We start from the raw sequence: 59,992 nt of genomic DNA, 5'->3' as shown, positions 1-59,992 counted from the left end.
GACCTTCATTATTTTCTCCAGGAGTGAGGTGGAAAAACCCTAGATCACCTTCTTGGATTCTTATTAACCAAGTTACCAAGAACACTGCAAGTGGTGGTATATAGGGGAGCTTAGCCAATGAGCAGTCAGAAAAGTTGTTTACACTCAAACTGGTTTGGCTCAGTGGATAGAGCATCAGCCTGCAGACTGAAGGGTCCCAGGTTTGATTCATGTTAAGGGTATGTACCTTGGTTAGGGGCACATCCCCAGTGGGGAATGTGTAGGAGGAAGCTGATCGATGATTCTCATCAATGTTTCTGACAGTATCACTTTCCCTTCTCTGTAAAAAATCAATAAAATATTTTTTTTAAAAAAGAAAAGGTGTTTCCTCTGCATCCCATGCACAGAGGATTCCATGTGTTGTGTCCACTGGGCTAGCAGCATGTCTCCAGCCACTGGGGGCACGCCAAGCCCGCCAGCCATATGTTCGCTGTTTCCGCCAGGCTTGGGGGCGTGGACCCAGGCTACTTGACACAGGTGCACGTGCAAGTGGCCATGGGGCAGAAGTTCTCACCCCACCCTGCAGTCGCTTGTGCTTAGTGTGCCGGTTGCTTGTACTGGGACCCTAGCTGCTTGGTGCTAGCGACTGTAGGCCATTCTTGGCCAGGGCATTCTGGGACCCCAGCCACTCAGGGCCTACATGCTGGCTTACAGGCTCGGAGAGGCTTGAATCCCAGGATGTTCCCCAGACCCAGACCACTAGGTGCCCATGTATGTGAATTAACCCACTATCTTTGTTGGGTTAATTTGCATACTGACTCTTGATTGGCTGGTGGGCATCACAGAGGTACAGTCAATTTTCATCTTTTTCTTTTATTAGTGTAGATATCCTCATGGACAGGGCTCTCCTTGGCAATTTGGTTTGTCAGAGCAAAAGAATACATGGGCAATTTGTTGTGTATGCATGTCCTATTCCTTAGGCTAAACAGTACCCCCCAACATGGTCATTTCTGGGCTCACTATGGTCCTGAAGAGCAGTGGGTTTAGCTGTGTGAATCCCTGTGACCTCATCAAAGTAGTACCTGCCATCAAGGCTCTGAGGACACTGAAAGCTTTCCTGGTCTCTGTGAAACTTTTGAAAGGGCAACAATGCCTGTTATTTAAGTGTCTTAACAGACAATTTTACTCCTTAATGCCTTTTTAGGGTGAGTCTGACGGTAATTAAGATGGTGCTAGACACTGTCAAGTACCTCTTTGTAGCAGTGTGGGTTGCAAGTTCAGCCAGACCCCATTTGCATCTTTAATCCTACATCCCTACTAACTGGGTGGCTCAGGGCACATTCTACAAGTTTTTCTGTGCCTTGGAATTCTATCTTGTATTTAAATGTTTATTGGGAACCTCCTCAGGGTTGGTTGACTCTTCCTGAAGGATAGGCAGGGGAGGTGGACCAAAAACTCTGGTGCTTCAGCAGCTGACAAACTTGATTCAGATTACTCATCCTTAAAACAAGCTCATATAATAACACCTATTTCCCAGTGGGTTTGGGAAGCCAAATTACTACTTGTGAAATGTTTTCAAGTTCTCAGAAGAAAGGTTATACATCACACCAGAGTATGACTATCATCATTGTGATCTTCTGAAGCTGCCTCAGGGCTAACCTGTATAAAATTACCATTCATGGAACTATGGTATTGTAACAACGGCTATTATCCATAATACCAGAGTAATGTCTAAAGTATTGCTATGCTTATGGAAAACTCTTAAATCACCCGGAAGGAAATGAAGAAGGTAGGCTAAGTGACCTGCTGTGAGTTTGTCCTGATCTCCAATTCCAAAAGTAAATAGACTCCTTGAGGAGGTAGACAACTGTAAGAGCACCAGACAACAATAGCATTCTTAGTGCACCTAGTGTATATCACACAGTGAGTGTGTCCTGCAAGTTGTTGTGGAATGTTCCAACAAGTTTAGAAAGTAGATTTTATTATCTCTGCAGAGGAGAAAAATTGAGGCTCAAAGATGTTGACTGGTCCAATGAAGATGAACCTAGGAGTTTAAATAGATGGTCTGCAGTGGTGAAAGAGACCAGACGTAAGGTGACCAAAAAGTCTAGGCAGGAGCCAAGGAGCCTCTGAATTAGGTTAGCAAAGCAAGGATGATTCCCAGATTTCCAATTCGGGCACCCCCCACCCCCACCGTGAATATCTGCGTCTAAAGGAGAGGCAGCCCAGTAGGGGAAGGCCTTAGAGAGGGAAGGTAACTTTGGTGCAAGGTAACCTGAGTTTGGGTAGGCCAGCATATCCCTTTGAGCTGGTCTGCGCCTTAGGAGGGAAGTTGAGAAGCAGACTTTGGAGTTACTGACACATCTGAGCAGTGCAGCCTGGGATAAGATTGCCAACATGCATCTTTCACCTTTGGCCACTTCTTCCCTTCTCCCAGGAGCCTGAGTACTCACTAGAGGAAATGTTCAGAAGGCAGCATGGGTCAAGGCAGGTGTCCTGGAAGACCTCACTGTAGGCCTCCTAAGCTGCCGCTCCTTCCCCGCAAGTCTGCGTCCTCCTTGGGCTCTCCACCCCTCCCTAGGACCCCAGTCTCAACCAGCCTCTAGACCCCACAGTCTCCTCAGCCCGCCAGGAAGAGAAAGGGTCAGGGACAGGCATAGCTCAAGACACAGGCTCTTCGGGCGGGGCCTAGAGCGCATGCGCGCATGCTGTACGGCAGCCTGGAAGGAGGGGCAGGAGGCGGTGGCTCTGGTTTCTCAGGGTGGCAGGCGGCAGCAGCGGGGACGCGGCTGGCGCGGGCACCATGAACCCGTTGTAAAGCGCAGGCTGCGAGGGAGGGAGGGCGGGGGGAGGAGGAGGCCTCGCGGTGAAGTTCTCCGCCATGAACCTGAGGGGCCTCTTCCAGGACTTCAACCCGAGGTGAGGCGCTGCGGGCTCGGCTCTAGGGAGGTGCAGCGGCGCTCAGCTGCAGCTAGAGGCAGGGCACCTGCAGCCCCGGGCGCCTGCCTGAGCTTCCCTGCGGGTGCCAGAGACTCTCTGGGAAAACAGTTTGTCTGGGCTCTGGTCCGATTCCTCCTCCCGAGCCCTGTACTTTCAATCCTCTGGCCTGCGGCACAGTTTAGACTCTCCAGGCTAGGTCCCCCGCCTGGCCCCGAGGGATCCCCGCTCTTCTTAGTATGCCCTCTCTTATTGCTGTCCCAACTTCCCCCTCTCAGTTCCAGCTTTTCGCACCGCTCTGCCTCCCCCCTATTCTCACAAGGGCCATTTCACTTGCCCGCACACCCCTCAGCCTTTGAGGTTTCCTTGGAGGTAAGCCCATTTCTCCCTTGTTTGCTTCTTTGTGGGGCCGATATCTGATATCTGAAACGGTGAATCCTTGGAGTCTGTGCCAGGGTATGGCAATACCTTACATAATGCCTTTGGGGGTGAACCTAACAGTTTTCCATGCGGGTTTGCTCATATGTTCACTATAAGTTTATTTGCAGGAAGTAGATATTGCTGTTCTATTTCCCTGCAATATTCCCCCAGATAGTGGGGGAATAACAGTGGACAATATGGAGAGAACACTGGCTAAAGAATCAAGCATCTGTCCCTCCACTTGCCCAAATGTTCTGTAACTGTTCCCTCCCTCAGGCTATGAGCCCCCGAAAGCAGAAAGCAGCGACCATCTCCTGATCCTCTCACTATCCCAGCACCTCCCATCATGTCTGACAAATAGTACCCACTTAAGAAATATTAGGGAACTAAATCAGACCGGGATTGGAGACAAGGCCATATGTAACTAGGTGATTCTCTGCTCATCTGAAAAATAAGGGGTTGGCCTAATTGATCTCTAAAGCCCCCTACTCTATGAAGGGTGTACTTATTTCTCTTATTTGTTGGTGGGAAGCCATGCACTCAATAAACCTTTTGTATGCTCGGTTTTATGCCAGGTGCTTCAGATGCTGGGAGGTTCCAGCTTGGGGGTGGAGAAAGGCATGTAAATACTAGTAGACAGTTTACAGCACTGTTCAATATTATACTGTGGGAGCTCACTATCTGGGCCCCTTGTGAGGGATGAAAGAAAGTCTGAGGTGGGAGGGAGAAAGACATAGAGTGTGTTGGGAATGGGAATGCTGTCTTCTTAGGGACGGAAACATTTTAAGCTGCAAGCTATTGTGACTTCCTAGGTGCTATTGTTCCTCTTTGAGCACTGCTGAGTTCATATTTGGGTCTGTAGTGACAAAGTCCCAGTCACTGTAGTCATGATTTTTTTGGCTTGAAGGCACTCTACATAGAGGGTCTTGTTGAGAGCAGGTTACTGAAAACAAACTGTAGTGTCTTCCTCTGCTGCTTATAGGAGCTAGGGCTGGGTTTCAGGATTGGTGCTGGAGTTGGACAGGCCTTGTGTGTTTGCATTGTTTGGTGAGGGTGATAAAATATGTCAAACCTGAATTGTTTTGCATCCTTGGACCACTCGTTTATCTGTCCATTTTATCTGTATAATGAGTGTAATCTCTTAGCAGGATAGAGAGGCCAAATTAATGATTGAGTACAAAGTGCTGTACAAATAGAAAGATTCAGGACTATTTTATAAGCTAATAGATAATTCAAAAGCCACAAAGAACTTTGAGGAGTAATCTAACTGGCTTTCAGAGTTGCCAAAGCAAAATAGTGCTGCACAGATACTATCTTGAACTATTTTTCCCTCTAGCATCTTCCCCCCTCAAAAAAATTGGTATATGAAAATTACAATGAAAGATTAGGTTTCTAAACAGCTTTGTAGTAATCATCAGCATATTTGTCAACACTTTAAATCTACTTGAAAAGTTTTAAAATCTTTTATAGGGTGCCATTTTCCTGAATCAGTGGGACTGAATGGTGTTACCCTACAGTGGTGACTGCTAAGACAGTGGCCAGGGAATATCAGCAAGTCTGATATATATTATTTTGGCTGGTGGTGTGTCATGTCTTGTGGGCACATCTAGTTTTTGACATTGTTCTTTAGTCTTGATCCCCGAGGAAGAGGGCCCTCCAGATAGCTAGAAAGCAAACTGAGGTGTTTAGACAAGAGATATCTTGTGCTAGGACCCCAACCTTATCATTGCTGCCTTGCTTTCTGCCTCTAATTCAGAACCAGTTATACATCTTCTTACCCCAGGATTTTGGCACATACTGTACTCTTTGCTGGGGATGTTTTCTTCTCCTCTCTTCTCCTATCCTCTTGACCTAGTTAACTCCTATTTATCCTTGAGATATCAGCTCAAACCTTATCATTGCTGCCTTTGATTCCTCTTGGTACTACTTGTGTAGCATGCTGTATTCTTCCATCATAGTACTTATTTGTACCCTTATATTTGTGTGTTTATTTGAGCAATGCCTGTCTCCCTTATTAAATTATCCCCTACTGTAGTCCTCTCATATAAGCTCCATGGGGCCAGGCCAGAACTTCATTCATTATGGTACTATGCATACCTGGAATAGTACTAGTATCTGGCTCAATAAATATTTGTGGAATGAATGAATGAATTACTCTCCAGAGCCTGTGAGAGAAGTCTAGAACTGCTTCTTTCAGTCACTGCTTTCCTGATCATGTATGGCCTGGTTCTCTTTCCTCTCATTCTCTTCCCTCCTTTAAAAAGCAGCCATTCCACTGCAGAGATAGGAAAGGTGACACTAAGGAAGGACGTGACTGCCTTTGCTTCTTGGATTATGTGTGTCACAGAAATAGTTCAAGGTGACCAGATGTCCTGCTTTTGGCGGGACAGTCCCGATTTTTGGACTTTTTTTTAAAATGCAGAGGGACACGGGACAAATTGTTAAAATCGGGACCTCTGGTCACCTTAAAATAGTTACTATCATGGTTTGGTGGTCCCAATTCATGAGATATGGCTTCAGATCTCCTTTCTTACCTTTTGATCTTGGTCAGTCTGAACTCACTGTTGTATTGCCAACACTCTGAAAAACTACATTGATAGAGAATGATTCACAAGTGTCAACACTCAATTGCATAAGACTGATGACCCTCTGCCTGTTTCCATCTGGCATAGAACTGGTTGGTCATGAACTACTTCTTAAGTACACAGGTTAGGACTTGCTGAAACAGATTCACTGGACTCACCAAGTCCTTCCTTGCATGCCTGAGGCTTCCTAATGGCTAGGGAGCCTATTCATTGAATTAGCAAACTGTTAGAAGTATAGGCAAACTGACTCCAAGGTGTTCCTGAGAGATAGAGATCTCGAAGTAGGTGACATTAAGTTGGCACACTGCCCTCCCCATGAAGCACTGGGATTTTCTTCTGTCTTGGTGGAATTGCTGGCTCAAAGAAGGACCTTCAACCCTGGTAGCCAGGCAGTGCTTGAAAGCTGTGAGGACTTGGCTAGGCATTTTGTCATCTGCAGTGAGCTCCTGACAAAGAGTGGTGTATCCTACAGGTGTGCTGGATTGAGAAAAAAGCAGAGGAACCTTGCTCTAGGACAGTGGTCGGCAAACTCATTAGTCAACAGAGCTAAATATCAACAGTACAACAATTGAAATTTCTTTTTAGAGCCAAATTTTTTAAACTTAAACTCCTTCTAACGCCACTTCTTTAAAAGAGACTCGCCCAGGCCGTGGTATTTTGTGGAAGAGCCACACTCAAGGGCCCAAAGAGCCGCATGTGGCTTGGGAGCTGCAGTTTGCCAACCACGGCTCTAGGGATTTCTTCCAGTGGGTGTGAGGTCAGTAGTGTTTAAAAACTTCCATGTGCTTCAACTTATAAAGTTATTCTGTAGTTTAAGTTATCTTGTCTCATATTTGAAGTCAGGAAAAAATGAAATGTGATTGCTGGTAATTGTTAACAAAAGGCAGCTACCTGGCTTTTAACAGTCTGTTTATAAAGGATTCATATTTAAAGCATTCATTACTCAAATATCTCCTGAGTTCCTGCTGTGTACCAAGACATGTGCTATGTGCTCTGAGTTCAAAAAGAAATGGGACATAGTCCCTTCCCATGCTCAAGCCCAGAAGAAGCAGAAATGGAGAGAGAAATTAAAGTTCAACACAGGATGAGACATTCCAGAGACAGGAACAAAATGCTGTGGAAGCACAAGAGGCAGAGCCACTAATTTTGTCTACAGCATGCTGGGAAGGTTCCACAGCTTGATCTTGAAGGATATAATTATAGGGTTTTGTCAGCCCAGAGGGCAGGAAAGGTGCAAAGTATGCAAAGGCATGAGTTCATGGGAGGGCATGGTATGTTCAGAGAGTGGTGAAAGGTCAGTGTACTGTACTGAGAACACTGCTAGTTACACGTGTCATGTAATTTAAAAATATTGTACACAGTGTTAACAATTACTTAAAATATTATTACATATTATTTTTTAAAAACACAGCACTGAGTGTATGTCAGTACTGTGAATGAACTACTCACCACCCAAATGTCTGTTTACCTGTCATTCTGTCATCTCAAAGCACCTGTAGTAAAAAAAAAAAAAAAAAAAAAAAAAAAAGTATTTTGATTATACTGAGGTTATTATTAGTAACTTGAGGTCCAGTGCACGAATTCATGCATGGTGGGGGGTCCAGCTGGTTCTAACCCTGATCAGGGTGGTGGTGGGAAACTGATCTGGGCTGGGGCCAGCCAGGGAGAGAGGCTACAGGAGGTTGGCCAACTGGCCCCGCCCCCCACAGTGTGCATCATAGCAACCTGTCATTCCAGTCACTTAGGATTTATATATATAGATAGTTGTGACTTATGGGCACCTACCATATGCCAGGCACAGTGTCAGTATTTTGTATCTATTATCTTGAATCTTTACAACAACCTTACTAGTTAGATATCAGCCTTATTTTACAGTCTTAGATAGCTTGTGACTTCCCTAAAGTCACACAGGCAATAAGGGGCCAAGTCAGGATTCTATCGATAACACAAATAGATCTCCTTCTGAAGCCTGTGTTCATTCCTGTATGCCATACTAGCCTCTAACTTAGTGACAGTCTCCCCACCCCATGACATAGTATGTTCAATATACTAAGGAGCCTTCTGTTTTGAGTTGCAACTGATTAAAGGGAACCTTATTCAGAGTTTACACATCCAAATGTGTATCATCCTTCAAAGAAGCTACTTAGGGAAAAGAGAAATATATACAGAATGGGGCAAAAGTAAGTTTACAGATCATATCGGAAATAATACAATAATCCAGGCTGCCAAAAGAAGGAGTTCATTGGGTCGTACTAGATCCCACTTCCTGTGGTGTAACACCCAGTGCTATTCCAGCCACCTACAACAGAGAAATGGGGACAAGATTCTTCTGTTCTTGTTTTACTAGCCTGGGAACTTAAAACTTACGACTTTTACAGTCCTGTTTCGATGCCTGCATATACATCAAACCTCAGATAAACCTCTGATTACCCCCTGGAGGACTAAGGAAAGAGTAGTCAAGTATCCGTACCACCTGACATCTATTATCCATACTGCCTGACCTCCATTGTCCAAACCACCTGAGCATTACAATCTTGGACCAGTCCAGAGGCTAAGAATGCAGGACTGATTCTTCTCCAGAATGCACCTTTAACTATAAGAAGCTTTTCTTCCTTCTTCAGAACATCCTGGATATTACCTCATTGTGTGTCTACTTTGCAAACCCTAAGACCCTTGAATAAATAGTTATTTAAAAAATAATAATAATAATCCTGTATAATAAAAGGCTAATAAGCAAATTGACCAAATGGTGGAACAACCAGTCGCTATGATGCACACTGACAACCAGGGGGCAGATACTTAATGCAGGAGCTGCCCCCTGGTGGTCAGTGTGCTCCCACAGGGGGAGCGCTGCTCTAGTGAGTGCAACACCCATGGTGGGAGCCTCTCCAGCCTGGGCTATAAGGAGCGAGGGGTCCCAGACTGCGAGAGCCCAGGACTGCAAGAGGGATGCCTGACTGCCAGGAGCAGGCCTAAGCCATCTGTCGGACATCTCCTGAATCTCCTGAGGGCTCCCAGACTGCAAGAGGGCACAGGCTGGGCTGAGGAACACCCCCCCCCCCCCACTAAACCCCCCAGTACACAAATTTCATGCACCAGGTCTCTAGTTAGTAAAGAATAAACTTTTTAGTATACTCACAACTGTAAACATACTTTTGCCCCATCCTGTCCATATATCTATTCCATTCCTTATATCCTTGTTACATATCTGAAATTTCCTTTTGAGTCAGATTACAAATCATATAAGGAAATGGTTTATTGTTCTGTAATCATATATAATTTTGAACTCAAATAATGCCACCTAGTTTGATCATGCATCTTATTCATTAAACTTGACTCTGACTTTTGGTTGTTTCCAAAAATTGAATATCCTCTTGGTCAAGTTCTGACAGCAATGAAGTTATTCAGAAGGACAGACTGCATTCTCTCAAGTGATTCCAGGAGGCATACTCTAAAGATGGTTTGAGCCCTAGCTGGCTTGGCTCGGTGGGTAGAGCATCAGCCTGTGGACTGAAGGGTCCCAGGTTCAGTTCCAGCCAAGGGCACAGCCTAAGTTGCAGGCTCGATCCCCAGTAGGGGGAGTTTGGGAGACAGCCAATCAATGATTCTCTTTCATCATTGATGTTTCTCTCTCTCCTTCTCCCTTCCTCTCTGAAATCAATAAAGAAACATAAAAAAAAATTTTTTTAAAAGATGGTTTGAGCCAAGAAGTGGAATAGTGCATTGCATCCCAGGGGAATTGTTTAAAGGAGACAAGTCTAATTTGAATGCATAATTTCTGGTTTCAAAAATATTTTTCTTATACTTGGCAATTACACACATATTTTTCTTGGCTGTGAGTTCTTTGAAGGTCGGATGTTGAGGCATTCAACAAATGTACTAATGAGTGATGTTAAGTATAAATAGACATGCACCACTGGACACTTTTTTGTAGGGGAGAAAGAGTGGGTTGGAGGAGTTTTAGATGGTTTCCTTGGACTCCAAGGTTAAGCTTGCCAATATTGAGCTTTGGGTTTCTAATTGCCTTTCCTGATTATAGTTCATGTCCATACAAGGTGACTAGAATTTAACATGAAAGCCTTGACTTAAGCTCTGGAAATGGGGTCTTTATAACTGATTATTTGTACTGTGTGCTAATAGGGAGAAAGGTCTCTTGGTTATACTAAGACCTGACAGTGAGAAAAATGATTGTTACAACTGTTCTGTTTTATAAAAATCTAGGGTCCCAGTGCATGAAATTCCTGCTCTGGAGGGGGATCCCTCAGTCCAGCCTGCTTCCCTCTCACAGTCCAGAAGCCCTCAGGGGATGTCCTAAACCAAAGTCTGGCCTCCCTTTGCCTTTGCCAGAGGCGACCGGGCTGATCAGGGGAAGGCACCACCCCCATCACCCCACTGCTGTGGCCACTGCCAGCCGCTGCAGCCACCAAGATGTTTTCATCAACACAGACTCCAGTCCCTTTACCATAAAAAAATGCCTGTGTCCGCTCTGGGCCTGCTCAAGCTGTGTTGCAGCAGCTCGGGCATGCCCCCTGTCTATGTCACCACCCACCAGCTCCTGCCTCCTCCGTTGGAAATGCCTCCACCTGAGGCAGTGTGACATTAGCACTGGGCAGGCCTGCGCACACCTCTGCTAGGGGCGGAAGTCCCTGCCCCCATCCCCACCCACCAGCTCCTGTGGCTCCTGTGCATACACAGTCTGTTGACCAGTCATGACTGGGACACCTTAGGACCAATTAGCATATTATCTCTTTAGATAGATAGATAGATAGATAGATAGATAGATAGTAATAGAAACTAAACTAAGTAAGATTGATTATAAGCTCAGGGCTTTCACTTTCCTTATATTAACACATTGATTGATATATGAGCAGCCTGATGAGGAGACAGGGTTAGGCCCAGGTTGTTTCACCTATGACTACACAGTTTTGTGCAGTCCTTGGCTCCTTATACTTCTCTTTAAAAGTGATTTGTTTTTATTTGGCTTTTTTGCTTCCTTATATCTATTGGTTAGATGTTCTTAAATATTTTTATCTTTAAAAAAGTTTAAATTGCCACTAAAAGACATTAAATTTGGTTAGTAAGATTATGATCAGTGTGAGAGGTATAGTCCCTTTAACAGTTTGGGACAGTGTCAGCAGATTGTCAGTTGGGGTCATTGTCTGAAGTGTTAGACATAGAAGTACTCACAGGGATGTGTCACCCAGAGCATTCATGTGTGTGCATGTGTGTCTGCTCTAATTAAGCCAGCAGCTTTCACTGAAGAAACCTGAAGGGTCTAAAAAGAGTTCGGTTGATTCTTTGGATTTGCAGAAAAAAGATACTAGAACACTTATACTCATAGAGTCATCTTTTTACTAAGTATATTCCCTTCCTTCTTCTCTCCCTCTCTCAATTCCTTTCCCCTCCCCACAAAGTGGAGAGGGAACTTGAGCCTCAAGCCAAAGCTCCATATAGATTTTAGAGAGGATAATAACTTTATAGTTTGATCCATGTGAGGCGACTAATGATCACATGCTATCATTACTGATTCAGATGAAGAGTGGAATAAATCTATTTTAAAGGTGTACTTAAAAAAGTGAAATTTAGGAAATAGTGGTTAATGCCAGAATACTCATTAGAACCTCCATTTGCTGGTTTGTGGAGAACCAAGCAAAGTTTATTTTATACTTGTTCTCTGGTCTGAATGTTTCCTGCAAAGTAACACAGAGTAGTATTGGATTTGACCATAATTTTTTTCTTAAAAAAAATAATTTTCTTATTACTGTGTTATTGCTGTATTGTATTCTCTTCTTGCCTGTCAGGTTTATAATTTTCTATTTAGTATGCTGTGTTTTGTTGTTGTTGTTTGTTTGTTTGTTTGTTTGTTTTAACTTGGTTCTGGCCAGGTAGCTTAGTTGATTAGAGAGTTGTTTCCATATGCCAGCGTTGCAGTTTTAATCCCTGGTCAGGGCACATACAGGAATCAAGCACTGAATGCATGCATGAGTAGAAAAACATATCAATGTTTATCTCTCTCTCTTTCTCTAAAGTCAATGAATAAAGATTTTTTTAAAGGTGATTGTATTGTTTTTTTAATCAAATGTGTAGTTTATTCTTTTTTTTTTTCTTTCAAAGAACCAGTTATTGGAGTAACTTAATTCCGATTTTGTATCTATCAATATCTTTCTACTTTTAATTTTATTATTTCTTTGACTTCTCTGTGTTTCCCCCCGCCCCCCAAATTTCTTAGAAACTCAGTTCACTAGTTTTTCCTTTGCTTCATTTTTCTTTCTTTTCTTTTTTTGCTTTTATTTACACTTTCGGAGTGGGGCCATGTATTTTATTTATCATGGTAAATATAGTTACTATTGATCGGTAGTTCCCCTCTGCTCCTATTAGTCTTTGAGCATCTTCAGGGCAGAGACTGTTTTTTCATCATTTTTGTGTATCTCACATATTGCAGGCACTCCAGCAGGTTTTTAAATTTTAAATTAGATTTGTGTTTATTGTAAATCAGTACCCCATGATTCTTCTTCTTCTTTTTTTTAATGTAACAGATTTTACTACTTCTTTTTTTAAAATATATATTTCATTGATTTTTTTACAGAGAGGAAGGGAGAGAGATAGAAAGCTAGAAACGTCGATGAGAGAGAAGCATCGACCAGCTGCCTCTTGCACACCCCCACCAGGGATGTGTCTGCAACCAATGTACATGCCCTTGACCGGAATTGAACCCGGGACCTTTCAGTTCGCAGACCTACGCTCTACCGCTGAGCCAAATGGGTTTCGGCTATCCCATGATTCTTTATCCCCTTCTGGAAAAATCTGTATGCATATAAAGAAAGCATGTTTTTGTTTTTGTTTTGTTTTGTTTTTTTGTCCTGCTACTTAATTCTCTTGATAGAACCATGCTATTTTTTATCTACTTGAGTGTTCATGTCCATAGTTTCGTTAGGAACTGTGTTTACTTTATCTATTTTGATTTAACAGTAGCATGTAGAAGCCTGCAATATCTCAATATATATTCTAAAATAAAAATTGTCAGGTTATTTTCATATTCTATGGCCATGTTGTTAGTTTATTATTACTTAGATTTTCCTTATTAATATTTTTATATTTTAATTATTTTTCTTTGAAATCTGATTTATTAAATTACTGTACTAATAAACTGCTTCTCTTTCCTTACCCAGGCATGATACACCTTTGTCATCTCTTTTCTTGAGTTGGTTTGACATTTAACATTGATTGCAAGTGTGACTCAAACGCAATAGATTTAATCTAGCAAGTGACCTTCCTTATTATTGGACTGTGGTAGGCAGAGCAATGACACCCGCCCCCTAATATTCCCTCATCATAATCCTTAGAACCTGGTAGCATGTTCTGTTACCTGGCAAAGAGAAACTAAGGTAGCAGATGGAATTAAGGCTGCTAATCAGCTTACGTGAAAATAGGGAAATCATTCTGGGTCATCTGGTTGGACCCATAATCACAGGTCTTAAATGGAGAAAAGGGAGGTAGAAGAGTAAGGTCAGGGTGAGTCAGTATGAGGAGGACTGGATTCTCCACTGCTGGCTTTGAAACTGGAGCCTAGGGCCATGAGCCAAAGGGCTATGAGGCAACCTCTACAAGTTAAGACAGGGAAACCCTCTCCTAGAGTCTCCAGAAGTTCATAGCTCTAGTGACGCCTTTATGTTAGCCCAGTGAGACCCATTTCAGATTTTTAATATCCAGAACTGTAAAGTTAATAACTTTGTGCTTTTTAAGGCACTAGGTGGGTGGCAATTTTGTATGGCAGCAATAGAAAAACAATAAAAGGACATTCCACCCTATTTCTATTTTACAGCCCTAGAATTTGAATTGGGAATTATATTTTGTACTACTATTTTTATCCTCTTGTAAGTTCTTTTTGTATCATTCCTATTTTTTATTTTATTTTTATTTTATTTTTATTTTTTTTAATTTTTTTTCGTTATGCAAAATACAATTTTTTAAATAAATTTTTATTGTTCATATTATTACAAATGTTCCTTCCCCCCACCACCACCATTGCTCTCCTCCACCAGGTTCCCACCCCACCCTCTGCCCTTTCCCCACTCCTCATTGTCCTCATCCATAGGTGCACAGTTTATGTTCAGTCTCTTCCCACATCCCCCTCTCCCCTTTTCCCCAAGAATCTTCAGTTCACTCCCCTTCCATACCTCTGATTCTATTATATTCAACAGTTAATATTTGTTCATCAGATTTTTTTTTTAATTTCCTTGGTTTTTAGATTCACTTGTTGATAGTTACGTATTTGTTGTTCATAATTTTTATCTTTATTTACTTTCTCTTCTGAAAGAACCCCCTTCAGCAATTCATTTAATTCTGGTTTGGTGTTGATGAACTCCTTTAGCTTTTTTTTATTAGTGAAGCTCTTTATCTGACCTTCAATTCTGAGTGATAGCTTTTCCGGATAGATTATCTTTGGCTATAAGTTCTTACTATTCATCACCTTCAATATTTCTTGCCATTCCTGTCTGGCCTGCATGGTTTCTGTTGAGAAATCAGCTGACAATCGTATAGGTGTTCCTTTATAGGTAACTACCTTCTTTGCTCTTGCTGCTTTTAATATTCTCTCTTTGTCTTTTGCTCTTGGAATTTTAATTATGATGTGTCTTGGAGTGGTCCTCTTTGGATCCCTTTTGTTTGGAGTTCTGTGCGCTTCCTGGACTTGTAAGTCTAATTCTTTCACCAGGTGGGGGAAGTTTTCTGTCACTATTTCTTTCAGTATGTTTTCGATATCTTGCTCTCTCTCATCTTCTGGGACCCCCATAATTCTGATGTTGGTTCGCTTGAGGTTGTCCCAGAGGTTTCTTACATTATCTTCAATTTTCTGGATTCTCTTGCCTTCTAGCTTCTGTGGAGGAGTGTCTTCTGACTCTTTATGTTCCAAATCTTTGACTTGATTCTTGCGATCTTCCATTCTGTTTTTAGGACTCTGTATAATATTTTTTATTTCAGACAATGTATTCTTTATTTCTTGTTGATCCCTTATCATTTCTTGTTGATCCCTTATCATTTCTTGTTGATTCCTTATTAATTCTAGTTGATCTCTTTTCATATCCTCATAGGTCTTATCCATCTTTTCTAGGAAATTCTTGAAAAACCTTATAAGTGTAGATTTGAACTCTATATCCAGACACTTTTTGTCCTCCATTTCTTTCATTTGTGATCTATTTCGTTGTCTCATTTCGCAGCTACAGATGGGGCAGAGTATCAGGGTGGAGCCTACAGCCTTGGCTTCCGTCAGCCCCGCCCTATGCGGCTCCTGGGTCTCAGGGTCCTTCAATACTCACTGAGAATGCCTCTGAGAGAAAGGTGTCCTCGATTTTCACCGGCTACCAAACAGTCTAGGCTCTTCCCCAAAGAGCCCAGTATTGGGGTTCAGTTCAGTTGGAAGTGAAGTTGGAGGTGGCGTTCAGAGCAGTCTGGAGCCCCTATCTCCTTCCCACCAGGGCAATTCCGCGGCACAGCCAACTGTCCCTTCTCTGTGAGAAATGTGCGCGCTGCCGGGACCTCCTTTTGCCGCTCCCCCGGGGCTCCGCCTTACAGCCCACCTCCCTATGGATGAGCCTGGTTCCCAGGGGTCTGGCCTAGAACTGGGGTTCAGAGCAGTCAGAACTGTGGCCCCACACAGTCGGAGCGTTTATCTCCTTCCTGCTAGGGAACGCCAGCCAGGCACTCAGCCGCCCTCCTCTCCGGCTCAGTCCTCCGCGCGCGCCGCGTGTCTCTGTACCTTAGGCTTTTACAGCTCCTCTGCGCTTCTTTCTGGTTTTCTCCTTGCTTCTCGTTGTAGAATTTCCAGTCAGTCGACTTTCCTGTAGTTCTGGGTAATGTCCATTTTATATTTTAGTTGTATTTTATTGAAATTGTTGTGTGCAGCTGCGGCTAGGTGTTTACCTGGGCAGCCATCTTTAACTATCCCTATTTTTTATTTTCATGTAATATGCCCAGAACTCTTATTTTTTTCTTTAGACTATCTCAAAAAATAATATAGTAATCACTTTTACAACATCTTACACATTTTGGTACTTTTATTTTTATTATTTCAAGTACTCTTTTATTAAATGAGAAAACTCTCTTTTAGGGAAGATAGTGAATTTAGCTTACAGGTTTTATCTCCCCCTAACTCATCTATATTTTTTTTTAAGTCTGAAACTCCTTTAGAAAACTTTTACCTTTACATATTATCTAATTTACTTATGAATCCTATGTTTATCATTCTCCTCTCATTTAATGATATTCTAAATCATTTCTTTCTTTCTTTTTTAATTTCAGGATCCCACAGTGATTTAATCTAAAATTTGAAGGGAGAGGTTTGTTTCTATATAAAGTTAAATAGGATTGCCTGGATAGGGATTTGTGCCCAGAAAGAAAAATGGAATGGAGCCACAGGGAACAAGAAAGTTAATGACATCACCAGCCCACAACTTCTGTTCTAGTTACTGAAAAGAGGACTGGGGCTCCACTTCCAGCTCCATATTCACTTCCAGTCAAACATCGGTTCTCAGTTCTTCAATGTCTCCCATCTTGAACAATTCAGTTCTCAACCAAGTTGTTCATGGAAAAAATGTCTTCATTCTTTTGAACAAAATTTCAGTTCTGACCTGACAATCCTTTAATGTTGACATATCAGCATGAAAAAATGCATCTCTCAGGCCACTAACAAAGGAGAGAATGTGAGTCAGTTTACAATGCTGTGAATATTTGTGTGTTGTTTTCTTGTCTTTCTTTCCTTTTCTTTCTTGTTGTTGTTGTTGTTGTTCTTCTTCTTCTTCTTCTTTGCTTTTGTTGTTGGTGAAATGGACAGTTAGCACAATTACAAAACATAAAGAGGCCATTAAGAGTGCTAATGTGCTAATGGTGTGAAAGAAACAATGTTCACAGGCAAACGAAGAGGTGGAAAAACTTGTTGATTTGATAAAAGGAAAAGCAATAGGGAGGTGACAGTATATCTGGGACAATTATATGTGAAAGAGGAAGATGCTAACACCCAGTGCTGAAAGTGATTTGTTTAAGACTAGCAGGGAGTGGTTCCATAAATTTAAGAAAATAAGTGTTTGTTTATAGATTTAACAGTGCATTAGACATGTACTATATATAAGAAAGGTTAAACTAGAGAATCAGCTAGGGATCAGGAATGGATTAATTCAATTTACATTATTTCAAATGGGAAAAATGATTCCATTTTCTAACAAATAGCTTCTGGGAACAGCCTTCTGGAACAAATTATGTTTGAGGACCAAGGTTCCACTGTGTTTCTTTTAAATATTTGTTTTTAAGTTCATCATTTCTGGCAATGATATGCATTGCTGAATTTGGTTGACAAATGGGTTCTGATTTTCTAGACTTGGTAATTTCCCCCTGTACTTTCAGAGAGAAAAAGTCATCTCAACTGGCTATTTCTCTATTTGTGGTGCTCACTCCATTTTTATTAGTTGTGGATCCTCCCTTTCTTCTCCAAAGTCTAGGGTTGAAATCGTTCCGTTGGCATCTTTCAGTGGTAGCTCTCTTTTTCTTTGCAGCAGCGTGTAAAAGCCTCCCATTATCTTTGAGCATTAATAATCACAGGTAACATATATCTAGTGCAGCAGTTATCAAACTGTTTTCCACAGACACCTGGGGACCCTTGAGAATCTTTCCAGGGGTCCACATGTCGCAACTATTTGCATAATAATACTAAGACATGCTTTGCCTCCATCTCTGGGTTGACATTTACACTGATGGTACAAAAGCATTGGTGGGTAAACTGCTGGCATCTGAGCACAAATCACACTGGTGAGAAGAAACTGTACAAGTCCTCTCTGGATTATTCACCAGTGTGCTTGTAGTTAAAAAATAAATAAAAGGTAGCTTTACTTAGGAATGTTCTTGATAAAACATTAAAAAAATAATAATCTTATTCAATGTTAGCCCTTGTATATACATTGTTTTCCTATTCCATGTGACAAAATAGAAAGAATACATAAAGGCCCTCTGTTATACACTGAAATACAGTAGTTGACTCAAGGAAAAACACTTATGTACCTTAGTTGCAAGCTGCTATTTTCATGGAACATCAATCTGGGACTGTAGTTGTTTGTATTAGGGTATTTGATAGAAACTTCCTCAAAAAATGCAAATGAACCTGTCACTTCAAGGAAAACAGCTGATGGTGTTTTTGCGAATGGTAAAATTCGAGCTTTCAAGGGAAAATTAGAATTTTTGAAATGTTATATCCATCACCGTGAGCTTAAGAGTCTCCTAATACATAAAATATTTCTGATAAAGTGGGTTGTGATAATAACTGATATGATATTTTACTATTGTATGGTGAAATATGTCAACATTTGAAAGTTCTTTATTACTCAGTGAGCCAGTATTTTCTAGAAGCTCATTGATAGAGTTTAAAATTCCACACCACAGTCAACCTTCAAGAAATTATCACTGCTTCAGTTTTGGTGTCCTATCAAAGAAGAATATCTACTATTATCTGAAAGAGCTATTAAAATATTTAGTTCTTTTCTAACTACATATCTCTGTGAGGCCAGATTTTTTTCACATGCTTGAATAAAACAACATATTGCAACAGAATGAATGTAGATGTTGATATTAGAATCTAGGAGTCTGAAAAGACACTTAAAAATATTGCAAAACTATAAAAACAATTTTGGAAAGTTGTTTTAAAAATTATTTTACTTGTACTAATATATGAATTTATTATTTATTTTTAAAACATTCTTTTTATTTTTTTGTATTTTTAAATATGTTTTTATTGATTTTTAGAGAGAGAGGGGAGGGGAGAGGAAGAGAGAAAAACATTGATCTGCTGCCTCCAGCACACCCTCCACCAAGGCTCAAGCTCGCAACCCGGCATGTGCCCTGACCATGGGTCGAACTGAGGACCTCTTGGTGCATGGGACTATACTCAACCATCTGATCCAGGGCTATTATTTATTTTTAATTAATTTTTTTCAACAAAAGTTTAAAAATTTGATAGGTATGATGCATAAAAACAAAGCTGTTTTAGATCCTTATTAATTTTTAAGCCTGTAAAGGGATCCTGATATAAAATATGTTGAGAACTACTCATTTAGTGCTTTACACAACACCCTTTTCATACTCATGATATTACATTCAAAATCACCTTATGGGGTACATATTATCCAGATTTTGTAGAGCAGAACACCACAACACAGAAAGGAGATATATATATATATATATATATATATATATATATATATATATATATATATATCCGAAACTGGTTTGGTTCAGTGAATAGAGCGTCGACCTGCAGACTGAAGGATCCTGGGTTCGACTTTGGTCAAGGGCATGTACCTTGGTTGCGGGCACATCCCCAGTAGGGGGTGTGCAAGAGGCAGCTGATTGATGTTTCTCTTTTATCGATGTTTCTAACTCTGTATTCCTCTCTCTTCCTCTCTGTAAAAAATCAATAAAATATATTAAAAATAAAAAAAGAAGAGGGTTCTTTAATTTACAAGTTTTATGAAAAATTTCCATATCTATTTTATATTGATTTTTTAGTTTAATTTCATTGTGTTTAGATGTTTACTTTGTCTTACTTCAATCTTTTTAATTTTGAAGAGGCTTGTTTTATAGCCCAGAATTCAGTCTGTCTTGGTGAATGTTCTGTGTATACTTGAAAGGAATTTGTATTCTGCTGGTATTGGAAGGAATGCCTTATCAATATAAATTAGATGAGGTTGGTTGATAATGTTATTACCATCTTGTATAGCCTTAATAATTTTCTGTGTGTTTTATCAGTTATTGAGAGAGAAATATTAATTTCCAATAATAATTGTGGATTTTTCTATTCTCCTTAATATTTTACTAGTAAATATTAATATTTTCTACATGTATTTTGAAGTTTTGTTATTAGGTACATAAATATTTACAGATGTTAGCTCCTTTTTGGAAAATTTATCATTATGAACTGCCCCTGTTTGATACTATACCTTGTCTTATATTGGAGTAGGTAGAATGTCCCCCCAAGGATATCCAGGCCCTAAGCCTTGGAACCTAAGAATATGTTATGTTACATGGCAAAGGAGATTTTGCATATGTATTTAGTTTTGCAATATTAGTTTATATTGCTTCCAGAACAAATTACCACAGATTTATTATCTCAAGACTACAAAAATTACAGATATAGTGTGGCTCAGTTGGATATTCTGCTTACAGGCCTTCTGACACCTTGATTTTGACCTTGTGAGGCTTTAAGCAGAAGATCCAACTGAGCCATGCTGTATCTGTACTTCTGACTACAGAACTGATAGATAAGTTTTTGTGTGTATACATATATAACATATTAAATTAATTTTAAAAAAAACCTCATTAGCTCTTGTTTATATCAGCCTATAGTAAAATTGGTTTTGTTTATATATTTTTGCTTAAAGTTACAGAACCTATTAATATTAACTGAGGACTTACTATATTTCTTTCTGGAGTCTCTGGGGATTGATTTGTTTCCAGACTCATTCAAGTTGTTGTTAGAATTTAGTTCTTTGTGGTTATAGGGCTAAGGAACCTATTTCCTTGCTACATGTCAACCAGGATTCATTCTCAGCTTCTAGAGTCTGCCTGCATTCCTTGGCTCATGGACCTCTTCCTCTGACTTCAAAGTTGGTGAAGGCAGGTCAAGTCCTTCTCATGCTTGAAATCTTTGATTTCACTTTCTGTATCATCTCCCTGACTTATCTATATGCAGCCTTTTGCTCTTAAGTGCACATATAATTGCATTGGACCCACTTGGATAATCTAGAATAATTTCCCTATTTTATGGTGAGCTGATGACCTGATTAGTAACCATACTTCCATCTGCAAAGTTACTTCAAGGTAGTACCTAGATTTGTGTTTGATTGAATAATCAGAGAACAGGAATCTTGGGGAACATCTTTAGAATTCTCTGCCTACCACAGTTACAGACTTTACAATAGGAATAGTACCATGGATTATCCAGGTGGACCCAGTCTAGTTACATGAGCTCTTAAAAGCAAAGAACTTTCTCAAGAAGCAGGAGCAATATGGCAGAAGGAAGTGTCAGAATAATTCCAAGCATGAGAAAGATTATTTAAAAACTATTCTTATTTCAGAGAAGAAGGGATAGGGACAAAGGGATAGGAAAATCAATATAGAGAATCATTGATTGGCTGCCTCCTGCATATTCTACATTGGGGATCAAGCCAGCAACCCAGGAAAGTGCCCTGACCGGGAATTGAACTGTGACCTTCTGGTTCATAAGTTGACACTCACCCACAGAGCAATGCCAGCCTGACAAGTTTGAGAAAGATTTGATATGCTGCTGCTGGTTTTAATATTTAAAGGCATATGTGCAAGAATCAGAGGGAGAGAGAACTCTAGAATATAAGAGTGACCCCCATCTGACAACCAGCAAAGAACCTGGGGTCTCAGTACTACAACCACAAGAAACCACAATGTCAACAACCTGAATGAAGGAGATCCTTCCCAGAGTCCCATAATAAGAGCCCAGCCAACTGGCATCTTGGTTTCAGCCTTATGATACTCAGAGCAGAGAAACCAATGAAGCCTGTCTGGACTTCTGACATATACAACTGTGAGATAATAAATTTGTATTACTTTAAGCTTCTAAGTTTGTGGTAATTCGTTACAGCGTAATAGAAAACTAAAACATGTTAATGTCATTCACTCTCACTTTCTTTTGGTTAGTGTTTGCTTGGTATAACTTTTTCTGTATTTTTGTTTTTACTTTTAGTGTATATGTGACTTTATAGATAAAGTGGGTTTCTTAATGATAGCATTCAGTTGTCTTGCTTTTTAAATCCAATCTGACAGTCTTTGACTTTTAATTTGTATTTACATCATTTACATTAAATATAATTGCTCATTGGGTTGGGTTTTAATTACTACTTTCTGCTGCAGCCTGGAAACTGCCTCCAGACAGTAAGCTGGGACAATAATAGAATGTGTTTATCTTCTTTGTTTTCTTTCTTTCCTTCTGCCATCAAGGTCTTTCACTGCCTATTGTCTAGTATCTGAAAACAGTTTTTTTCTCTCTTATATTTTGCCTAGTTTCTTATATAAGGTGGGGAGGAAAACCCTATAACTCGTATTAAATGAAAAATAGAAGTCATCAACAATGTAATTGCTAATTAATATTTGAAGAATATACTCCTCAGGAAGTTCCTTTTATGTGTGTTTGGGGAGAGAGAGAGAGAGAGAGAGAGAGAGAGAGAGAGAGAGAGAGAGAGAGAGAGAGAGAGAGAGAGAGAGAGAGAGAGAGAGAGAGAGAGAGAGAGAGAGAGAGAGAGAGAAATTTACTTAGTCATTAAAAGTATAATACATGTACAAAAATGTTACTGTATATGATCATGACAGATGGCAGCCTCTTAAAATTTATTTTTAAATTAAATTAAATCTTTATTGTTGAAAGTATTACATGTCCCCTTTTTCCTTCATTGACCCTTTCTAGCCTGCCCTTGTCCCCCACCCCAGGCCTTCACCACCATATTGTCTGTGTCAATGGGTTAAATCAAATAATTGAATCAAATAATTAGCAATAGAACTTGACCATTCCTAAACATGTTATTTTTTCCCAGTCTCCAAGATTTGGTATGGCTAGTTCCTTCAGCTTAGCATGCTTCCTAATCTCACATTCTTTCCTGCCTGGCAGCTTTCCACATATCCCCAGGAACCAGTTCTTCAAGGGTCATCACCTCTGCTTCCCAGTGCCCATATTTTCTCTTATGGGCTCCCATCCACACCCTGCTCCATAGCACCATCATGGCATATTTCATGCTGTATTACAATAATATGTTTCTGTATGGACTCCTTCAACATGGGAGCCCTGGAAAGCAGAGAACTGATTTTAGTCTTCTTTATGTATTTCTTATCTCTTAACATAGTATGTCTTCTACATAGAACTTTTCAACAAATGATTGTTGAATTAGTGATTCTTTTCATGTGCTGAAAAATACTGCTGTTATTATTCCCAATTTCAGTACCACATATTTGTAAATATGAATCATCTTTAATAATTTTACTTTTCTCCTAGTAAATTCCTCATCTATGCATGTCTGCTGCTATTCTCTGTGCTATTGGCCCTTCGTCTGGATGGCATCATTCAGTGGAGTTACTGGGCTGTTTTTGCACCAATATGGCTGTGGAAGTTAATGGTCATTGTTGGAGCCTCCGTTGGAACTGGAGTCTGGGCACGAAATCCCCAGTATCGGTAATACTGCTTTATAAAAACCATCGGTCTCTATCCTGAGGGAGCAATATCTTGTTTTTCACTTTGAATAAAATAAAGACTATTTTCTTATCTACCTATCCAAGGTTTTATTAGAACTATTATACAGGCACACTAGTCTTAAGTTTTTAAAAATTAAGTATTTCTAGTCTTAAGTTTTTAAAAATTAAGTATTCAACATGCATTTTTCTTGCAAAAGCAGTGTTATTTTGGGTAGTTTATTTCCTAGCTAGCCCACAAAAGTCTATGTGATCTAAAGTTCATGCCAAATATAGAAGAACTGTTATAGCCATGCTAGACTAGGAAGTATGAAACCACCATATTTGTAGGAGCAGTTCTATAAACCAAAGTTCTAACTCTGATCATCAGGGATATATCTTTCTCCAATTCAGTCATGGACCTGGGGCTCTCCTTGTCCAATCTCTTAGTCCTGGGGTTTTAGGACTGTAATCAATGTGGAGGAGCTAGTTTGGCCAGGAAACAGTGAGTCTTGAAACAGGGAGAGATGAGGCCCAGATGTTGTGCAGGAGAGCAGAACCTTTGAGAGCTGGGCAGGTGTGTGACCTTTACCTTCAGCTCTTTTGTGCCCTTCTTCTTGGATGGCTCAGCTGATTCAAGTGCCTGGACTTGATTCACTCCAACATGTAGCCTGGAGCTGTGACGTGTTAGAGTCTCTCTTTTCTACCTTGTAGATACTGGAACTTCAGAAAGGATACAAAGAGGGAATTGAGAGGAGGGCTATTCTGAACCTTACCAGGATGGTGAGAAGTGAAGGAATGCCCTGTAAGGGAAGAACACATGTAGCTGCTCATGTGAGAAAAGTGTAGACATTGTGACATCTCAACTTGTTTAATTCTTGGTTATTGACATTAAAATAAGATTTAGATTATGTAAAACATATTGCCACATACATGTCCAAAAACTTAAACACAGCCACACAAAGAACCTTGATAGATCAGGGACATTCAAGTGTACCTGTTTTAATGTTATTGGGTGGGTTTTCCCCCCAGATTATTTGTGTGGCTGCAACTTTTTTTAATGAGATACTTTCCAATATCTACATTTACTACCCCCCCCCAAAAAAAATCACCGAACATGTTAGGTTCCACTAATTGAGATTTAGAAGCTATTTGAACTTTTCTATCTTCGTTCAATTTAATATTTTTAGAGAAAAGAAATGAATTGTTTGTGTGTATTTGAATGTACTGAGTGTACTGAGTATACAAATGTGGTTGTTCTAGTGTCAACGATAGTCAAGGAAACATTGTTGGGTTTTATAGAAATAACTTTATTTTCTCTGTGTCCTAAACTCAGTTGTATTTATCATCATCAAGACACTTCATAAATGTTCATCTATATTTTGAATGAAACATTGTAGGCCTTCCAAATGTATTATGAAGCATTTTCCTGATTAGTGGCCTTATTATTTTTCTGTTGTTCATCTGGTAAGTTCATGCATGATACTTAGACAGCTAATTAAACTGATTTTGTTTAAGAACAGTTTTAACTCTTTTGCTCTTCTCTCTTTCATCTGCAGGTGTTAATTCATCCTATTGGAATAGAAAGGAAAATAAAAAGGCATTAATACTTTTTACTTGCATTTTAAAATAGCACCTAACCATAATTAATGTATTTTCTTAAAATATAACCCACAATTGTTCATAATGCGAAGGTTGTTTTTATAGCATTGCATGAAATGTGATGTACATGGTTTTTAATTTGTTAAGAAATGAGGATCATAAAATTTAAGGAATATTTGTCAGTTTTTAGCAATAGACACAATCAGCTTCAGTAATCTTACAAGTAGTTCAAAGTTAGGAACAAAAGTGTTTTGTACCCTTTCAGGGAAATAATACCTGTGCTGTTACTTCTGATAATATCCTTATATAGTTAAAACTTTGTATGGTTTGATTGTAATGTTTATTTCTTATCATGCAGTACTATTTCTGAAAGATCGCCTATTAAATATTAAGTTTAAGTTAGCTTTCTACCTGATATTTCCTTTGCTTTTTGTCAAATTTACAAATACAACTCACATTATCAACCTAAGTTGGTATTTTCCCTGGACTGCTTGCTTATTATGGAGTCTGAACTGAGGGTGTTTTTCTTCTTCTTCTGTCCCTTTTTAGAGCAGAAGGAGAAACATGTGTGGAATTTAAAGCCATGCTAATTGCAGTGGGCATCCACTTACTCCTGTTGATGTTTGAAGTGCTGGTCTGTGATAGGATTGAGCGAGGCAGCCATTTCTGGCTTCTGGTCTTCATGCCTCTGTTCTTTGTTTCCCCGGTGTCTGTTGCAGCTTGTGTTTGGGGCTTTCGACATGACAGGTCATTGGAGGTAAGATTTCTTATATTTAAGAATGATTAATTATTATAATGTAAATTTTTACCCTTTGTTATGGAAAGATTAATCATTAACTCTAGGTCACAGTATATAAGGAGGCAAAAGACCAGGGAAATAATCACATTCTACTTTCTTGAGTTAAAACACTGATTTTCCACCCAGGTCATCAGCCTTCATCCAGCTTCACATCTTTGCCTATCTACCTGTTTCAGTCAGCTTCTTGTGAGAAACAAAACCAGCAGGATAGATGCAGATATAATTGTAGTTATAGATACAAATATAAATGTAAGATTTAGTTTAAGGGCCTGGCTCATTCAGGGAAGGATCAGGATTGCATTTCAGTTCATATTAATTGAAGTGCATAGAAGCTGTGGGTCCGAAGTCCTATACAGATTGGTTCAGGGGAAAATTGGACATTGTTTTGAGCTTCATGGGTAAAAAGTGGAAGAAGGAGATGGCCATTGGGTTGGAAGGGAGCTGGAGAGTGGCTTACTTAGGATGTGTGAACCTGGAGAACAAGGTGCCTACGGAGAGGGAGAGTGATGGAATGTGGGTCTGTGACAAAAAGAGGTAACAGGATCTTAATCACCAGGAAGAGCTTGATCTTGAACATGGAGAGTGATTCCTCTACTGCTGGCTGGACTGTGAAGGCAGAGTACCCCTGAAGGCCGATTTTTACCCTCCACTTCTTTCCCAAGATGAACCAATCCAGACACTTCTCTGCACTGCCCCTATGTGGCTGCTTGCCATCAGTATTAAAATTTCAGGAGGGAGTATGATTAAGGAAAAAAATGTCTAAAATGACTCCTGAGGAAACAGTAATTTGAGCAAGGTTGAGAAGCTGTAAGTGAAATTCTCCTTTCTCCCCTGCAACCTGTTGCCTGGTTATCTCTGTATGGCACCCCTCCTCACCCCTTGTTCCCCGGGAGTCTCATTGGAGACCTTTGTCTGTTCTCTTTCTTCCCTGCCTGTCCAGTCCATCCTCTCTCCTGGGGAAAGCCAGTCATGCTTGTGCTTCAGCACTTCTCCCCTTCTTGTTCCTCTAAGCATTCGCTCCTGAACTTATCCACAATCTCTCTGGTAACTGGTCTCTCTTATCTGAACAAGAAAACAAAATGACAGTTGCAAAACCCTCTCAGTCCTCTGGCTATTGTGCCTTTTCCTTCAATTTTCAAAAAGGCCCCCTGAAACAATTCTGTTCTAACCTTGCACTCCCTATCCAGCTCCTGCACACCCTAAAACTGGCACTAAACACCCTCTAGCCAAATCCTCACTTTATTTTTTTTCAGGCCACCATCCACTCTGCAGCTCCTGGTCCTTTGACCATTCAGCCACCTCTATATCCTGCTCCATTGCTGTTTCTTAGGGTTCTGGTCTTAGGTATTTTCTGTCCTCACTCTGTATACTTTGTCTGAATATCATGTGTACACTTCTTGTTTCCACTGCCACTTATGTGCAGTCAGATCCTAAATTTATATTTCTAAACTTAGATTTTCCCTCTAGCTCCAGACTCCATATTCAGCTTCACCCAAATATGTATTCTCTATATTGGTTAAAGGCACCATTCCTACCCAGTAATCCTACCTTTCTATGTTATGCCTCTCTTGCTTTGCACATTTTTCTATTACCAGAGAAAATGAAGTAAAACCAAGCTTTAAAAATCACTTGCAAAAGATTACATTAAATAAAATCACTGAGCTAAAATATTCCAGATATTGCCTATTTGGTTCAGTATTTCTCAGTGGCAGATGGGGTACGCAGTTGGCTTTCTGGATAGGAAATGTTTTGTTGAACAGGACTGTCCTATGCATTGCAGGACCTCTTCCCCTAGTCTTTGTGACATTCAATAGTACCCCTGCATAGGCCTTGCCCCTTCAAGGGAGTAGCTGTCGCCTAGGTTGAAAAGTACCAAGTTGGATAGAGGCTGAGAAGGAGGTTTAAGAAAACTAAAAATTTGTTACTTTGTTTCTTAAAACTAAAAGCATATATGAGGAATGCATTGAGCATGAAACAATATTTTCCTAATGCAGAGTTATAGAAAGTCAGTTGTTCATATAGTCACACTCTTGGCATTCCTGCCTATAAGAAAAAGCATGATTTGGAGAGTTGATCTCCCCATTGGTTCTTGGGTCCCAGAAGAAGGAGAGCCTACATTTGCTAAGGGTTGTTTGGGAATAGGCTCACACAGAGTTGTAAAAAAAAGAGTTAGGATTGGCCCTATGCATGTAGGGGAAGAGATGGTATTTTCCAAGCAGAGGGAATAACAAAACATATAAAGGCAGAGGCAAAAGAAAGTCTGTCATAGTGAGCGAATTATGGTAGCTCCAATATGATTGGAGCACAGTGTTGTAAGCTGCAAAGTTTTTGGAGATGAATAGTGGTAATATTTGCACAACAATATAAATGCAAAGATGGCAAGTTTTATGTTGTATGTATTTTACCACAAGAAAAAATACATGCCTGGAATATAAAGTGGAAAGGAAGACATTGTGGTAATTGGCAAAAAGGGAGGCTTCATAGAAGGATTAGGCTGAGTAGGGGCCAGATCTCCAGTCCTCAAAGCATGTGCTGAGCTACCCTAGTTCCATAGTGAACTCACAGGGTACAATGAAGTAGTGATCATTTTTTAGGGAAAACCAGTGATAGGGGACACCATAGAAGCTACTGGCTCCAAATAGTTTATGGTTTTAGTCACATGACATTCCTTTTGATAACATCACAGAAGAAGCTGGGTTGTTGGCTGTTTCTGTGATGAGAAGGTATTAGTGTGCAAAAATTGGTATGGGGAAGAGGTAACAAGGGTGGAAGTTGTTGAGAAATCATTCAGTACGCAACAGACACACCTATCCCATTAGCAATTAGTTGTGCTTATTTAAGAATGTTTTTGATTTATGTGAGTTTTTTTAAAGTGTATAGTCACCTTTATTATAATTCATAAATATATTAGAAGTGGACCTTAACAAGTGGACCTTCTCATGGGCTTCTGCTCTCTGTTCATCAAGTTATGCGATTAGAAAACCAACTTTGAGGATGAAAAAGACTAAGTACCATTTTAGTCTCAATTTTTTTGCCTTACACATTCTGAAAAGTTATCTGGTCCTTCTAGGTCCAGGGACCATACTATCTTAACATACCTGTCCATGCTCAGTGCCTTATATAATTACTTATAAATTTCAATGGGCCACCTGGCCAATGGAACATTCTATTAGTCTACCAGTTAATGTAGACCCGGGGCTATTGACTGAACATTTGCATCTCTGTCCTGTTCCATTTTTTATTCCAAAGGGCAGTTACTTATCTTCAAAAAATAGCTATCACTTTAGAGGACCCCAAAAGCATTATCAACTGCCAAAAAAGGTGAGACAGCTTCTCTTCTTTCCCCAAATCAAGTTATTTGGAATCTTGATTGAAGGCAAAACGAGATACGCAAAGCAAAGGTCTTCCCCTAAAAAGCTGTGTGAGATTTTTTAAAATGACTACTTAGTATATAGATACTAATTTTAGATCTAATTACTTAAATAAATGGAACTGTTAGGTACTTTTTTTGGTCCAGAAGCCTACAAAAGAATTTCTGAGTCACTAAATGTCATATGAACTGTGAACTTTTGAGAAGTCCTGGCCCAAATCCAATTGCCTATATGATTTTACTTTGGTAGGCACTGGTGAGTCACTGAAAAGCAGTGAGCACTACAGGCAGAAGGCAGACAATCTGGCTGGGGACCAGCGGGCCTTCAGGTCTGAAGGCTGGGCAGCTTATTGGAGGGCTGTTGGAGTACTTTGGAAGGTTAGGGATGAGGAGGGCCTAACTAGGCAATAGCAGTTGTGATGGAGAGCAGGCAGAGGATTCAAGAAAAGTCTGGATAGTAGAGAAAACAGGATGTGGTGACTGAAGAGAAGAATCTGGGAAAAGGAATATAGGGTGCTCTATAGCATCATGCTTTGGATAATTAGGCCACAGCAAGATGGGAGGCTATCAAAAGGGGTGGGGCAAGGTAAATGGGTAAAGATATGGGGAATAATGAACTCAGTTTGGGACTGGCTTCATTTGAAGTGCCTCAAGGAGAGCTGGGTCCATGCAACAGCATGAGGACTAGATTGAAAACAGATATTATAGGACCAACCAATTGTTGGTAATGCAAACCAAGGGTATGGATGACATTTCTTCTCCCCAACCACTAGGGCAGAGCAAGTGAGTGAAAACATGTGTTTGTGTCTATGTCTCTAGTGGAGAGAGAAGACCAAGTTTAAGGCTCTGGGAAGCATCACCATTTGAGGAGAGGAAAAAGGACTGAAAAGAACTGTCAGAGTAACCAAGAGGTGGGCAAGACTGTGCACTGAGACCCTAGAAGGAGGAAGGGGTAGTCAGCAATATCAGATGCTGCAGAGATGACCAATAAGATTTGAACTGAAGTGGTCTGATGCTGCAGAGGTTATTGGCCACCTTGATGAAAGCAGTTTTTGGGTGGTCGTCAGGGTGGAGGCCAGGTCACAGTGTGTAGAGCTTGGAATGGCAGGGGAGGCCATAAGGCTTAAGTATCCCTGATGTCTCATAAAATTGGATGGTCATGGAAAGAGAAAGCTAGAACTAGGAGGACATACTGGATAAAGGGGAGGGTGAGTGGTCTTTGGGTTCCTTTGGGTTCCTTTGTGTGTAATGGAAATAAGTTGAACTTGTTTCTGGGAAAGATCAGTGGAATGGGCAGAGTTAAAGATGCAGTAAAGTATTTATAATTGATGTCTTGATGTGACAGGTGCTGAAGGAGCCAGAAAGAAATGGGTGGATACAGAGATGAGTTCTGGGTACAAGAAGGAAATATAGGTGTGGTTAGGAATAGAGGTGTTTGTGGATAGGGGCAGGGAGGAAGCTTAGGGAGTCCCATAGATTGCCTCTATACTCAGCGATCCTGGAAACAAGGTTATTGCCTTGGGGGAGCATAAAAGACAGGGAGGGCACTGAGCAGAGGGGTCAAGGCAGGAAGCCAGGGGCAGGTTTCTCCTAGTCATAGCACTGCTGTGCTCTTATGTGCTAAAAACCTGGCAGTCCCAGTGCAACTTAATAATAATAAAACTTTTACTGCATTGTAATTTTCATTGCTTTTTAGTATATTAGCCAAATAATTGCAGTATTTACTTTTACTTTGTTTAACTGATCTTCTCTTGACTTTTAGTTAGAAATCCTGTGTTCTGTCAACATTCTCCAGTTTATATTCATTGCCTTAAGACTGGACAAGATCATCCACTGGCCCTGGCTTGTATGTAACATTTTAAATCTTTAAATAAACTTTTTCATTATGAAAATAATTTGTGTTCATTGTAGAAAATTTTGTCGTTTATTGTTTCATAATGATAGTTGAGAACATACCTTCTGTCATTTATTGTTTCATAATGATAGTTGAGAACATTTCCTTCAGATTTACCTAACACTTAGATTTTGGTCTTACCAAAATTTGTTTCCTCCATATCACAACAAAAAGTCTGAAACCCAATTATTGTTGTCTAGATACAGTACCCTGAATATGTAGGATGTTCTCTTGACTTTTAGTTAGAAATCCTGTGTTCTATTTTGTATAATTTTGTATCTTACTAATTTTGTTAATGTTTCATAAACATTTTCCCATATCAATAAAAGGTCTTTAAAAACATAACTGTTGTCGAAACCGGTTTGGCTTAGTGGATAGAGTGTCAGCCTATCAAGGGCATGTACCTTGGTTGCGGGCACATCCCTGGTGGGGGTTGTGCAGGAGGCAGCTGATCGATGATTCTCTCTCATCGATGTTTCTAACTCTCTATCCCTCTCTCTTCCTCTCTGTAAAAAATCAATAAAATATATATTTTAAAAAAAACCATAACTGTTAAAGTTCAACTGGTGGAAAATGTTCTTCAAATGCATTTATCAAACCATCCCCTTATTTCTGACTATTGAGGTTGTTTCCAGTGTTTCAGCATTGTAAGTCATGCTGTAGCATATATTTTTGTGCATAAAATTTCTGCCTATTTTTTTCATTGTTTTTAAAGACCTTTAGGATATATTTATATATCCATCCTACCTAATAAAGAGGGAATATGCTAATTGACCTTACTGCCCTGCCCTCAAAAATGGTGGCACCAAAGCCAATAAGGAGGAAATATGCTAATTGACTTCTCCGCCTCATCTTCCACTGCTTATTGTGCATTTTTAAAAGTTATATTTTTATTGATTTCAGAGAGGAAAGTAGAGGGAGAGAGAGGTAGAAACATCAATGATGAGAGAGAATCATTGGTTGGCTGCCTCCTGCACACCCCCTACTGGAGATCAAGCCCACAACCCAGGCATGTGCCCTTGACCAGAATCGAACTTGTGACCCTTCAGTTCACAGGCTGATGCTCTATCCACTGAGCCAAACCAGCTAGGGCTGGTTGTGTAATTTTTCACACAAGACATTTTCTTAATTCACATGGTTTACCTTTAAAAGAAAAACCAAAAGAAAAAGATAGAGAAAAAAAGAGAAACTATTTATTTGGTAACAGGAAAGAAAATAAGGGAACATATGTTATCTTCACAATGACTAAAGACAAGGCTCATCACTTCTGCCCAAAGTCTTTGATAAAATATTCAAAATAGAAAATATTGTCCAGGCACCCATCCTACATATTCAGGGTATTGTATCTAGACAACAATAATTGGGTTTCAGACTTTTTGTTGTGATATGGAGGAAACAAATTTTGGTAAGACCAAAATCTAAGTGTTATGTAAATCTGAAGGAAAAAAATAAGAATAGGAGTTGTGAATGTTTTCTGTAGATGAACAGAAGAATTTTTCTAGGCCCGATCCTGTGCAGGTCCCAGCAGATGAAGTAGTCTGCTTGCATATTTACCACAATGATCAGGGAGAAAAATTAGGCTGTTAGGACCACTAATATTTCACCCACAAGAACATGCCACTAAGTGAGAGTCTGTCACAGGGAAGAGACTGTGCATAGACTCTATAGTAAAATCTATGATCAAGAACTCCACTCAGGAGGACTAAAAAATCATACAACAACTCAAGTCATTGGTCTAAAAAAATAAAATGTAAACCCAAAGAACTGTTAGAAGAAAACATAGGAAAAAATCTTTGGGACTTGGAATTAGGTGAAGAGTTTCTGGAAATAACACCAATAACATGGCCCATTAAGAAGCTTGAAAGTGAAATGAAATTAATGAAAAAACAGGTTACAGGCTAAAATAAAATATTTGTAAAGCACAGGTCTGACCAGGAATTTGTATCCAAAACTTCTAAAGAACTCTTAAAAATAAAAATAACCAAACAACCTAATTTAAAAATTGACAAAATACTTGAACAGAACATTCACAAAAAAGATATACATATACTGAATGAGCACATGAAAAGGACACTGTTACCGATTAGGGAAAGGTAATAAAAACCAGGATAAGGTACCACAACACACACACACACACACACACACACACACACACACACACACATCAGAATGGCAAAGATAACACAGTTATCAAGTGCAAAGGAACATGGACACTCACACATTACTGGGGGAATGCCTAATTGTATACATACTTTGGAAAATGGTTTGACAGTTTCTTATAAATTTACCATGTGACTCAGCAGTACCAACCATGGATATTTCCCATAGAGAAGTGAAAATGTACAGCCACACAAAAACCCATGCAAATGAGTTTATAGCAGCTATATTTGGGATAGGCAAAAATAGGAAAATACCCAAATCTTCCATGAGTGACTAGATGAACAGACTGTGGTATATTCATCCAGTGGAACATAACTCAGCAATGAAAAGGAATGACCTGTTGATACACTCAACAACTTGGTTGAATTTCAAACACATTTCACTGATTGAAAGAAGGGAGTCTCAGAGTGTGTCATGCTATGTGCTAATCTATAGCATGTTTTTGAAAAGACAATAGTAATAGAGAACAGATCAGTGGTTGCCAGGGTTTATAGGTAGAGTGAGGAGGTGACAGTGAAGGGACAGCATGAGGGAGTTTAATGAGGTCGAGGAGCTATCCTGTATACTACATGTATATGCATGAAAAATCATAGAATGTACACGAAAGAAAACAAGTTTACTGTTTGATAACACAAGATAGAGGGCTAATGGACGTGTCCAAGGGGGCAGTACAGGCAGAGGAGAGATCATGGGGTCCCCCCAGAACTTAGCATGTGGGCTTGTATGGACATTAAACAAGGTCTTTGTGGTATGACAGCAACAGACACAGAACCCACATGAGAGAGGAGGCAGGGACCTGGTAGCAGAGTCCTCCCAGCATCAATGTGCAAGTTAGCAAAGGACCTGTGCACCCTGGGCAGCTGAAGCTTCTAGGGCACACATTCCCCAGTCTTTGGCTATAGTACCTCTGGAAGGATGGAGAAATGGCCTGTGAAGAGGGCACATTAGGGGGAGATGCAATGAGTGTGCATGAGGATGATGTTGGCAGAGCAGGTGCAGACTGAGTTAGATCATAATCAGAGGTCTTCAAACTATGGCCCGCGGGCCACATGCGGCCCGCAGAGGAGTCTGATCCGGCCCACCAGGTTTTTTGGGCAGTGAGCACAGCCGAGGTGTTACAGTAGGAATTAGTAGTTCATATAGTCCGGCCCTCCAGCTCTCTGAGGGACCGTGATCTGGCCCCCACTTTAAAAAGTTTGAGGACGCCTGCAAGCAGCTGCAAAGCTCTTCACTCCAAGAGTAACCCATGGTGGAGCACTTCAGGGCAGGTAGCAGGTCCCACATTGAGTATATTGCGTGTCCTCTCAGCATTCCAAACATGTAACGCTGTCCTTGTTCATGCTTGTACTGTCTTCACCGCAGTGATCCAGCAAGGGATGCCTTCCCTCGGATTCTAGGGCAGAAACTAGAATACTATAAAGACATTTTTTTCTCTCCTTCTCTTAGGTTGTGTGTGTCCCCCTGTGGATTCTCATGTCCTTTCTGTGCCTGGTGGTTCTCTATTATATTGTGTGGTCTGTCCTGTTCCTGCGATCCATGGATGTGATTGCAGAACAGCGCAGGACACACATAACAATGGCACTCAGTTGGATGACCATTGTTGTGCCTCTTCTTACATTTGAGGTAAGCTTTCAGCAGCAGAATTTCTGAGATCCTTAAGACCATCCTTTCCTATGACAGCATCCTGCATACCTATAAGAGCAACCCACTCTTTCTAAATATCACTATGAGCTAACTCTAGCTAACTCTTGGAGAGTATACCAAGAGAGAATGACAGTAAAATCAGAATGTAGTTTCTTTGGGAAGGGCTAGGGACTGACAGTAAGAAATGTACTTTTCTAGGTATGATGCATCTGTATGCATCAATTTGTCCACTTCTAGGAAGAAAGTTGGATGTTGTATTTCATGTATGATTCTGTAGAGAGTTATAGGATGGGCACTGTTGACTCCTCAAAACCAGCACCAGGAGGAAGCCCCCTTAACAATGCTGTTGTTGGATACTTTGCAGGTGAATGGATATTATTTTCCCCAAAGTAGAGAGCTTCTATAGTTTCCTGTGGAGATGACTTTTCCCTTATGAGACCTTGTGAGGGAGGAGCATTATGGCTTCAGACATTGTCCATTTTCAGATGCTGTGTCCAAGAAAATCAGCTCTTTCTCTTTCTTTAGATCCTGCTGGTTCACAAATTGGATGGCCACAATGCATTCTCCTGTATCCCAATATTTGTCCCCCTTTGGCTTTCCTTGATCACTCTGATGGCAACTACATTTGGACAGAAAGGAGGAAATCACTGTATGTACTCAGTATTTCAGAAATCCTTAATGTGTGTGTGTGTGTGTGTGTGTGTGTGTGTGTGTGTGTGTGTAAGCATGAGCCTGAGGGCACCAATTAAGAAGCTTGCATGGGAAAGCTAACACTGAGGAAAATCTAGAATCTTCCAATGGAAGGGCATGCTGTCAACCTTGCTTTCCTTGCCCTGTACTACAGCCTCCATAGCAGTACACTATAGATAGCAGTACACTATAGTTTTAGGTAGGGCTGACCCTGGCATGTGGCCTGTCTGATCCCATCCCATCCACTGCAACATTAGAATCAAAGTAACTCCTTTTCAGGGGACCCTAGGATTAGAGAAAAATCCACATTGCCCATTGACTCCCAGGAATGCTCCTAGGTTTGATTTCCTTCTAGCTTTCCCCAATGTAATTCCTGACATTCCTAGGTCTTGTCAATGGTGCCCTGCTAGCTCTCTTTCCTCTTCGCTATGTGCTGTGATCTATGGAAAGGGTCCCTTCCTCACTAGACTGAAAGCTCCTTTGCATGTAATCCCTGAATACGCCCTTCTGGAAGCCAATGAGGGAGAATGTTGTGCCTAGGAGAGTCGGCACTACTCTGATGGTCCTGTGGTAAATAGACAGGAAGAGTGAACCTCAGAGAAGCAGTTTTGAGGTGGCCCAGGCTGCTTCCTGGCCTGCTCTTCTCCTGGATTCCGGAGGATGACAGAAATGCTTTCCTTGGATGTCATTCTTTGTCATACATTAGTTTATCCTGGGTAGGGGAGATTAGAGGATGTCTATAGAGTCTAGACTCGACAGGTATTCGGGATTTACTAGAATAAGTACTCAGACTGGAGGACCCCTTAGAATCATTGAGAGGGCCTGTGCAGGCAGACTGTCCCAATTTATGATTCTGACTCAGTCTGGGCTGGGCCAAGATTGTATCCCTACCAAGACCCCAGGGACACTATCACAGCTAGTCTGGGAGCCCCACTCAGAAAACCATGACTTTCAGATCTGACTTCTTATCCTTAGTGGATATTTAGGCCTTGCTCAATCTTCATTTCTAAGACATCAGGACAAACTCATTCAGGATGGAAAAGTAATTTGAAATTCAGTGCATTCTAGTATTTGAAAGATTGTGTTCTTCTTTTTCAGGGTGGTTTGGTATTCGCAAGGATTTCTGTCAGTTTCTCCTTGAAATCTTCCCATTTTTGAGAGAATATGGAAACATTTCCTATGATCTTCATCATGAAGATAATGAGGAAACTGAGGAAACGCCAGTTCCTGAACCTCCTAAAATTGCTCCTCTGTTTCGAAAGAAGACCAGGGTAGTTATCACCCAAAGCCCTGGGAAATACATCCTCCCACCTCCCAAATTAAACATTGAAATGCCAGATTAGACACCACTTCCCGGGGCAGAACGCAAGTGCACTGGGACGCATGCACTCCTCTACCTTCCTCTGCCTCTTTGTTCACCCCCCAGAACTGGTACTGGAGCTGGGGCTCCAGGTACTTCCATCTCATGCCTTGTTTGCACTCAATGCCTGCCAGTGACTCATCACAATGGGTCACACAGGTGGCAGGTGACTGGAACATGTGGTGTGGTTTGGGGTGTGTCAATGGATGTGGATGCAATGGAGGGAGCATGTGAGAGAGGGAGAAATGAAACTGATTTCTGACCAGTTGGCGATGGCTGATTAGGCCAGAGAAGTAACATCTACAGAGTTGGTTTTCAAAGTGCTAAAATGCCTATCAAGAGTGTTATTTGAAAATGTATTTTTAAGCCCAGCCAGCCTCGCTGCTTAGCTCAGATTCTCCTGTTGTGGCGTATAGTCAGTAGGAACTGTAAATAATCCTCTCTGGCACCATGTGTGTATCCACACAATCATTACTGTTTGTGTTCCTGCTGTGGAAGTAGTTTCTCTTTGGGCATGCTGACAGCAATTTTTAATGGCCCTATCAGTGAGCCCTTTCTAATGGAGTGACTTTGTGCTTGTATAGTATTTATACAAATATTTTAGCATTGTAATATATCGTGTTAAATCCTAGTTCTGTACAGTATATTCTGTTAAAGTATTTTTTTACAAGCTTGTACTGGAGACATACATCTTCTGTTGCAGAAATAGAAGTCGGTGGCGCACCTGTCCCACCCACTGTGGTGCCACCCCTTAACAGGACATCACCATTTCCCCTTGAATTTCTGCACATACATAGTAGCTGCTACTGCCAGAACAGCCAAAATAAAGCAAGAAATGATCTGTGCTTTTCTAACAGTCTGGGAATATTGGCTTGCCAGAAAATTATCAAGCATGACAAAACTAGATTACTGGACGAAGTTGCTGAGACTAGGGACAACCAGTAGAATTGTGTATATGAGAAGATCTGAGGCTTTCTGTCTGCCTTCAACAAGAACGCTTTTGGCTGGGCTTGTGCTTTTAACTAGGAAAGCAGTTGCTCCAAGAGCTGATGGTAAAACCATGAGTCAAAGCAGATCCTATAGGTATCAGCCTTCTGCCTGGGAACAAGTAGGGAATTTTTTGAAAGGAGGGTAAAGCAACACTGGCATTCTCACCCAGGAAAAGTGTGGACGGTTTAAGGTGGGCATCTGCTAACTTGTCTAAACTGGGCTTTACTGATGTCTACAATATACGTGACTCTAGCTGCACCCTGGCCTCCAGCCAGGCTATTCTGTCTTGGGAGAAGGGAAACATTTGGAATCGTGTAGATTTTCCTGCTTGGTGTGTAACAAGTGTTGATCAGCCCACTATTTTTGCTCCCTTTAGCTGTTCAATAAATTGGTTCCTCATTTTCTATGCACTCTCTATGGCTCTTGCTTTAGATATGGTCCAGGACACTGAAATTTTCTGATCCAGAGGGAAGGAAACTGCTAGCTGCCACAAGTGGCTGAGAAATGTGGTGGTGGGTGAACATCCCTAATGAGTCTTCTGGCACAGTGTGAACAGAGTTCTGCAATTGTTACACTCAAGAGCCTTACAAAAGTGTTCTGTGGTTCTAAGACAATCTTAAAGCTGAAATTGGCTATTTGGTGGTCCCAAGGCAATGCCTGGTCACATCAAGTGGTTGAATATTACTTATGAAATAAAATAGTCTATGATTTCTGTCTAGCTCACTCTAGCTGCCTGTGTGGTTTAATGAGCATTTAAATTGTGTGGCTTTTCAGCCCATGCTTCACATCAACCATCAAGGAAGTCCACCATTTGCTGGTGACAGATTATTTCCTGTGGGAGCCAAAGGCCACGGATTTAGCATTTTGAAAGCTCAGTAGGTTTTAGATTAGTTGTTAGACAAAACACAGTAGCTATGATCTAAGTATCAGGTACTTTGCTACCTAACGTATATCCATTGAATCCTTGGGACCCCATGAAGCAGGTGCAACTACTATTATCCCCATGAGTAATTAGAACTTCAAAGAGGTCAAGTAACAGGCCCAGAGTCTGCAACTAGGAAATATTAAGTCCATCTGCCAGTGTTCCCCAGACAACAATAGTATCTCCATGACACCCTTCTTTCTCTCTGCATATTGCATGTTCAGACTATACCCAAAGACTCATTAGGCATGGTGACTCTCCCCTGTATGCCTTGGCCAACTAAGTCCTTAGCATAATCTGAACAGAGCTTGTTGGGGCAAGGGTGAAGTCCTCATGTTCCCCACCTGGACTCAGCAAGACCTAGGCCTGTGCCCTCTGTTATCTGACTGTGTGTGTCCTTCAGACCAAGGTTCTGACTCCCACAGATTTCCCCAGGCATGTGGAGGCAGGGGGCATTGCTCAGCCCTGGAGTCCAGCCCAGGGTCCTGTACATCTGACAGGAACACCGGGAGTTGGGTTCTATAGTACCCTCTGTTCTGAGAATAATGGACCCCAAAGTCCTCACTCAGGAGGGTCTCACAACCCTTGCAGAGATAACTGCAGTACCAGGACAGATGCTAGAGGGTGTGCTGCTGGGCCCAGTATGTGTCAGGAGCAGAGAAAGATTACTATGAGTAAGGATTATACAGTGAAAGCAGCCCTAGCTGGTTTGGCTCAGTGGGTAGAGTGTCAGCCTGCAGACTGAAGGGTCCCAGATTCAATTTTGGTCAAGGGCACATGCCTGGGTTGTGGGCTCGATCCCCAGTGGGGAAGGGAAGGGTGTGCTGGAGGCAGCCGATCAATGATTCTCTCTCATCATTGATGTTTCTATCTCTCCCCTCTCTCTTGCTCTCTCAAATAAATAAAAATATATTTAGAAAAAAAGTACATTGGACAAAGAAATGTAGACAGACAACCACAATCCCACAACACCTCCCCAAATTACTGCTCTGCTCAGCATCTTCAGTAGTAACTAACTTTTAGAACCCACAGTGGTAGCTGAGCTGATAAAGAAACCCCATGAGAAGGGGGACAATTATACAAGAATACTGATAGATTCAAGTTAATGAGTTCCCAAATAAATAGAGCAGTATACCATATACATTGAAGGAGAATAGAATATTGCAAAGATAAGCAAACATCCTTTCTTTTTTAAATGTTTTTACAGATTTATAGATCTAGTGCCTTAAGTTTAGGGCCAAAATGACTAACCATCTTGGGCTTCTGCATTCTGTTAATGAGTTCCCAAATCAACAGTGGCAAACTATAGAATGGAGAATGAAATTGTAAAATATACATATAAAAAAAAACCATGAAAAAGAACCAAAGAGACAAAAGAGAAAATGAAATATATATATATATATATATATATATATATATATATAAATGTATATATATATATATATATATATATATATATATATACATATTAATCTAAACAATAAAACAGAAGAAACTGCTGGGTAAGACTGAAGGATGTAGTGAGCTGTTACTTGTGTTTGGGGTGGAGGTAGTGGGAAGTTGGGAGGGTCCGTAGACTGGATGGGAAGTAGGAAAAGTGTAAACTTCTACCTCTACTGCATTGTGGAAATCAGAGGCAGCATAAAGGCCACAGATGCCACTAATTCTCAGGTAATACCAGCACAGTATGAGTAAAAGGCGGGAAGAAGCCAATAGGGCTCCAGAGTCTGTATTAATAACCAACTGAAATCACCTTAGTGGGTGAGGCATAACTTTTCAAACTAATGCTATATAAAAAGAGATAATATGCCAATTAGACTGAACAGCAGAACAACTAGAGTACCTTCTGGATAACGCCGGGTTGCAAGATCTGGCAGAGCTGCAAGGGGCTGTGAGGGCTGAGCTCCTTGCCCAAATTTCATGCATTGAGCCTCTAGTAAATTTTAATAAAAGATGCAGACAGGACTAGAAATAAAGTGTCAAAAATCAGAGTAAATCAGGCAGAGTAAGAGTGAGTATGAATGCAATTCTGAAACTGGGCAAGATGTAAAATTTATTTCTGACTCCGACTGAGAGTTTGAAAAAACAAAAATTAGTCATCTGGACTATAAAACATTAGATAACTTCAAAAGAGCAGAACCCCCTTTCCACCTTCATTTCTTGCTGCTCATCGTTTTCCATGTAGAAAACAATTCTTTTAGAACAAAATGTTTCAAAAGTAGGTTGCCTTGTAAAGAGACACTGAGAAAGGGAGCTTCTTCTCTGATGCCCCCCAGGGCTCTTGGCTCTGCAGCGCCCCCTGTGGGAACTGCGATGTGACCACAGTGGTCTGTCTACGCCAGGGTTGTGAGGACCCTCCCAGTGAGGACTGAGGGCTGTACCCGCCCCACAACAGAGGGCCCGCCCCTGCACCCAGCTCTGGGGCTCCCGTCAGATGGGGTGCCTCAGGCTGAGGGTCAGGCTGTGCTCTCCCGCCCCACCTCTTGGGGGCTGGGGGAGGCCCACACTTGGCCTGAGGGGCACAGACCCAGATCAGCACAGGGTGGGGTCCCAGCCGTCCAGCCCAGGTGGGGACCAGTCGGTGCCACTGGGCACCCTGGGTGCAGAGCCCCGCCCCTGTCAGCATCCTGGGCGACCCCAGCAGTGGTTTCCGGAAGTGACGTCACTGACATCCACTTGAGAATCCGGGGAGCTGAGCGCCATCTTGAGAAGCCGGCTTCGGGCCTGAGGAGGGGACAAGCTGAGGGGAGCACTCTCATGTCGGCGGGGCCCAGTCTCTGCCTGGAACCCAGGTGAGGACCCCACGAAGGGCCCTGGGGTCTAGTTCAGTCCCTGCCGGGAGCCCTGGGCAGTGAGGCCCACGGACCGCCTTTTGGGTGTCGGGGTTGAGGGCTCCGTGTGGGGTCCGCGCTCCGGTTCACAGAAGGAGGGCCAGGGCCTGTAGGCCTCACGGTGACATCCACCTGAGAATCCAGGGAGCTGAGCGCCATCTTGAGAAGCCGGCTTCGGGCCTGCGGAGGGGACAACTGAGGGGAGCGCTCTCAGGTCAGCAGGGCCCAGACTCTGCCTGGAACCCGGGTGAGGACCCCACGGAGGTCCCCGGGGTCTAGTTCAGCCCCTGCCGGGAGCCCTGGGCACTGAGGCCCACGGACCGCCCTTCGGGTGACGGGGTTGAGGCCTCCGTGTGGGGTCCGGGCTCCGGTTCACAGAGGGAGGGCCAGGGCCTGCAGGCCTCATGGTGAGGGCCGTCTGTCCCTGGGGGGAGACAAAGTGACTCCGGGCCCCAGAGCATTCAGTCCCGGGAGTCCCAAGGTGCGGGGTGACCACCAGCGGCGAGGACTGACTTCTGCCTATTCCGGGTGGAGACACGCGGGGGCTCCGTGTCATGGCCGAGTGTCAGGTCGGCAGAGGGTGTCCGGGACCTGCCCGGAGTCAGTGTGGGGACCTGGAGGGAGATTGGGGGCCCTGGACCCCAGAACAGTGTCCATGGGCAGGCCTCCCGGGTTGGGGAGGGGTGACATCACACATTGACCTTTGTGAGTTCTGCATTTAGTCTGACGTACACTTGGGTTTTGTAGAAGGAGCAGGGCTTCAGGCAGCAACCGGGGGACCCCAGGTCCTGCTGATGAAGAGTTGAAAACCCTGAAGAAGATTGGGGGACACTGGAAACCAGAATCATCAGTGCAGGAAGGACCAGTGGGATGACCTCTGCATCAGGTATGAGAGACTCTGGGGTTCGGTGAAAGGAGCAGAGCTACAGGTCTGCTGAAGGAGAACAGAGGGGAGCCTGGACTACACAATGTAGGGGACCCCATAAAAGCCCTCCCCTGCTACAAGCCATGGGAGACCCCATGTCAGATGACCCCTTCATTTGTCTTCTGACTTTGGCATGCAGGTCTGAAATACGCTGGGATTCACTGTAAGGAGCACAGGATGACTGGGGGCACCCTGGGCCCCAAAACTAGGGGACCCCATAAAGCCCTACCCTGCCATCAGCCTTGGGATTGCTCCCTGGTAAAGACAAAGTGCAGACTTTCCTGACTTCTGTATCCAGGACTGAGTGAGACTCAGGACTTGGTATAAGGTGCGGGAACTCAGGTCCATAGAGGGGAGGGCAGAGGTACTGCCCAGACTCAAGTGGCATTTGATGCCTTCAAATCAGTCTGAGGGACTGTGGGGTTTCGTATAACAAACAAGACCCAGGTCAGCAGAGGAAGGACCTAAGATCTTCCAGGGCCAATGTGAGGACCCTGTTTCAGAACTGAGGGGACCCAGACTTCCAACGTAGAGACCACACAGAACCCCACCTTGCTCCCAGCCTTGGAAGGCCCCAGGGAGGGCGACCACATGTTTTGTCTTCTGACTTCAGCATTCAGGTCTGAGTGAGAGTGGAAACCTGATAAGAAGTGTAGGGCCTTGGGTCCACAGACGGGATGCAGAGGCACTGCCCAGAGTCAAGGTGCTTTTCCTGAGTTCTGCATCCAGGTCTAACAGGCTCTGGGGCATGGTGTAAGGAGCTGAGTCTCAGGTGGGCAGAGGTAAGGGTCAAGCAGGGCCCCAAAGGAGGACTGAGGGAATCCAGCAACGCTAAGCAGAGGGCAATCCACAGAAGTCTGCCTAGCTGAAGGTCTTGGGAGGCCCTGTGGTGGGTGGCCATGCAGAGAGGAACCACAGAAGCCCAGACCTGATGTCCGCCCAGGGAATTCAGGGGGAACAACATATGCGGCAGAGGGGAGGATCGGGGTCTTGCCCAGTCAAGGTGAACATGCAAAGGGAAGACTGAGGGGCTCTGGGACCCCACAACAGAGATACCCCATGTTACACTTACTGTGAACCCTGGGAGGCCACTGGTCGATGACCACATGCTTTCTTCCTGACTTGGGCATCTCAGGTTGACAGAGAGGAGATTACAGCCCCAGCCAGGAGTCACCGTGAGGATCCTTCGAGAAGAAAAGGGGACTCCACCCCCTGAGGGCTGAGGGGTCAACTCCAGGAGGGAAAAGAAGGGCTGCAGGGCTCTCCCAGGATACCAGGTAAGGACTTGAGTTAGGGCTCACCTGGAATTATGTCTGAGGTTTGGCCAGTGTCATAAGTGTCCTCAGTGTGTCTGTTCCTGCCAGCAGCACCTGGAAGCCTCATGCTAAGCCTGTGGATTTGGGTTGCTTCCAGACTTCTGCCTGAGGAGTGACAAAGGGAGGTGAGCGCATTGTCCTGAAGGTGGTGGATTCAGGACAACAATGGGAGGTGTCCCAGGCACTGCTGGTATTCAAAGTGTGGGCCTTGAGGCAGGAGGATGGTACCTCCCACCCCAGCAAAAACAGGTACCAGCTGACATAGCTTCTGCTGGCACAACTGGGTCACTCAGGCATGATAGTCAATGTGGTATGTCCTCAAGTTCACCTTGGAGGTCTCAGAGAGATGGTGGACATGGCCTGCAGTAGTCATTCTCAGTTCAGCAGAAGGGAAAGGTCCCAGGCACTTTACGAGTGAACATGGGTAGCTAGGGCAGGAAGGAAGATGCCACACACTAGACAATGGGTGCCCTGAACCCAGTCTGTGCTGCTGTCAGCCCTGGGAAGTCCTAGCATGGGTCTGCAGAGGTGGTTCCTCCCCACATTTGTCTCAGGGCACTCAGGAAGGACAGGGCCTTGGTCAGAGGGGATGGCTTCAGTTCATGAAAAGAGGAGCTGAGGTTGTGGAAGGGTCGTAATAGTCTGAATGTTTTCTTATGGAAAACTGGCCTTCCCTGGGTATGTGGTCCAGTAACCACCTGGGTTTGAAAGTGCAGTCGGGTACTTCTGCATCAGGTTGGTCAGTACAGCCTGCTGTTCCAGGAGCCATGTTTTCTGGGCACTGCAGAGTTGCCCCAATGTCAAGCAGCCCCGTGCACCATGAGAGAAGCACTGAGATGTTTTTCTTTCCATAAACCAAAGGCTTCCTGTGAGCGAAAACAAGTTCTTCAAAGTTGTGCCCACTAGAAGGTAAGCTGATTACACAAAAGGGACACAGAGTGAGCTGGGTCCCTCTGACTGAGCACATCCAATGTGTCAAACTCTGTTCAGGGAATTCTGAGTGAGGCCAGAGGAGAGATGGAAAAGAAGAGGACAGAGCCTGGTCCACTAACGGGCAGGTCCCAGCCTTACTGCTGTGGGCAGCACATACAGGTCAGAGGAGCCCTGACTGCTGTGGGGAACCCACCGGCATTCAGCTCCCAAACCCTTCACCGGGTGAAAGGAGCTGGTGTGGGACCTCGACCACTGAGGGATGAGCTAATGATCCCAGGATGCCATGGGCAGTGGAGGTGGGGCAGCTGTGTGAGATCAGCAGACAGCCTGAGTCTGGAGGCCACCTGACATTCTCTGTGTGCTGTGTAGCCTCCCATACTCTGTCACGAATACACACGTGTACATGCATAAACACACATGTGTGCACACAGGTGACAGCACATGCAGACTTGGACCTGTCCCTGTCCCTCAGATCACCAATGGAAACTGAGACCCAGTGTGGACAGAAGGATTCACCCAGGTTATAGGAACTCAGCCCACGGAACCCCAGCCTGGGCCCCTTGCTGCCTCTTTGAAGGTGTGCTGCTTACAGAAGCCACAGCCCCACCACCACAGGTTCAAAAGAAAATAAGCCCCAAACTCCTGAGCAAGGTCCTGGGGGTACTCTTGGAGGGGTGTGAGCAGCCCTCAGGGTGTCACATCTTGCCTAGGATCACTCCTCAGCCATACTTCTCCCTTCCCAGAGCAGGGCCTGAATCTGCCTGGGGTTCCACCCCAGCCTCTCCAGCAGCAGCTCCCGCCAGAGGGGGTTTTCCCAGGCCCAGTGAGCAATGTGGGTGGCGATGGTACAGTTTGCCCACTTGACAGGTAACAAAAGGGTCTCTGTATTCATTGGGTTTGGATTATTTATGGCAGAGGCTGGATGTTCCCCAGTGGCCTGGCCATTTGTATTTATTCTACTGGGGTTTATGCCTCATTTCCTCCATGGAGTTTTGGGCCCTTTTCTCATCAAAGCCACAAAATCACAAGGAGATCTGATCTGCATGGGTGGCATCCCTAGGGAGAGCTGAGGCCCCTGTAGAGGCACGAAGGGGGCTGCCCTCCTGCCTCATGATGCAGAGTACCTGCTTTGTTGCCTGAGGAAGACACACTCTTCCACTTGCCTTTGCTGCTTCACCTGCATGAGGACAAGAGGAATAATGAGTCAAGATCATTAGGGACAAAACAGCAATGTTGGTTAACATACCAAAACAGTCTTCTACTCAGCAGGAATTGGAAACCACCAGGACCAAGGAGGTTTCAACTGGTGGGAAACAGATGTGGCACCTTACTCAGGGTTTGGTTCTGCTAATCATAGCAGTGGCTCTCTCCTGCCCTATCTGTTCAGGGACCACATGATGGCCCAGCCAGCTGCACAGAAAACCATATCCTGTAAGTGGCTCATGTTCTTACAGCCCAGCAGAGCCCCGTTTCCAGGAGGAGAAAACTCCCCCTGCCCTCACATCATCAAATGGGAATGACTGGTGGACCGTACACTCTCATTCCCCTCAAAATAATCCTGGGTAGGCCCACTGGGAGAGTTGTCATGGGCAATGAGCTAAGCAACACACAGCCTTGGGTCTGGCTGAGGTGGTGACAGCCTAAGGGCCAAGCAGGAAGCAGGGAGGACAGACCTGTGAGTGTGGACCATTACAGTCATTCCTGTGAGCAGAGGAGGCAGAGGCCCATACACACACACACACACACACACACACACACACACACAGGGATGGTGGGCAAGTGAAAGTAGCCAGAGGAGGACATAGAAAAATGTGGCCTGAGTTGGGACAGGAGTGCTTCCATCTCCACAGCAAACCACAACCCTGGAGCACTATCTTTTGGAGGGCCCAGCAGGCCTCAGCTGAACTGAGCATCCCCACTCCCTTCTGGAGACTCAGGTCTCCTGGCCCCACTGGCCACGGAGGTGGCTAAGCTCTAGGTTGACCCAGCTGAGGCCACCACACAGGACAGTCCTCCTCCTCCCCACAGCCCAGGGAGACAGACAGTGCGGAGAAGAGCCCTCCCAGGACCTGATGTGGAGAGGATTCTGGGACTCTGACACCACAGAGCAGCAGGCCAGCATCCTGGCTGCCTCTCAGCTGCTCCAGGACTGCTAACAGGTGACTGTTGACACCCACTGGCGTTGGTGAGCTACCCTGCACTGGCTGAGACAAAAAACCAAAAACAAACAAAAAAAAAACCTTTTTTACTGGCTTACAAAGTCACATAGACACATAAATCCTTAAATAGCAGGCCAGGACACAGCAGCACTCCCTGACGTAGCAGCACACGTGCCAGGATTCTGCAGGCACTTAGCTGTCAGGCAGGTAAGCAGTTGGGTAGAGACTTAATCACGCAGGCAGACCACAGTTGCTAGGAGACATTGTTGGCTCACTGGCAACAGGCTCACAAGATGATCAGGGTAGATTGGGTCCTCCTGACAGTGGGCAGGGCTAAGCAAGCAGAGGGGCGGGGCTTGGAGCCAAGGCGGTGCTGCCTGAGGAGTATCTGGGTGCGACCATTGAAGAAAGAAAGCCAGGGGGAGTAGCTGGGGCTGGAATTGTGAAGAAGCTGGGGAGGAGCTGTGGAATGGGGTTGGTGGAGCTGTAGAAGAGCTGGTGGAGGAGGATCTATGGGAAAGCCCGGAGGCGGAGCTGAGGGCTGAGCTCTGAGAAAGCTGGGGAGGATCTGTTGTCTGGGATAGGGGAAACTGTGGAAAAGCTGGAGGAGGATTAACCTGGGAGGTGGTGGAGGATGCGGAACTGAGAACTGAACTGTGAGAAAACTGGAGAGGATCTTTGGGGAGAGGGGAGGGGAGCTGGAGAGGCAGAGCTCACAGGTGGTGGAGGAGGAGGCAGGTAATGGGGAGAGCTGGGGGACAGAAGGGGCAGACCAGTGGGAAATAGCTCTGGGAGTAGATGGGAAGGAACTGTGGCAGAGGCAGAACAGAGGGAAGACGATCTGTGGGAAAGAGCTACAGGTAGCTGGGGTAGAACTATCAGAAAGCAGGGGTTGGAGCTGCAGGATGGAGGTGGATCAGGTTGGAACAGGGCAGATGGGGTGGATTGCTGTGGAGGTTTAGGGCTCAACTGCACATATCTGGCTTTAGAGCAGGGGGGGCTCCTCCTCCCCACAGCCCAGGGAGACAGACAGTGCGGAGAAGAGGATTAGCTTCTGAGGTGGAGGGGGGGAGCCACGGGGAGAGTGGAAACCATGTGGCAAGTGGCTTCCCACTCAATGGCCAAGGCCAGACAGTGCCCTTTTGATTACCATGACACCTGCCCCCAGTCTGCCCTGCACCAGTAGGCATGCGCCAAAGTGGCAGCTCAGGGCCTGAATGACCTAAGGGGACCCTGAGAATGGACCCCAGGGGATATGGAGGCTCCAGACAGGACAACTTGACTGAGTCCTGCACCTGAAGTCTGAATGGCCAGGCCAGCTCTGCTTTCTGCAAGATCATCCACACCCCTAACCAGCCAACCCAGCCACTGGTAATGACTTGAGCTAAGGTCTTCACATTGGCATTTTTTGTTGCAGGTGAGAATAAAAATCCCCACTGTGTTTCTTGCTGTCTCTCAGAGCTGACATGTCTCAAACAAAGCCACCTTCCCTATTGGCTATTTCTTCTCTTCTACCTCTCAGTTACAAGCTTAACCCTCTCAGTGCCACCACACTTGACTCCTCCAGTCCACTGACCCACCTGCTTCCTCAGTTTTACTTTGACCAAGGCCCGTGTCCCTGCCTCTAAAATGCCTAATCAGAAAAAGTGCTGCACTTTCTTGTCCCCGCTGCTTCTCCCTGGGGTCAGGCTTCATGGTCTGGGGCCAGCGCTATTACCTAAGTCCCCCCACTGGCCTGAACAACCCTGTCTTTCCCTCTCCAGTGGGTCATCCAAGGTGCCAGCACACTGCACATCTGTTCTCATCAACCCCAGTCAGGAAACCCTGTGGAGTCCTTTATTGTTTAAGGACAAACACCTGGGGGTCATAGGAGGGCCTTCCAGTGGTCCCAGCTTTCCCTCATCGCTCTCTGGGTCACAGCGCTGCGGAATCCCTGCATCCTTGGCATCTGCAGGCCTTCTATCAGGAATCTGCTTTTGGTGCCTGTGCTTCCTGAGGCCTGGAGCACCTGCCTCCTCCTGTCCTGGCAAACTCCTGTCCTTCCAGGTGCAACTTTAGCATCCCTTCTTCAGCCCGCAACCAAGCATCAGGTACTCTTGTGTCCCAGTTCTGGTAGCGCCCTGTACCTTCCCACATACCTTCCTTCACTGGGCTCTTACCTCCCAGGGTTGTAACTCTTGCCACTGAGAGCCCCTCAGTGTCTCTGAGTTCTTTGAAGGCAAGGCTTGTGTCTTACTGGTTTCTGAAAACTGGGTCCCCTGGCCACAGTAATTGCATATAAATGTTGACTCAACAGAGGCCTTTCTTTTCCAGTGAACTGCACCTACTCTCTTCTTGCAGAAGGTGGCGGTGACATGAATGCTGGCCATGAGGTGAGGGACAGAGGTTACCTTCATAAGACTTAGGCTTCAGGGCTGCAAGGAGCTTTAATGACCACCAGGTCCAGCTCCATCCATGCTTAACTCCTTAACTCCTCATCCCCAAAATGGTTCCCAGCTACTGTCACTGAGGAACCCAGACCCTCGTGTGGGAGTTTCAAGACATGAAGGAGGTTATCTCGACTGGCCAGCTTGTGGTGTTCCTCCCAAATCCTCTTATTTGAGGAAACAGAACTTGTCCTTGAGCTAGAGATACTCTATGGCTCCTGGTGGGAGACAGTGATGGCACTACAGAGAATAGGGTATATGATCTTCCTTTTTGGAGCAGAACAGTAAAGGTGAGGAGGGTGGTCTAATGATGGGGACCTGCAAGGGTGGTGGTTGCAAGGTCAATTCCATGCCAGGTTGGTGGGCTCAGGAAGAGTGGCCTGGCCACATTGCAGGTGGGGGTGGGATGGTCTTGGCTGCCACTCTCTTAGGGACCCAGTTGCAACTCAATCTTGATTGTCGGTACAAATAAAAGCTTGGCACAGAAACCTAAAATGGTCTGATTTCTCATTGCCAGGTGACATTCTCATTACCAACTGCTGCCCATCCCCTCTCAGGAACAAAGTCCTGGCAGGTAAGAGCTCAGTGAAGGCAGGTACATCCATCTCACCTGGCAGACCAGGCCCCCTCCTGCCTTCTACTACTTGGCCTTGCACAGGTACCCTGGAGATCTGGCAGTTCTCAGGGGATAGTGAGGCCTTCTTGGGACTCCTCCTGCTACTTCCTAGCCACCTGCCATACCTCTGAGGACCCCCCCCCCCCCCACACACACACACATACTAGTACAGTGCTCACTGCCTCCCAGGGCAGAAGAGCGGCTCCTCCTCAAGCTCCATTTCTTCCCCAGCCTGCAGTGCCATACCATAACTCACCCAGTCTTCCTTTCAGGAAGTCCGTGCCATTTCTGTCCCAGCTCTTTGAGGGGCTGTGCTCCTGAACACAGCCACCTCTTTAGAGCCCAGAGCACTTGCCAAAAGTCAGGCTCCCTTTTCTTGTCCCCCTGCTGACACCCTGGAGAACTCTCTGTCCCCCGTGGCCCTCTAAACACTTGCCTTTGCAGTTTGCTGTCCCTCTTAACCCCAGTGTGCATCATTTGGCTCCAAGGCCTTGAGGGCATTCCATTTTTCTCCTGCCACAGATTTTTTTGAACCACCCTGCTCAGAACTGCTTGTCCCAAATTCCTGATTTCCCTCCTCAGCATCTCTTGTTTCCTCCTCCAAGAACTCCCTGTGGTCCGTCCTTCTCCTGAGCTGCTTGTCTTTTGTGTCAAGTTGTGGGCAGGTATTGTGATTAGGATGCTAATCCCACATTGGTGGTTTCTGTTTCAGATCCCTCCTTGTGCCTCTCCGGAGCTGATTTCCTTCTCCATGCAGTCCTGCTTTGGATGCACTGTTCACTTAGACTTTCCAAATTGTTAGCAACCCCATAGGTCAGGGACTATCCCTCTGCCCGTCCCGCTGGAGGCTGCCTGCCACCTGGGATGAGATGTCCCCTGAGAGGAAGTGCCCTTGGGTCCAGCAGTCTGCTTGTGACAAAGAGCTCCTTGTCTCTAATTCACTTGGCCAGGGCTTGGCCTCAGTTCCATGCCCTGGACTGCAGCAGTAGAAGACTAGGGCAGCCTTGGCTGTGTGGGAGAACAGCAAGCCTTCTTACTTCTTCGCCGACTCTCCCATTTGGACTCCTGAGCCGCAGGCCTTTTTCCAAAATGCACAGTCCCCTACCCCCCTTCCTCTCTGCCCCCTGGGTAGCTCTGGTTGGCAGTGTCCCCCTCAGCACAGTCCAGATCGAGTGGTCCATCCTGCCAGCAGTACTTAATTCTGGTTTTGTCTTCCTGGCACTCCAAGGTTGTGGAAAGAAGCTGCACTACTGGGATCCTGCAGATACGGACAGGTGACTTGGACTCCCTGGTTAGGTGTGGGGCCTGTTCACAGAATGTGGCACAGCAGAGTTGGCACCTTGAGAGTTTCTGTGAACTTCTGGCACCCATGCATCCACATTCATATTGCAAATGGTTATATTAATTTTAATTGTGGCTGGGGGCTAGGAGCCAATTATTTCCATGTGTCCATAATTCCTGGTCTCTTTTTCTACATGTTCTTTACTGTTCTCAGTCTCTGACCAAATAAGCGATGACCCACACTCTGTGCCCTTACTATCTCCTGGGTGGACTTACAAACATCATGCTGTGCAGTCCAGGTGCTGTGTTTAGGAGATTTGGGTATGGGGGACCTGGAGTACGTGTTATCAGCCCAGGATCATGGTTACAGGGCAATTAGGGGTGGACTAATGGGCCATGAGCAGAAGACCTATTCCGCTGACTCTTGAGTATCTGCATGCTTACTGTGGCCACTATGGAAAGGACAGAAAGTACATAAAGAATCAGGTCAAAGGATGCTTGTGAGGCACTACCAGGAGGCGAGAACATTCACAATTTGTGAGTATTCTCCCAGTTCTTTTTCTATGCATTTTCTCTTTGCCCAGTTGAGTTTATGCTGTAATGCCATTTTGTTTTATTTCTGAAAGATTCCTCAGAAGACATCTCACTAGGCTCAACACCTCATTCTGGAGTACATTGATGCAAGACTCTCCCTGCACAAGACCACTGAAATCGTCAGGACTAGCCCCACTATACCTTGGACCCAGTGACATCCTCTGCTCTGAAACTTCAGCACAGGAGGCTTTCCTTAATCATACACCAATGCAGTTCACTGAGTCACCCAATTCATTGTCAAATTGGGCACTGAGTTTCCCGAACCTCCAACTGTCTAGGTTGCCCACTTTCCAATGTTCACTCACCCACTACATAGCTGGTGGTCCCTTTGGGAAGAGCTGGGGATCGTTCCTGTGTCTTCCTGCCATGGTGGTGCAAGGTTCTTTTCTATGGAGACCCAGGCACCTCCCTGGTCCATGGGTCAGTGGCAGAACCTTGGCAAGGCATCATGACTTATTTATTGTGGTAGCTGCCCTTAGCCCCTGTTTTGAGTTTCTATTTCAGGCTGTATCTTGGTCAGTTGGCCATCCATTGTGCCCCTGGGGAGGCCATGTTTTATTGTCCACCACCACCTGCCTATGGTGAACTCCTTGTCAGTGGTATTTCTCATCATGAGCCCCTGGGTCCTTTCCTTCAGTGTCCCTGGGACCTCTATTGCAGTTTCTGGAGAGGGGAGATGTAGTCCCTTTTTTTCTCCTTTACAGGCCCTGCATGCCTTCCCTGTGTTGTGTGGTAACTTCATTATGGTTGGTTCCTGCTGGCCAGTAGGCTGCCACATCTCCCTGGTTTTTCTGTGACTGACTGGATTGTAGCATTTCCAGTCCCTCAGCAAATTGGGACCATTAGTCACCCTTGCTGCATGGATGGAGGGCCTCCATGGAGAATGAGGTGTGCCTCATTTTCTCCCTCAGGTGTGGGGTGGGTGCACTAACTCTTTGTGGGAAGGGTGGGTTCTGCTGCCACATACTCAGATCTTCCAGAGGAATCGGATCTTCTCAGGCTTTGCCCAGATGCTCCTGTTCCTTGTGCCAGGAATGTAGGTTTTCCCAAGGGAGCTTCTGATGTTGGAGTGGAAGAACTGCCTTGATTGAATATTCAGTGGACTTTGAACATCCTTGAAGTTCAGCCACTCCAGTCAAATCTTGGCTTTGACCTTTGTCCATTGCCTGAAATGGGGACTACTCTATAAGCTATGTAGGAGACTCGGGGGTTCTCCCTTAGTTTTATTTTTGTTAGTCTCCGTAAGCTTCTCATCATCCTGTGGGTCATCAAAGCACAGAAGTCACCTCCACCCATTCACACATGTTTTACCTCCCTGTATCTTCTGACCTGACAAGTCTTTCCTTTCCACTTGCAGGTCCCTTGACTGGGCTATTGCTTTGTGTCAGGACTATTTGCACATCACCTGCCCCCAATATGGGTTTCTCTATGGGAAATCCTTTCACGTTCTGAATGGTTCAGGGTTCCGGTTAAGGGTTCGGGTTCTGGAGAAGAGCCACATGCATATTAAAGAGAGTAGAAGAAATTTAATTTGGCGATATGCGGTGCCAGGTGGGAGTCCACCTCTAGGGGAGGACTATTGCCAGGGTCTGGCCTTGCTATCCCTTTTATTGAGACTATGGGATACACCCATTACCCTTAAGCAGGTTTGGGATACACCCATAGCCCTTAGGTAGGTAATAAGCGGATTATATCAGTAAGGATTTACATGATTACAAGATGGGGAAGTTGCCTCGGTTACCATTGTCTCAGATAGGGAGTGGTTGGCTCTGACCTTTCAGAGCTTCAAGGTTGACCAGCCTTTTATATCTGTCTATTAGTGAGACAATGGTTGGTTTCAGCATTTCTCATTTCCAATTGTGTGGGTGAGGAATAATCAGGAACCAAGGCCACCATCTTTGGGGACCATTCTAGAACCCATCATTTTCGGTTGGGTCTTTCAGAAAGCTGATGCTGAGAGGGAGGAGTCCAAATACCCACGGAGGGAGGAGGGAGGAGGGATGGTTGGGCAGGCTGACCTTTCACCCTGCAATGTCAACCTGACAGTGTCTACCAGCCCCTCAGGTACCTGCAGAGCCAGAGTCACCATCAGAGCCTGCAATGGGGCCAGGGTCAGACCCTCAGTGTCTTAGTCCTTGCAACCCATAATGATGGAGTGGGTGAACCAACACCTGGGATTGGTGCCCCAGCAGAGGATGTATGCTCAGTAGTACACATAGGATAACAGCTACCTTTGCATGGGCAGAACCTGATCCATCTTGTCAGCATCCTGTGCATCAGGCCACTGCTGGACCAGGAAGTACATATTTTCCCAGGACACTTGCTAGAGTGCACCCAAAGCTAGAGGGCAGATATGGGTACAAAATCTAAGACAAAGCAGATTAAAGTCAGAAGATGCCCTCCCTGTGAGAGTCTACTTGATGGTACAAATACATAAGTGCATACTCCCCCACTCCCCTCTACATTACTCAGGGCTGGGTGGGTAAACCTTCCAAGCTGACTTGTGAACTGCAGAGTGTGAAACCAGGCGGAATGAGGTTTGGTCAACATGGAGAGGAAGGAACTGCTGGGAGAGGCTGCAGAATGTTTCAGAGAAGAGGGCCTTTTGAAGAGTGTCTTAAAGGTAAAAAGGGTCTCAAGTGGGAAATATCAGAAGGTCCACCTGAACGGACCAGGTAAGTTCAGGGAACTGAGAAGGTTTATGACTGTAGCAGACACTTTTGTGGAGTTTCCCCAATCTGATACCATGAATTTAGGTCCTCTGTGTAATTTTGACATCGCTTTAGAGATTTTGAAATGCTGTGAAGTTTCATGCACTGCTTATAAAAGGAATTGTGGGGTGTGTGTGGTCTTTGAGCATGCTTAAGTGTGTCCTTAGCTACCCAGAGGAAGCTAGTTAGGCTCCTGCCCTCCACAGAGGGAGCATGGCAGCAAACAGAAGCTTTGCCCGATGGTTCCAAACCTGGTACTGATCCCTAAAACCATCACTGCTGTAGAATGATTCTAAGCAAATATCTTTACTTCTCTGAGCCTCAATTTCCTCATTTGAACTATGGGAACAATTTAAAAATCTCTCCCTACAGAGTTATAATTTTCAGTCTCTCTCATGGGAATGACATGAGATGATTCATGTGAGAGCAATCTATAAACGGTAAAGCACTGTGATACAAATAGTGGTTCCAAAGGTATCTCTGTTTTCTCCATAAAGGTAGGAAAAATTGGAGTGCTGGCCTGTGTCTTGAAGCCTGCAGTTGGGAGATAGGCAGACAGTGAAAACCCTCCAGGTTGGAAAGGGGGAAGAGCATTGATACTATTGTACCCCAGTCCCAAAGGTCCTAACAGGGTGTGGTCTGGTTGGGGTATCAGATTCCATCCATGTATTTTGACCAAAGATGTAGAGTGTTTCCTGGGGCCAATTCGAAGATAGTGTAAACCTACTCAAAGTGAAAGAGTTTGAGAATTGAGGCCTTTATCAGAGCTAGGAATAAATAAAGCTTAAGCCTCTTATAAGTGTGGAAATCAATGTCAGCCAAAATTTTCTTTATCCCACATGGTGTTAATAGTCATGTGTTTCACTGTACAGATATCAGTGTATTTGCTATACCCTGCAGGAATGTTACCGATGTATTGTCTGTGTTCCTTGTGATTTTTCTGAATTGTAAAACTCGCCTGGCCCCAACAATTTTGGGTGAGGCATTGTGCACATGTGAAACTAGCACCAATAAGAACCAACATTGGTTGAGAACTTTTACAGAAGGCCCAGATTTCTATAGGTGTGTCATTTCTCTAGTCCTCAGCCATCAGGGATGCTCTTTCTGGGGTAGGCAGGGCAGAGGTCCTGCCCCTGGTCAACCTGGATGGTTAGATACCCTACCTTCTGTGGTAATGCATCAGGATGTGAAATCTCATTTAGTACTGTGGGAATCATGCCAGATATGCCAGATTCTCAATGCCAATTGGAGTGTGAAAGGCCTTGTTTAGAGTACAGTGGATGGACAAGGCCACTCTGAGCATGAGAATCTTAATCAGGGTGTCCAATGACTATGCACAGATGCAAGGTCACAGCAATCTCATGGTACACTGTGCCCTTCTATAACCCAAATGAGTAAGATCACTACTTGGAAAGAAGCCTCTTTTGTCTAAGTAGTATAATACATGTTACTGACCAGCCAGTGTGCTAGAGAGAGGCTGGAGAGGCTACTGAGACTATTGAGGTTACAGAGCTTAGGTGCTGCTGCTATATAAGGTAATGGGTCTAGAGGCAGCACATGGTTGCTCAGATAACAACTATAGGTACAGAGGCTGCTGCTGCTGCTGCTGCTGCTGCTGCTTTGTGGAAAATATGTATTTGTTAACCAGCCGGTGTGCAGTTGCCTGTATGGGACTGATGTGAATAACTGTTTTGTAAGATGGCTCCTTGTTAGCAATGGACACTTAGCCTGTAATACAGACTCGTTCTTATACACCCACAACTTCTCATGGCTTCTCCTTCTACCATCTGGAGTCCAAGAAAGTCCAGCCCCCAGCAGAGGGCCTCAGACAGGACAGCATAGTAGGACAGAATCAGGACCTGTGCTCTCACACTTGGACCAGTCAGCAGGACAGAGCAGTGAGTGCTTCCAACAATGGCAGCGAGCATATGATAAAGGAAGATCTTGGACTGAGTTCCCCACAGTTAATACCAAGAGCAGGGTTCAAAGAGGAACTTGCTCCCATACCTGGCATTGTGAGCAGGATTTAGGAGTAAGTACGCCATTGTATGCTCATGCCTCCTTTGTTGAATATTAATTAAGCATAGTGGTTTGGATTAATTTCTGGGTTCTCTATTCTATTCCATTGGTCTATATATCTGTTCTCGTGCCAGTACCAGGCTGTTCTGAGAACAGTGGCTTTGTAATATAGCTTGATATCTGGTATTGAGATTCCCACCTACTTTGGTGTTCTTTCTCAGAATTGCTGCAGATATTTGGGGTTACTTTTTATTCCAGATGAATTTTTGGAAAGTTCGTTCTAGGTCTGTGAAATATGCCATTGGCATTTTAATGGGGATTGCATTGAATCTATAGATTGCTTTGGGTAGTATGGACATTTTGATGATGTTGATTTTACCAATCCATGAACACAGTATATTCATCCATCTATTTATGTCTTCTGCTATCTCTTTTTTTCAGTATCCTATAGTTTTTTGCATATAGGTCTTTTAACTCCTTAGTTAAGTTTATTTCTAGGTATCTTAATTTTTGTTGTTGTTGGATGGTAAATGAGATTTCTTTTTTAGTTTCTCTTTCTGTAAGTTCACTACTGATGTAAAGAAATGCCATAGATTTCTTGACATTAATTTTGTATCCTGCTACATTGCCGAATTCATTTATTAAGTCTGTTTTTTTTATGGAATATTTAGGGTTTTCTATGTACAGTATCATGTCATCTGCAAATAAGGACAGTTTTACTTCTTATTTTCCAATTTGGATGCCTTTTATTTCTTCTTGTTTAATCGCAATGGCTAGTACTTCTAGTACTATGTCGAACAGAAGTGGTGAGAGTGGGCATCCCTTCTTGTTCTTGTTCTTAGGGGAAATGGTTTTAGTTTTTACCCATTGAGTATGATGTTGGCTGTGGGTTTGTCATATAAGGCTTGAAAAATGTTAAGATATGATCCTTTAATTCCCACCTTGCTGAGAGTTTTTATCAAGAAAGGGTGTTGGGTTTTGTCAAATGATTTTTCTGCGTCAATATGATTATGTATGTGATTTTTTATCTCTGAATTTGTTTATGTGATGTATCACGTTTATTGATTTGCAGATATTGTACCATCCTTGCATCACCGGGATAAATCCTACTTGGTCATTATGTATGATCTTTCTGATAAACTGCTGAATGCGATTTGCTAGAATTTTGTTGAGGATTTTTGTATCTATCATACGTTCATGAGGGATATTGGCCTGTAATTCTCTTTCATTGTGTTGTCTTTATCTGGTATTAGGGTGATGCTGTCTTCATAGAATGAGCTTGGAAATGTTCCTCTTGAATTTTTTTTGAAATTTTTTTAGGAGGATAGGCTTTAGTTGTTCCTTGATTGTTGGTAAAACTCCCCTGTGAAGCTTCTGGCCCTGGGTTTTGTTTGCTGAAAGCTTTTTGATGACTGCTTCAATTTCTTCCATTGTTATCAGCCTATTGAGATTTCTAGAATCTTGCTGATTGAGTTCTTAAAGGTTGCATTTTTCTAGGAATATTTCCATTTTATCTAGGTTGTCTAGTTTGTTAGAATATGTCCATAATATTTTTTTAACAATACTTAGTATTTCCGTGGGATCTGCTGTTATTTTGCCTCTTTTATTTTTGATTTTGTTTATTTGGGTCCTCTCTCTTTGCTTCTTGGTGAGCCTGGCTAGAGGTTCATCCATCTTGTTTATCCCTTTAAAGAACCAGCTCTTGGTTTCGTTGATCTTTTGTATTGTTTCTTTGGTCTCTATGTCATTCATTTCTGTTCTGATCTTTATTATCTCCTTCCTTTTGCTCACTGTGGGCTTTTCTTGTTGCTCTCTTTTAATTCTTTGAGTTGAAGAGTCAAATGATTTATTACCATTTTTTCTTGTTTTTTGAGATAGTCCTGTAGAGCTATAAATTTCCCTCTCAGGACTGTGTTCATTGTGTCTCATAGATTTTTGGATTGTTGTATATTTATTATCATTAGTTTCCAGGGTACTTTTAATTTTCTCTTTGATCTTTTTGGGAACCCAATCATTGTTTAATTGTATGCTATTCAGCTTCCAAGTGTTTGAAATTTTTGGATTGTTTTTAATGCAGTTTATTTCTAATACAATATTATGCCATTGTGGTCTGAGAAAATGCTTGATATGATTTCAACCTTCTTGAATTTGGGGAGACTTTGCTTATGACCCAATATGTGGTTTATTTTTGAAAATGTCCTCTGTGCACTTGAGAAGAAAGTATGTTCTGTGGCTCTGTTGTGAAACGTTCTGAAGATGTTAATTAAAGTCATCTGATCTAGTGAGTCATTTAGGATTGCCGTTTCTTTGCTGATTTTTTTGTTTAGAGGATTTATCCAGTGGTGTCAGTGTTGTATTAACATTCCCTACTATGATTATATTGTTGTTGATCTTTCCCTTGATATCTTCCAGGAGGTTTTTTTGTTTTGTTTTGTTTTGTTTTTTTATGTATTTGGGTGTATATATGTTTATCAGTGTTATATCCTTCTATATCGATCCCTTTAGAATTATGAAGTGGCATTCCTTATCTCTTGTTATGGCCTTCACTTTGAGGTCTATTTTGTCAGATGTAAGTATTGCTACTGCAGTTTTTTTTGTTTGTTTGTTTGTTTTTCATTTCAATTTGCCTGAAAGATATTTTTTCATCCCTTTACTTTCAGTCTGTGTGAGTCCATTATTCTGATGTGTGTCTCTTGTAGACAGCATATATATGGGTCGTGTTTTTTAAATTCATTCAGCCACATGTAGTCCATTTACATTTAAAGTTATTACTGAAAGGTACTTGTTTGTAGTCATTTCTATTTTTGTGCTTGTGTTATTTCTTACCTTTTTATTTCTTCTTTTTATAGCATTTCCTTTAGCATTTCTTGCATTGCTAGTTTGGTAGTGATAATGATATTCTACTCTGAACCTGCACATAATAAAGATCACTTCTAACTAATTGGCTCATTAAGGCATCTCCTATCTAGCCGATTTATGGTACAACAAAATACTTTGCCATCTCAAGATATTGAGCCTAACTCAAGACAACTCTGAAGGGCTATTCTATCTCTAGACTGTCCTGTGTGGTTCACCAAGTCCTTGTCTGACCAGTCTGTCCAGTCTTGCTCCCTTCTCAAGCTTTCTATGGATCTCTCTCCCAAAGGCACTTCCTAATAAACATCCTCCTGCACATTTAACTGTTTTAGTGTCACCTTTCTGATGAACCTAATTCATAAGAGACAATAAATGCTTATATCTGGTCCATTGACTTTAACTAGAAGTTTAACTAATCATTATTTATTTAATTTTCCAGAAATGTACTTAATATTTGTTCTTGTTTATATAGCAAGATTGGGACTGTTTATTTTTGTTGTCCCTCTTAAATCTCATGTAGGCTCTGAGCTACAGAGCAGTGCCAATCTTGAAACATCAGAGGCCTGATTTTATGATGCTCTCAGCCAAATATTTTAGTTATTAGTGAAATTAAGTTACTCCCTTAAAAACTGTTCAATAACTTGAAAGTACTGTTTGACTGTATCTGATATTTTGGAAGGTATTTCATCATCTGGTCATTTGGGGTGTTTAAGTACTTTGGAAAATGTCATCTTTGAAATTTCAGTA

General features: G+C 43.3%; 2 protein-coding genes across 3 annotated transcripts; one reads left to right on the top strand and one right to left on the bottom strand.

The window, feature by feature from the left end:
- Nucleotides 1–2,704: 2,704 nt before the first annotated feature.
- TMEM185A (transmembrane protein 185A) lies at nt 2,705–38,066 on the top strand. Of its 2 annotated transcripts, XM_036434464.2 has the most exons (7): nt 2,706–2,898; nt 22,975–23,151; nt 25,299–25,506; nt 30,681–30,764; nt 34,419–34,595; nt 35,142–35,265; nt 36,405–38,066. In XM_036434464.2, the coding sequence occupies exons 1-7, from the start codon at nt 2,861–2,863 to the stop codon at nt 36,647–36,649; spliced, it is 1,053 nt and encodes a 350-aa protein (XP_036290357.1). In that variant the 5' UTR covers nt 2,706–2,860; the 3' UTR covers nt 36,650–38,066. The 2 variants fall into 2 exon arrangements, with proteins under 2 accessions (XP_045436342.1, XP_036290357.1); XM_045580386.1 differs by lacking the exon at nt 30,681–30,764 and having other exon boundaries at nt 2,705–2,898.
- A 6,179-nt stretch (nt 38,067–44,245) lies between these two features.
- On the bottom strand, nt 44,246–45,475 carry EOLA1 (endothelium and lymphocyte associated ASCH domain 1). The gene is given in 4 exon segments (XM_045580391.1): nt 44,246–44,349; nt 44,352–44,410; nt 44,412–44,564; nt 45,300–45,475. Coding segments are annotated over 4 exon segments (492 nt in total).
- Between the last annotated feature and the right edge of the window lie 14,517 nt (nt 45,476–59,992).

The sequence above is a fragment of the Pipistrellus kuhlii genome, unplaced genomic scaffold, assembly GCF_014108245.1.
Source record: "Pipistrellus kuhlii isolate mPipKuh1 unplaced genomic scaffold, mPipKuh1.p scaffold_m20_p_124, whole genome shotgun sequence".
NCBI classification, from domain to species: domain Eukaryota; kingdom Metazoa; phylum Chordata; class Mammalia; order Chiroptera; family Vespertilionidae; genus Pipistrellus; species Pipistrellus kuhlii.
The sequence above is the reverse complement of the archived record's forward strand: the minus strand, read 5'-3'. Positions and strand labels throughout refer to the sequence as shown.

Excerpts from the sequence above, each read along its gene's own strand:
- TMEM185A (XM_036434464.2), top strand. The coding sequence starts at position 2,861 with ATGAACCTGAGGGGCCTCTTCCAGGACTTCAACCCGAG. Across the intron at positions 2,899-22,974 it reads TTCCAGGACTTCAACCCGAG|TAAATTCCTCATCTATGCAT; the intron begins GTGAGGCGCTGC and ends CTTTTCTCCTAG. Across the intron at positions 34,596-35,141 it reads TGCCTCTTCTTACATTTGAG|ATCCTGCTGGTTCACAAATT; the intron begins GTAAGCTTTCAG and ends CTCTTTCTTTAG.